This window comes from Lithobates pipiens, unplaced genomic scaffold, assembly GCF_037356315.1.
Source record: "Lithobates pipiens isolate NorthernLeopardFrog02 unplaced genomic scaffold, aLitPip1_a1.2 Scaffold_28, whole genome shotgun sequence".
Lineage (NCBI taxonomy): Eukaryota > Metazoa > Chordata > Amphibia > Anura > Ranidae > Lithobates > Lithobates pipiens.
In genome coordinates, this window is record NW_027507789.1 from 210,861,417 (window position 1) to 210,929,888 (window position 68,472).

The window sequence follows — 68,472 nt, forward strand, 5'->3', positions numbered from 1 at the left end:
CAGAATTCCTTCCACTGACATAAACGATGGGGCAGAATTCCTTCCACTGACATGAATGATGGGACAGAATTCTTTCCACTGACCCCGACATTGGGGCAGAGTTCCTTCCACTGACATGAACGATGGGGCAGAATTCCTTTTTTACTTTGGGGGTTATTTACTAAGGCTGGAGAGTGCAAAATCTGAAACCAATCACCTACTAGGTTATCAATCACCTACTAGGCTACCAATCACCTACTAGGCTTTGTTGCCAAAGCTTATTTAAAGAAGCTGATTTTAGAAAGTGATTGGCTACCATGCACAACTGCACCAGGTTCTGAATGCACCAGTTTTAGTAAATCTACTCCTTTGTGTATATCTTCACTCTCAATATTTGTTCTTTCACTTTCTTCCATGCCACATGGTCTGAAATTGTCTTGTTAGCACATTTATCGCCCCCTATTAACACTTTCACACCACATAGTAGCTTGTCTACAGTATTTGAGGAGCAGCTCTATAGCTATATAATCTATTTTTATTGGCGCAAGGTTTGTTTATTTTTCAGCATATTATTGCCACTGTCACATGACATTAAAGGGGTTATAAACCCTTGTGTTTTTTCACCTTAATACATCCTATGCATTAAGGGGAAAAAACACCTGGCAGTGACCAACCCCCAGCAAGGCATGTGCTGGCCATTGGGACTACCGGGAGTTTCCCGGTGGGCCGATGGCTCAGTGGGCCAGTCAGGTGCAGTCCTGGATCTGCTCCTCACTTATAGGAATGATCGCTATTTCATTCCTATCACCAATGAGCAGCTGCTGACACTTGCTGGAGTGAGGATTAGGCTTTCTGCTTCCTTCAACCTGGGGAGATAGACAGCCAGCAGGCTTTCCTTCCTCTCTCCCCTTATCACTTTTCACTTATCACATGACTGGAGAGAGGAAGGGAAGCTGTCTTCATTCTGGAGAACTGTGAGTACACGTGGGATGGGAAGAAGAGGGATGATGCCTGATGTAAGAAGACACTGATGGGGACCACTCTGATGTAAAGGGGTGCTGATGGTGATCACTCTGATGTGAAGGGGTGCTGATGGGGACCACTCTGATGTAAAGGGGTGCTGATGGGGACCACTCTGATGTAAAGGGGTGCTGATGGTGACCACTCTGATGTAAAGGGGTTCTGATGGGGACCACTCTGATGTAAAGGGGTGCTGATGGGGACCACTCTGATGTAAGGGAGACGCTGTTGGGGACACTCTGATGTGAAGGGGGACGCTGTTGGGGACCACTCTGATGTGAAGGGGGTGTTGATGGGGACCACTCTGATGTGAAGGGGGTGCTGATGGGGACACTCTGATGTAAGGGAGACGCGGTTGGGGACCACTCTGATGTAAGTTGGGTGCTGATGGGGACACTTAAAATTAAAGTGGGCCGATTTGGATTAAGTCCAGGGCCAAATTTTTGTCCCAGTCCAGCCCTGCCCCCAGCCCCCCCCCCCGTTTTACTAACCTGAGCCCTGTATTTCTCGACTCGGGGTCCTGGCTCTTGATTGGATAGATTGATAGCAGTGCAGCCATTGGCTACCGCTGCTGTCAACCAAATCCAATGGCACGGACGCCGGGGGGGGGTGTGGCCGAGACTGGCATTCGTGTCTATTGACGCAAATGCTAGACTCAGGAGCAGGCCCGCATGGTAACCCCCCCTGGGAGAGCGCTTCTCCCAGGGGGTTATCTGATGCTGGGAGGAACCGCGAGAGCCACCGGGGGGAACCCCAGCAATGAACAATCGGGGCCACTCTGTGCAAAACGAGCTGCACAGTGGAGGTAAGTATGATATGTTTGTTGTTTTAAAAAAATAAAAAACGAGCATTTACAATCACTTTAAAAAAATAAAAAGTATCGGTAATCGGTATCGGCAAGTACTTGAAAAAAAGTATAGATTCTTGTACACGGTCTTAAAAAAGTGGTATTGGTGCGACCCTAGTTATCATGGAAAAAAAGGTGTCTCCACGGAAGCTTCATCACCAATCCTTGTTTCCACAACAACTCTACATTTTTAAAAATCCATTTGTCACAGGGACAGAAAGTGAGAAACGAAAATCTTCTAAACAGGGACACAGACAGCAAAACAAACATTACAGGGGTGTTAACCCTTCCCTATGCTATCCAAAAAACTGAAAACTTTTTTTTTTTTTTGGGCTGGAGTTACAAAATTGTACCTGTTCCAACTGACATGCAAATTCGAACAAACGTACAGGACCAATTTTGTTTGTAACAATGTAACAAATTGCATCAATCAATAAATCCGTGCAATAGCGCAAATGGTGTAAATCGCATAACATAATCATGCCAGAAAGATAAACATCTTAAAAACTCCAGTAGGTCAAAAATAAATATCCAGTGCAAAATGCAAACAGTCCACTCAAAAAAATTGTGCAATCAGTCCAACAGATGATGGTAATCATGCAATGTGAGCAATAAGTGCAGTATACACCGTTCCTCCAAACTTCAGTGCTTCAAGTGCACCCCTTGTTTCCCCCAGCCCCTCACCTCTAATCAAGGTCCCTAAAGACCAGATCACGCTTGAGGGGTGGTTGGTAAGCAATCTTCCACCTCTTACCAATACAACCAACCGGGACACCAGCTTATTTCCTCCAATATCCACAATCCGGTTTATATATAAGAGAATAAGGGGGCCGCCAATGTGTAGTAAAGTTAATCCACTTTATTAATAAAAAATATCCACACTTACATTACAATGTAGAAATTCGCAGATGTAAACGGCTGCGACCGGAAGTGACGATCGACACCTAGACTCCTCCCTGACGCGTTGCGTCACATATCACGTGACTTTCTCAAAGGGTCTACTACTTTTTTGCACATTTTTTATGCACTGTATGAATTTGTATTTATATAATTTTTATTTATATATTATATTGTTTTGGAGAGTACACATTTAGTAGCATTTTAGTTAGCGCCACATAAAACACCCCCCATAATGGGTACAGATACATTAGCGCAAAAATTTATTTATTTATTTTTTGGGTGAAAGGTAATACGTATGGAAAATACTGAAAATGCATGGATAGTCTGTGGTTTGAGGCTGGGTTCACACCTATGCGAATTGGATGCAGGGTTTCCCTCGCATTACAATTCGCACAGCAGGAGAATGTGCACGGCTCCCTATGGCGCCAGTTCACACATCTCCGGGGCGGCTTGCACAGAAACGCTGTGCGTCTTTGGCTCCGTTTCAGGGCAGAATTCAGGCAAAGGTTCGGCCCCCAATTCCTCCCATAAGCAGAGAACAAGGACGTACAGCGTTCCTGTGCGATCCGCTGGAGTTTCCGGTGTGAACCGAGCTTAAAGCTGTGAGCCAATGACACACAAAATCCAAACCCCATCCTTTTTTTTTTTCATATCTTTATATCTTATATCTTCCCAACTTTTGGAGTCCTTGTAGGACAACTTTAGTTCATCTGAGGACAAATGTGTTTAGGCAAAAGGCACGCCCTTGTCGCAAATCTGGTCATGCAAGCCATGAATAATTAATGAGAAAATGACACACTTCTGACCATTTACAGACATACGCCTGTCATCTTAAAGCAAAACTCCAGTTTTATTTTTTATTTATTTGTTTACAAACTGAACGGCTCAGCTGTTGAAAAATTAAGGAATGCAACTTATGGCCCGTACACATGATCCCAAAATCTAGACGCATATTGAAAACGAAGAGTTTACGAAAATTCTCACGCGACAGAATAAAAATTGTTGATGTCATGCAGTCATGAAGCGACGTCATGTGTTGTATTGTCATTTTAATGTATTTTTTAACAACAACTGTACTGATTAACCACTTGCCGACCGCCGCACGCCGATATACGTCGGCACAATGGCAGCGGTGAGCAAATGGGAGTACCTGAAAGTCCCCTTTAATTGGCGGGGCTAAAAGGCTCGCCGCATACAGCGTGACCATGCCAGCGGGAGCGCCGATCGTGTCACGGAGCCACAGAACGGGGAGATACCTATGTAAACAAGGCATTTCCCCATTCTGCCTTGTGACAGGACAGAGATCACTGCTCCCTGTCACCGGGAGCAGTGATCGCTGTCATGTGAGTTGTAGCCCACCCCCCCCCTCCCTACAGTTAGAATCACTCCCTAGGACACACTTAACCCTTTGATCGCCCCCTAGTGGTTAACTCCTTCCGTGCCAGTGTCATTTACACAGTAATCAGTGCATGTTTATAGCACTGATCGCTGCATAAATGACAATGGTCCCAAAATAGTGTCAAAAGTGTCCGATGCATCTACCATAATGTCGCAGTCCTGATAAAAATCACAGATTGCCCCTATTACTAGTAAAAAAAAAAATAATAACAATGCTATAAATATAGCCCCTATTTTGTAGACGCTATAACTTTTGCGCAAACCAATCAATATACGCTTATTGCGTTTTATTTAATTTTTTTTTAAATACGTAGAAGAATACATATCGGCCTAAACTGAGGAAAATTTAGCTTTTTTTTTTTAAATGGGGATATTTATTATAGCAAAAAGTACAAAATATTGTGTTTTTTTTCAAAATTTGTAGCTATTTTTTGTTTATAGCGTGAAAAATAAAAACCGCAGAGGCAATCAAATACCGCCAAAAGAAAGCTCTACTCGTGGGGAAAAAAGGTTGTCAATGTTGTTTGGGTGCAGCGTCGCACGACCGTGCAATTGTCAGTTAATTCCACTATGATTCTGCATCACATAGTGGCCCATTATGTGTCACTTACCTGACACAGGAGCCAGTGATGTCACCGCTGTCCCCTGTAGCACGAAGCGTCCATCTTCTTCCGGGTATCACGGCTCTGGCACTGTGAATGGCCGGAGCAGAAATGACGTCACTCCCGCGCATGCGCACGGGAGCCGCCACTAACGGCATATCGCCGTTAGCAGCAGCAAGCTCAGTGCGCCTGCGTGCCACTGTCTACGGCGCATGCGCCGTAGACAGCGGTGCCTGTCTTTTTGCAAATATCTCCTAAACCGTGTAGGTTTAGGAGATATTTAATGGAACTACAGGTAAGCCTTAATCTAGGCTTACCTGTAGGTCAAAGTGGTCTGTCAGGGTCTGTAAGGGTTTATAACCACTTTAAAGGAGTTGTAAAGACAGAAGTTTTTTTTAATCTTAATGCATTCTATTCATTAAGATAAAAAGCCTTCTGCGTGTAGCAAACCCCCCCCCCCCCCCCCCAGCACCCCCCTAATTACTTACCTGAGCCCCTTCTCTGTCCAACGATGTCCACAAGTCCCTCGGCTGTCCAGGACTCTCCTCCTGATTGGCTAAGACACAGCAGCAGTGCCATTGGCTCCCACGGCTGTCAATCAAAGTCAGTAAGCCAATCAGGAGAGAGAGGGACACACACAGAGCTGAAACTCAGTTTGAGTGCCCCCATAGCAAGCCACTTGCTGTGGGGGCACTTGACAGGAGGGAGGGGCCAGGAGCACCAAAGAGAGACCCCGAGAAGAGGAGGATCTGGGCTGCTCTGTGCAAAACCAACTGCACAGAGGAGGTAAGTATCACATGTTTGGTATTTAACTGCTTACGGACCAACTGCTGCAGTTGTACGTCGTCTCTTTGAAGAGGAATGTCGTTGTTATGGCAGCAGCTGCCATAACCCTGGTATTCTCTTCTTCAGCGGGTGGTCTGCTTTCAGATAAAAGTGGTCTCTGTGGCGGATTCGCCACAAGATCACTTTTACTGGTGGCAGGAGATGGCCCCCACTCCCGCCCAATGCTCTTAAAGGATTTTTATTTTTTTTAATCATTATGCTTTAGTGTAAATATGAGATGTGAGGTCTTTTTGACCCCAGATCTCACATTTAAGGCCCCTTTCACACATGCGGATGGTATGTCCGTATTTCATCCATCCGTTTGCGGATGAAATACGGGCATACATTCATCCCTATGGGATAGCGGGTGTCTGCGGGTGAGCATCCGCAGACACCCGATATCGTCCACCTCCGCAACTGTCCGATTCTGCAGACAGAGGAAAATCCTATTTTTCTGTCCGTCTGCAGAGCGGATCGGATGAACACGGACAGACGGTCCGTGCTCATCCGATCCCCATAGAGGAGAGCGGAGAGCTGACAGGAGCGATCCCCGCTGAGCGAGCAGATCATCACGGGGCGGATCATTACTGATCCGCCCCGTGTGAAAGAGGCCTAAGAGGTCCTGACATGCTTTTTTTTTTCTATTACAAGGAATGTTTACATTTCTTATAATAGGAATAAAAATAACCCAGAATTGTGTTTTTTTAAAAGGACAGTGTCAAAATAAAAATAAAATAAAAAAAAGTAAAATAAATAAGAAAAAAAAAAGTAAAGTGCCACGTCCCGCTGAGCTCGCGAACGCATGCGCGAGTAACGCCTGCATATGTTCAAACCACACATGTGAGGTATCGCCGCGATCGTTCGAGTGAGAGCAACAATTCTAGCCCTAGACCTCGTTTGTAACTCAAAAATGGTAACCTGTATAAATGTTTAAACATCGCCTATGGAGATTTTTAAGGGTAAGCGCTTGTCGCCATTCTACAAGTGGGCGCAATTTTGAAGCGTCACATGTTGGGTATCAATTTACTCATCGTAACATTATCTTTCACAATAAAAAAAAAATTGGGCTAACTTTACTGTTGTCTTATTTTTTTTTATTAAAAAAAATGTATTTTTTCCAAAAAAATGTGCGCTTGTAAGACATAGTTACATAGTAGGTGAGGTTGAAAAAAGACACAAGTCCAACCTATGTGTGCGATTATATGTCAGTATTACGTCAGTAATAATTATATGTCAGTAAGACCGCTGCGCAAATACGGTGTGATATAAAGTATTGCAATGACCACCGTTTTATTGTCTAGGGCAGTGATGGCGAACCTTGGCACCCCAGATGTTTTGGAACTACCATGATGCTCCACTACACTGCAGAGTGCATGAGCATCATGGGAAATGTAGTTCCAAAACATCTGGGGTGCCAAGGTTCTCCATCACTGCTCTAGGGTGTTAGAAAAAATATATATAATGTTTGGGGGTTTCTAAGTAATTTTTTAGCAAAAAAATATATATATTTGAACTTGTAAACACCAAGTCTGAAATATAGGCCTGGTCATTAAGTGGTTTTAAAATAAAGCATGCAACTCAAGAAGGGAATTTGCAAATAAAAAACTGGTATGGAGGTGTAAAAAAGAGCACCAGCTCTTCTGTATGGGGCCCAGGGGCAGAAGAGGCGTACATTTATTTACCCTGGGGCGCAGGAGGAGTATTAGCACGGGTCACGGCTTCCAGCACTTGTTCTAAAGTTTCCTGGCCCCCGTTAGTTCAGCAGGAAGTAAAAAAACAAAACTGCGCTATTCAAAAAAGACCCCCCAGTAAGCAGCAGCTCAAATCATTATACTACGACACATCAAACTCTATACCATAAGAAGCTGCGCTGAAAAAGATTTTTTTGTGAAAAAGTGTGTATGTGCTTCATTGATAAAAATAGTAATAAAGTGTGAATAAATCCAAATGTACTAGTGCACTACACCAAAAATTGATATAAATAAAATTACAAATAAATAGAAAGTGAATTCATTAGCCGTGATGAATATGATTACTAATTAAAAATATCAGTAATTGCAAAAATATAGTGAATAAATATCTAATAAATAAATGAATAAATTAATACAGAGAATACAATAATCAAAAATGTATACAGAAAATACAATAATCAAAGATAATAATTAATAATACAGCATGATTATAGATATAAGTCCAAAAAAAAAAAGTCCCAATGAATGCCAAATGCAAAGAAATTTATGAGAAGTCCAGTGCAGAGCAGAAATGAACACCAATGGGAAACAGTGCTGCAAAAGCCAAGCAATAGCCACCACCAATAGCTGTTCTGGCCGCTTACCGGAACATATGGTCCCTATTCAATGGGACCAGAAAACGCATGGAGATAGTATCGGGATGAACCCTTTAGGCAGGAAACCTCTCTCTCCAAACAATGCAGGAAAATAAGCCACAATGGATCGATGCGTATAAAAGACAAAGAGATACTCGCATAGCGTAAAAACCTCTTAAATTTATTCCATTAAAAAACAATATATATGAACTCACATATTCCAACTGCAAACAACGCATAAAAATATATGAGCCGGCCGGCTCACGACTAACGCCGGTAGTTCCGGGCCTGGCGTAGAACGCGGTGACTTCAGCACGCCGTTCCTCCCAAATCTCTATTAATTAATTTATTAGATATTTATTCACTATATTTTTTCCTCGTTCAAAAATTTTTATTTTATGTTAAAATAAATTACATGTACAGAATATAAGACAAATTATGTGATACCAGAAATAAAAAGTAGACATATTGAAGTACGGATGATACAAAGCAAAGAAGAATTTCAAGATATTCTCGTGGGAATGACAATAAATGGCCTTTAAATATTTTAGAATTTGAAAACATTCTTATAGCGGAGTTTTAAACATTTTAATCCCAAGAAAATATAAATATGTCTAAAAGAAAATATATGATTTTAAAGTTTTGACCATAACTTCTAAAGTATGTTTATAGTAAGTATTATATAGTAAGGGAAGAACATAAAAGGTATATAGGAGGGGAAGGGGAGGGAATAATTCTCTGGAGGAGGTTTTATATATCATCTAATGTTGTAATTCTATAAAAAATCTTAATCACCATAACAATAAAACTTGGTTGTCAATATTATCTGACGTATAATATTTAATCCAGGGTTTCCATATGATATCAAACTTTGTCATCTGGTTTTTATCTATAGCGTACATTTTAGCATGGATGAAAGATTGATTCATTCTACGTTTGGTTTCTGCAATATTCACCACGTCTGTTTTCCACGCATTGGCTATAGTCTGCTTTGCGGCTATCAGGAGTGTAAGAACTAATTTGAATTGTTTCTGATTCAGAAAGGCTGGTTTTAAATTAAATAGAGCTATAATTGGGTCTGGAAAAATTGGACGATCAAAAAATTTTGTAATTATCAGAAAGATCTTTTTCCAAAATGATTGTACAATTCAGCAATGCCACCAGGTATGTATATAGGAGATTCTCGCAGGAACCAAATACCAGCGTGTGAGAACTTTATATGATGATTCAGACGCCAATATATTTATAGAGGAAGATTTTGTGAAACACCATATGTTGGACCAAGACCTAGAATCGATCGTACAATCCAAATCTTTTTCCCACTTGGCCACATATTTAGGTATAACAGTATTACAATTAGATATCAATTGTGTATACAATGATGTAATACGACCTTTAGCATGTGGTTCCTTGAGACAAAAACACTATATTTTTTCAATTACTGATATTTTTAATTAGTAATCATATTCATCACGGCTAATGAATTCACTTTCTATTTATTTATAATTTTATTTATATCAATTTTTGGTGTAGTGCACTAGTACATTTGGATTTATTCACACTTTATTACTATTTTTATCAATGAAGCACATACACTTTTTTTTCACGAAAAAATCTTTTTCAGCGCAGCTTCTTATGGTATAGAGTTCAGCAGGAAGGCCTGGGGGCAGAGAGAGGACTTCTTTTTTTGTTTTTGGGAGCAGGTGGAGCAATATCAGATGACTCCCGAAAGTCACTCCTTACATTACACTCCTGTATTTAGTCTCATGTTGCCCACTCTCACATGTCACCACGTTGTCACCCCTGCCTTGGTATTGTCCTATGGGTGTCCAAGGGGTCCCTGTCAGATAGACTGTACAGGTCCCCATGATTGATAATGGCAGCCCTGGCCATGGCGCTGCACATGTCATCTTTTATGACCCCAGCCATTTGATGGCTTGACAGTTTGGCTGAGAACAGAAAGCATCTATGACAGTTATCATTCATGCTATGCCTTGAAAATAACTGTTTTGTCAGACGGGTAAATTGATGGGCATAGTTCCCTTTTAAACTTTGAAAATTAAAAAATAGAAGTTGATTGGTTGCCAAGCACAGCTGTTACAAATTCCAAGCTAACCAAGTTAAAGTGATTGTACGGGTTTGTTTTTGACATAACAAACATGTCATACTTACCTCCACTGTGCAGCTCGTTTTGCACAGAGTGACCCCGAACCTCGTCTTCTGGGCCCCCCCCCCGGTGGCTCCTCCCCGCATCAGATAACCCCCTAGGAGAAGCGCTCTACCGAGGGGGTCACCTTGCGGGGGGCGCTCCCCGAGTCCAGCATTCGGCGGCCATAGCCGCCAAATGTATGACTCGGCCCCGCCCCCGTGTCATTGGATTTGATTGACAGCAGCGGGAGCCAATGGCTTCGCTGCAATCAATCTATCTAATCACGAGCCGAGAACCCCGGGCAGAGAGACAGCGCGTTCCCATCCGTGTCAAGTTCCAGGGCTCAGGTAAGTAAAACGGGGTCGCTGGGGGGCGGTCACTACCAGGTGTTTTTTCACCCTAATGCAGTGTTTCTCAACTCCAGTCCTCAAGGTGCACCAACAGGTCATGTTTTCAGGATTTCCACTATTTTGCACAGGTGATTTGATCAGTTTCACTGCCTTAGTAATTACCACAGCTGTTTCTTCTGAGGGAAATCCTTAAACCATGACCTGTTGGTGCGCCTTGAGGACTGGAGTTGAGAAACACTGCCCTAATGCATAGGACGTACCACTTAAAGACAGACCCTCTTTTTCAGACTTGGTGTTTACAAGTTAGAAACAAGTTCTTTTTTGCTAGAAAATTACTTAGAACCCTCAAACATTATACATTTTTTTCCCAACACCCTAGAGAATAAAATGGCGGTCATTGCAATACTTTTTGTCACCGTATTTGAGCAGCGGTCTTGCAAGCGCACTTTTTTTGGAAAAAAATTCACTTTTTTGAATAAAAAAATAAGACAACAGTAAAGTTAGCCCAATTTTCATTGTGAAAGATATTGTTACGATGAGTAAATTGATAACCAACATGTCACGCTTAAAAATTGCGCCCACTCGTGGAATGGCGAAAAACTTTTACCCTCCATAGACGACATTTAAATAAATTCTGCAGGTTGCATGTTTTGAGTTACAGAGGAGGTCTAGGGCTAGAATTATTGCTCTCGCTCTAACGGTTGCAGCGATACCTCACATGTGTGGTTTGGCCACCATTTTCATATGCAGGCGCTACTCACGTATGTGTTCGCTTCTGCACACAAGCTCATCGGGAATTTTTTTTTTTCTTATTTATTTTACCTGATTTTATTTATTTTTACACTGTTTTAAAAAAAAAAAAAATTGCCTCACTTTTATTCCTATTACAAGGAATGTAAACATTAGGGATGAGCTTCATGTTTGAGTCGAACATACTTTCGACTCGAACATCGGCTGTTCGCCCGTTCGGCGAATTCCGAACGTTATGGGCCGTTCGCACCAAATTCGTGTGGCGCTCACGATGGCGCAGTGCATTGCTGGCTCATGATTGGCCAAGCATGCACTGTGACCCCACATGCTTGGCCAATCACAGCGCCGGCAGCGAGGAGAGCCATGATTGGCCACAGGCAGGATGCCTGTGGCCAATCATAGCTCAGGCTGTGTAGTACACGCCCCACACTATATAAGGCCTCCAGCGCGGCGGCCTTGTGTAGTGTGTTGGCATCTGTAGCAGTTAGTGGGTGTTCTGTGTACCTTCAACACAGTATACACCGATCGTTATCGGACGATTTTTCGTTCTTGCTCTTCTGTAGTGGTTGTTGTCTGCGTGCCCTGACCGCAGTATACACCGCTATATTCACCTATATATCTAGCGATATATCTATCTTTTATAATAGAGCTTTCAGTCAGTGTTAGGAGCTTGTGCGTGCTGTCTGCGTGCTCTGAACGCAGTATACACCACTATATACACCTATATAGCTAAATATCTTGCTCGTTTTAAATAGAGCTTTCAGTCAGTGTTAGGAGATTGTGCGTGCTGTCTGCATGCTCTGAAAAAGACGGACGGCAAAACAAATTATACAGGGGTGATAACCTTTCCCTATGTTTTCCAAAAAGCTTAAAAATAGTTTTTTTGACTGGAGCTACACTTTAAAAATGTACCGGTTGAAAATTACAAACAGATTCAACTTAACACAACAAACCTACACAGTCCCTGTCTTGTTTGCACCGCCTGTATACTGCTGTTCTGAGTATATAGGGCCTGGGGGCCACACGTATTTCCTTTTTTTAATATGGGTACGGGGTTCCCCTAAATATGCGTACAAGACCCAAAGGGGCTGGTAATGGGAAGGGAGGGCTACCCATGCCATTTTTCTCAATGATTTTCAACCATATTGCAGGAACCAGATATAACATTAAAACCGTAAGCAGTTTTCAATGTTATTTCCGTTTAATGTCATTTTGTGCAGGGACTGTTCTAAACACGGGAAACACGTGGCACTTCACAGGCATACTACAGACACCCCCCAGGCACCATATTTAAAGGAATGTTTCACTTTTTTTTTTTTCACTTTAATCGTCATTAAAATCAGTGCTCCCGCCAAAACGGCCGTTTTTAAAAGTTTTTTTTGCATTGACCCATGTCCCCTGGGGCAGGAGCCAGGTCCCCAAACCCTTTTTAGGACAGTATCTTGCATATTAGCCGTTAAAATGAACACTTTTCATTTCGAACGTTCGAGTCCCATAGACTTCAATGGGGTTCTAACGTTCGTACGAATTTGGGGTCCGTTCGAAAGTTCTGGTGCGAACCGAACCGGGGGGTGTTCGGCTCATCCCTAGTAAACATCCCTTGTGATAGAAAAAAGCATGACAGGTCCTCTTAAATATGAGGTCTGGGGTCAAAAAGACCTCACATCTCATATTTGGACTTGGATTTTTTTGAAAAAAAATGGCCCTTTAAGACGTATGGGCAGAAGTGATGTTTTGACGTCGCTTCCGCCCTGATATGGTATGGAGACAGGTGGGCGCCAACTTCCCCTCACTCGTCTCCATACCCAGCCACGGACAGGTCCCGATTGCCCCTGCTGCTGCCGACGGCTCCAGTAAGCGGCGGAGGGCGAGGGAGAGAGGCGGGGGGGGGGGGGGGCTCTACGTCAACACTTTAAAGATGGCTATCTCGGTAACGGCAGCAGCTGCTGCCACAACCTAGTTAGCAATCTTTTCAGTGGGCAGTCCTATTTACGATAATGGTGGTCTCTGCGTCGGATTTGCCCTAAGAGAACACCGTTATCGGCGGGAGAGTCCCCCCTCCTCTCCTGCCTCTCTCCCGCCAATAACGGTGATCTCTCGGCAAATCCGCCACAGAGACCACCATTTTTGTAAAGAGGACCGCCCCCTGAAAAGATGGCTACCTCGGTTGTGGCAGCAGATATCCATCTTTAACGTGCCGATATATATGTACAGGAGCCGGTCGGCAAGTGGTTAAGATGAAAAAACACAAAGGCTTACAACCCCTTTAACGTGTAAAAAGTTTACAGTATGTCACCTGCCTATGCATGTTCAGTGGAATGTAGAGTTTGGCTCAGAAAGCAATAAAAGTCAAACACTGTGTACAAATACAACACAAAAAGTCGAGATTTTCACTGCTGAATCTCCACCCGGGGCCCAGACCTTGAGGCTGCTGACCCCTCCAACATACCAGAGTAGGGAAAGGGATGGCCGACACTCAGGATGACATCCAAAATAGTATTTCTTTATTAAATGCTTGTACAAAGCTGTAAAACACCCCTACGCGTTTCGGATGTTAGTCCTTACGCGATCGGATTTCTCGTCGGAAAAACATGTGACGGCTTTTCTGACGGGATTCCGCTCAAGTTTGCCTTGCATACACACGGTCACACAAAATTTCGCTGAAATTACGACCGTCAAGAACGCGGTGACGTACAACACTACGACGAGCCGAGGAAACGAAGTTCAATGCTTCCGAGCATGCGTCTAATTGTTTCTGAGCACGCGTAGGAATTCGGCGCGTCTGAGTTTCCGCAGACGATCACATTTTCGGATAGGAACTTTTCCCGACCGAAAAAATTGAGAGCATGCTCTCAATCTTTTGCTGGCTGGAATTCGGCCAGCAAAAGTCCGATGGAGCGTACACACGTTAATCTCATCGGTCTATTGCATAAGTCATGGCTAACGTCTGAAATGCGTAGACTGTTTTATTTTTTTATTGTTTTGGATGTCATCCTGAGTGCTGACCATCCCTTTCCTCGCTATTGTGCCCAGGGCAGCCGCCCCCTCTTTGCCCACCCCTTGTCCCGGTCCCTGATTATTGGTGATACCATGTAACATTGCACTGCGCCAGTAAGGGCCCTGTCACACCGATCAGTTTTTCCCCTTACCAAATGCGGAAGAAAAACGCATGGCCATTAAATCCTAAGGATTTACACCAGTCAGTTGTGTTTTGAAAAGCTCTGCATGCTGCATTTGTAGTGCGTTTTTGGTGCGGTAAACTAAAAAAAAAAAAAAAATGCACCCCCCCCCTTTAAAATGAATGGAAAACACACAAGAAATGTGGCAAAAATGCACCCTCGGTGGCGCTTTTGGGTCACATGTCCTATTTCCACAGATGCAAAATGCATCAGAAACACGAAAGAGCTGCGTATGCGTTTTTACTGTATTTGTTTTTTTTGCAATGGAGCGGTGTGAAGGCAGCCTGACAACAAATTCAAAATCTCCTCTTGCTGATCTGTAGACCAAAGTTTGTATACGCTGCGAACTGCCACTTGTCTAAAATGCATGACAAAGTATTTTTTCCTTATCAGAGTGTCCTTGATAGGAAATATCTGTATTGCCCAGCTGCAACCAATCAGATGGAATTCCATGTTGCAATGGGACAGATGATGATGTAATGCTGTATTGTGTAAAGCATTCCATAGACAACAGTACACGGGGTCCCCTAACGCAAAGACTGAACCTCTCCCATTGGATGTAGTAGATGACGTTAACCACTCGCTGACCGCCCTATGGCAGATTTGCTGCTACAGGGCGGCAGCTGTAACCCGGAGCTATAAGTATACATGTGATCCCGCATTTCCACCTGCAGGGGGCGCCCACGCGAGACTAACGTGGCACTTCTGCTGTGATCATTCACAGCAGAAGCCGATTCCGCAGGTGCTGGGCACTCAGTGTCTGCAAGCACCCCACCGATGGCTGGGCAGAGACTCAGAGCGGAGCTCTGCATATGTAAACAAGACAGAGTTCTGTTCTGAAAGGGGGGGGGGGGGAATGGATTCTGTGTTTCTGCAAAGCAGGGACGAGGATCCATCTCTTTCCCTATTAAAAACATGGCACACAGTGCAGACAAACACTGGTTAGGCACACGTTTAACCCTTTGATTGCCCCTGATGTCCCAGCCAGTGTCATTAGTACAGTGACAGTGCATATTTTTAGCACTGATCACTGTATTAGTGTCTTGGTTCCCAAAAAGGGTCAGACGTTTCAGTTAGTGCCCGATTGTTCTCCGCAATATTGCAGTGCCGCTAAAAGCCGCTGATCGCCGCTATGACTAAAATAATTTTTTTTTTCAATTCCAGTAGTTTTCCATAGTTTGTAGACACTATAACATTTGCGTAAACCAATCAATATACGTTTATTGGGACTGCAGATAAATCTCGCGCAGCAATTGTGGCAAACCGCATCGCATGAAGCTTGTCGCCCCAAAGGAGCTCCTGCTCCATTCTGGGCAACAAGCTTTGCCACGATGCGTTTTGCCTAGGGCTGCGGAAATTAATGATTAATTCCTCGATTAATTGCAAATTTTTTTTTTTATTGATCAAAATTCTTTTGATCGGTACTCACCTCTCCTCTGCCTTTCCGGGTCTTCAGGGAGTTCCGTCGGAGATCCGGTGACGTCATGGACATTGACGTCACTTGACTCCTCCCCCCTTCCCCGATTGCCTCCGTCTGCTAACGAAGGCAAGGGGGGGAGGAGTCCGGGGATGTCGAAGTTCTGATTGAACGTAACGCGTACAGGGGGAGGAGCTACACGTGATGTCACCCGCTGCTGCCCTACGGAACTAACCGGATTGTCGGCTTTACATGCTGTGTTTTTATCATCTTTATGTGAGTTGTTTGTGTTTTGAACACAAAAATGAAATCTTACACTTAAGCGCTGAGCACTTAGATCTTTTCTTTCTACCCATGACCTGGCGTCCTTGCTGAGATCTAAGGAGACGTGAGAGAAGTTTATGGTCCGTGTTAACCCTTTTGATACCAGTTTGCATGACCACCTGTTTGCACAGGGGTCCATGCCATAAGGTGAGAGTGATAAGGGAGACCGGAGGTGGAGGGATTGTCACGCTACTGTGGGAAAAAAAATGACTTACATCAGAGCTACAGTTTGAATTTAAAACGTATTTGTGTGAACTGTGAAGTTAAGTCATGGATTGTGGAAACTAACTAGTGTCGGGTGATTGTATATAGTGTATACCACATTTACCACTGACTAATGCAGAGCTGCAATGCAAGGGGATCAGCTAAAAGTAGTCGGATCTGTATGTGCGTTATAATTAATCGAAATGAGTCCATAAAAAAAAAAAAAAACGATGAATCGAACATGAAAATTTTAATCAGTGACCGTCCTAGTTTTGCCACTATTGCGGTGCGAACTCCACAGTGAAGTCAGCGACTGATTCCTAAGGACCCATTCGCACCTGTGCGTTTTCGGGCAAGCGTGCAGAAACACGTGCCTCTGCCCGTATTCCCTCAAAACCTGCATTGTGCTTGCAGTGCAATTGATTCTTAACCACTTGCCTACTGGGCGCTTTTACCCCCTTCCTGCCTGGGCCAATTTTAAGCTTTCAGCGCTGTCACACTTTGAATGACATTTGCGCGATCATGCAACACTGTACCCAAATTACATTTTTAGCATTTTTTTGACACAGAAAGAGCTTTCTTCTGGTGGTATTTAATCACCACTGGGTTTTTTATTATTATTATTTTTTGCTAAACAAACTGAAAATTTCTGTTATAAAAAATTGTAAATAAGTAATTTGTCTCCTTCACTGACGGGCACTGATGAGGCTGCACTGACGGGCACTGGTAGGCTTCACTGATGGGCACTGATATGCGGCACTTATAGGCATCACTGATAGCCAACACTGATATGTGGCACTTATGGGCACTGATAGGGGACAATGATAGGCACTGATATGTGGCACTTATGGGGACTGATAGGCATCACTGATGGGTGCTGATAAGGGGCAATGATATGCGGCACTTAGGGGCAATGATAGGCATCACTGTTGGGCGACACTGATATGCATCACTGATGGGAACTGATATGTGGCACTTATGGGGACTGATAGGCATCACTGATGGGCACTGATAGGCATCAATGATATGGGGCACTGATAGGCATCACTGCTGGGTGACGCTGATATGCATCACTGATGGGCACTAATAGGTGACACTGATGGGAACTGATATGTGGCACGTATGGGGACTGATAGGCATCACTGATGGGCACTGATAGGCATCAATGATATGGGGCACTGATAGGCATCACTGCTGGGTGACGCTGATATGCATCACTGATGGGCACTAATAGGTGACACTGATGGGCACTGATATGTGGCACGTATGGGGACTGATAGGCATCACTGGCGGGCACTGATAGGCATTACTGATGGGCACTAATAGGCAACACTGATAGGCACTGATATGTGACACTTATGGGGACAGATAGGCATCACTGACGGGCACTGATAGGTAACACAGATAGGCATCGCTGATGGGCACTGATAGGCGACACTGATAAGCATCACTGATGGGCACTGATAGGTGGCACTTATGGGTACTGATAGGCATCACTGAAGGTCGACACTGATATGTGGTACTTATGGGCACTGATAGGCACTAATAGGTGGCACTTATAGGCACTGATAGGACATCACTAATGGGCACTGACAGGCAGCACTGATAGGAATCACTGATATTCGGCACTTATGGGTATTGATAGGCATCACTGATAGGCATTACAGACATGCGGCACTTATGGGCACTGATAGACAGCACTGAGGGGCATTGACAGGCAGTACTGATGCCTATCAGTGATCACAGATCTCTGCAGATGCGCATCGCAGGGGGCGCTCAGGAAGTGTGATCACAGAAGGACGTCAATAGACACCATCCCGGAAATGTGAGACTTCACTGTTGCCGTCATTCGTCTATAGCGCGGTCGGGAAGAGGTTAAAGTGGAACTAAAGGGTGAACACTCACCTATCCAGTGGTCCCTCGCCGCCATCTTTTCCTGAGTGCCGTTCTTTGGGCCTCTTCATTAGCCAGGATGATGTCCCCTCTGTGCATGCAGAAGGACCAGTCATTCCGGCGCTCAAGAGATGGGCACGTCGCTGTAACCTGAGCCACGCATGCTCTGAAGAGGACACCGTGCAGGATGATTGGAGCATTTTATTGAACCGCTCGCTGCTTATTACAGCAAAACATTCATGGCACCACATGCAGTCGTGTAAGAAACGCGCCAACCAGAACGCACATGAGCGTGTCACGCGGGTATGAATGAGGCCTGGGGCTTCCCAAATTATAAATCTCCGCCAGACTTCGAATCTTTACCTCCAGCCTGCTCCTCTCTATACTGGTTATACTGGGCATACTGGTACACAGAGGCCAGGGAGGACCCTCAATAATGGGAGGCCGCCGCCCCCCCCCCCAATAAATACACAGGACACCCACATCTCACACCCTCCTCTTTATTTCACAATGAAGCTCCATAATCTCGCCACGTTTGCCAGAAATAAATATATTTTATTGCCTCCACCAACTACATATCCCAGAATGCCCAGCGGCTCCGCGCAAAGGCACGGCGCATGCGCGAATCGCCCTCCGCCGCCATGATGCGGTTGGCCCTCTTTTTTTTTTCGCTTAGTCAGACGGCGAATGTCCCGCCACCTCACCCCCCGGGATTGTACTCTCCTCCGCGGCCCGGGGTTTGGTCATTAGCCCTCGGCGCGGAGTCACCGGAGAGAGAAAAAGAGAAAGAGACGGGGGGAGGGTTGGCGATGAGCACCTCCCCTCCGCCCGCCAACCACAAGATGGCGCCCGGAATCGCCCACCGCAGCGAGCCGAGTGTATTTCCGCTTCCGGTCAGCCTCGCTGTGGTCCCTGCGGCTGGCGGCCGTGTGTCTCCGCCATATTGTCTGTGTGATCCCGGCGGGAGCGGCGGCCGCGGGGAGCGGGAAGAGCAGGTGCGGCCGGCTGAGCCGGGGCTCGGGTGACAGATGGGGGGAGGGAGGGAAGAGGGGGGCGCCCGATAGAGGGCGGGGCCCGGGCTCTACCGGAGACCCGCCATCTCCGGGTGTGTGTGGGGGGAGGAGGGAGAGGGGACGGGTGTAGGACCGGGAGTGTTCGGGTGATAAGGGGCGGTACTGCCTATCGGTGGGGTGAGGCTCGGTATGGATCCCCCTCTATGATTGGGGTCTTCTATAGATGATTATTATAGGGGGGATGTGTGTCCTGCCGAGCATCCCATCCATAGGGATCCTCACCCCAAATCCAGACACCCCTTTTATTTTTATTTCCCTGCTACGTGGCCCCTATAAGTGACCCCCTTTTAACGCCCGTGAGATGGCGTGGCCTCCCCCATCACGTGAGCGCTGTGATTGGCTCTCGCGGCGGTCACATGATCGGAAGCCACGAGCCCCCGTGGCGGACGAAACCCTCCCGGCTTGTGCGGAACTACACATCCCACGAGGCACTGTGGCGAGGCATGATGGGAGTCGTAGTTCCTGAACCAGTGAAGGGTCGTAGTGTGGAGACCCCCGCAGCCGCTGGAATACGTCTAAAGCGGGGGAGGGGGGGGTCCGCCATCTATATTAGTGATGGTGAACCTTGGCACCCCAGATGTTTTGGAACTACATTTCCCATGATCGACTACACTGCAGAGTGCAAGAGCATCATGGGAAATGTAGTTCCAAAACATCTGGGGTGCCAAGGTTCGCCATCACCGCTATATATATATATATATATTTATATTTATGTGTGTGTGTATATATGTATATGTGTATATATATATATATATATATATATATATATATAGTTCTTGTGCACATGAGCTGTGAAGCCAGTACAGGCGCCAGAAGAGGAAAAAAAATATGCATCTGTGAAAAAGGCGCTTTTAGTCAGAGTTCATACTGTGATGAAGCGGGAACCAGTGCGATTCCAGCGTCGGTTCCCGTATCGCACCCCACTCCTTGCAGGCAGTTGACGCTGCCCTCTGCCAACCGCTGCGGGTGTTCATACAATGTTCATGACACACCCCCCCCCCCCCCCCCCAGATCGGTACAAAGATCGCAGTGCCAACTGTGGATTCGGATTGCGTAGGTGAGAACACCCATGTGATCCGATTCCAGTGCAGAAGGAGCAAAAAAAGTCCCTGCACCCCCCCATAAGAGTTCAGCCATACAAACTATATGGCTGAACTCGCATTACAGAGACCTTACGTGCGATCTGTTCGGGTGCAAATCGCATGTGATGTCTGTGTTCTCTATAGTGAGCCTGGGCTTTGGAAGCGTTTTTATATTGGCGAGTAATGTGCCCTCCTGTACCTTTTGTATTGTACTGTAATTGTGTTGTCCCCCCTATACATTGTAAAGCGCTGCGTAAACTGCTGGCGCTATATCAATTGTGTATAATAATAATAATGTGTGATTTAGCAGCATTTCCCTGCCCTCTTCTTCTATTTCCCACCCCTAAATCCTATTGCTACACCTTTAAAAAAAAAAAAGAAAAAAAAAAGCTTAACATGCAGGGGTGTTATAACTGAGGGCCCTCCAGGTGTTGCAGAACTACAAGTCCCATGGTGCCTCTGCCTCCTGTGGGAGTCATGCTTGTAACGGTCAGCCTTGCAAGGCCTCGTGGGATTTGTAGTTCTGCAACAGCGGGAGGGCCGCCAGTTGGATGCTTTGCAGCGTTTAGCCGCCGCTTTCACTGCTGTAACACTGCTGCTCCAGAATGCACTGGGGTATTTTTTTGTTTTTGCTTCTCAACTCCCGTCCTCAGGGCCCACTAACAGGCCAGGTTTGCAAGATAACTGAAATACATGACAGGTGATATCATTTGCTGCTCAGTGATTGCAGTATTCTAGTCTGCATCTCCCCCAAGGTAATACATAAAACATGGCCTGTTAGTGGGTCCTGAGGACTGGAGTTGACGACCACTGTGTTAGTACATCTACCCAAAACTATGCTTCTGTCCAAAGGTGCCCCCTGTTCTCCTTCATCCAGAGTGGGGGCATTCTAATACAGGAGGTGTGTTACTGGCCAGGTGAAAACAGGGGGGGGGGGGGGCTAAAAAAAAGAAACACAATTTGTAATGCCTGGGAGGGGGTGTGGCTTCTCTATCATGTGACCGACTCTCACTGCATTCATGTGATTGGCAGCCAGTGGGACAGGCTGCCAATCAGGAGCTCTGAGAGCCCGGCTGTTCTGGACTTGTATACACCGTGGCTGAGTGTTGATACCCACCATCTATCTGTGTGTTAGTCTGCAAGAGGTTAATGAAGTATGGGTTAAAACTTTTGTCGGGCATCTTTTATTTTATTTTTTGCATCTGTGTTCCAGTTAAAGAGTAACTCCACTTTGTTTTTGTTTTTTTGGTTACCAAGAAAAAAGTGTTCTCCCCTCTGGGTGATCTCTGTACAATGCAGGGATTTCACCAAAATTTGTTGCAGATTGCTACCTATTTCTGCTCTAGAGAAAAAGCTGTTTGGTAATGTGAATGGGAGTGACTTGATGATTATCAGCCGCTGCACTTGCAGCGTTTTAATAAGGAAAGTGGTAGCGTATGCATATTCCTTTAGACATGATTCCTCAGAGTATCTCATGAAAAATGACATTTCTGTTACAGAGGATGCCCAATATCTGGCTTGTATCTTAGTGCAGACTTCTGGGAGAATCAGTGAGCCAATCACAGAAGCAGGAAGTGATGTATCTGGGGAGGGGCGTTCTGTACACCATTTATGGACCACCTCCGGGTTGCCATATTGCATTTTGACAGAAAATATCAGTACTGCCGACCTTAAAGCGGAGCTCCACCCAAAAGGGGAATCTCCGTTTATGTTTCCTCACCCCCCTTCCTCCTCCGGAGCCACATTTGTCACCTTTCAGGTGAGGGGGCGTGGTTTGGTGTACCAGTTTTCGGCAGGTACCCGTCGCTCAGTTCTGGGAGATGCTGGCTCCCCCTTCCTCTGCCGCCGAGCCATTTAGACAGCTCAGCATGCTTTGCATGCGTAGTAGGGAACCGGCTGTGAAGCAGATTTCTCTAACAACTAATGGCACCCAAGAGTCGATCAGAAAATCGGCTGAGGTGCCGACTTACCTGTCCATCGTGGGATCAACGGGCAGTGTCCTAATAAGTCACAGCTACAGTATTTTTAGCTGCTGACTTTTACTTTTGTTTGGGGGGGGGGGGGCAGCACTCTTCTTTAAAAGAAAAGGATTTTTTATTAACATGTTAACACTATGGCAGTGATGGCAAACCTTGGCACTCCAGATGTTTTGGTGCTACATTTCCCATGATGCTCTGCAGTGTACAGTGGCTTTTATGGCCACCATACTTATTACAATGTGACGGTACGATGTGCTTAATTGTCTCTTTCCACAGCATGTCTTGAACTTGTCTTGAGGAAAATATATGCGGTACGGGTTGCAATTTGCTGACCTCTTGCCGAAAATGCTGTTGGTCTGGCCGTCCTGCTGACCGATATGTATCACTGTGTTTTGCACTAGTAGTTTGACGCAAACACAAATTAGGAAAATCTGCAGAATTGGGAATCCTTTGTCTGTATATCTTTGGTTAGTGAATGTTTTGAGGCAGTAGAACCCGATGCAACCAGCAATTTTGGAAATGGACCTCTAACCTTTTTTTTTTTTTCCCCTCAAAAGGCATTTGAAAAACCGTTGTGCAAGTACCGTGGCACATAAAATTGCAAAACCCTGGAATTCTGCCGCAATAGTGTCCATTTCTCTTACCAAAGTTGCGGTTTTTTTTTTTATGCAAATTGGTTTAGCGTAAGACCCCTTTCACACAGAGGCAGTTTTCAGGCGTTTAAGGGCTACAAAAGGCCCCTGAAAACTGCCTCCCATTTATTACAATGGGTGCTTTCACACTGGGGCGGTGCACTTGTGGGATGTTCGGAAAAGTCTCGCAAGCAGCTTTTTTGGAGCGGTGTATACCGCACTCCCAAAGCGCCCCTGCCCATTACAATAAATGGACAGCGTTTCCAAAGCACCTGGGAAAGTGCTGCAACGTGGGAGCTTAACCCCCTTCTTTGGGGTTAAAAGCACAGCTTAAACGTTTTAGCGCTGCCGCGCCCCCAGTGTACAAAGGGGTCTAGGGGTTACCGGACACGAGCACGCTGTGTCTAGCAGTCGGAGAACTAACAAGCATTGAGTGTTTGTGTTGGTCCTTGTTGGTTGATTGTGGATCCGGGGTGCAATGTCAGGCTCCTGCAGACAAGTCCTCCAGAACGTTCCTCTGTACGGCTGTCAGTTTGAAAGCTGCAGGGCTTGTGCTCCACTGCACCCTCATTGATTACTACAAGCCATCTTCCACAGTAGTAGATGGGAATTGTAGTTCTCTCATTCGCTGATTGGTGTGAATGAAAGATGTGCCGCTTTTAAAATATGTCAGCGGATGCTGAGAGAGGATCCCCCCACCCACTGTCACTGGAGTCGGTGGGGGGTCGGTGATGAGGACGACATGTGCTAGAGTATAGATTACAAATGGAGGTAGCACTTCCTCTTATTTATATTATTATACACACCACACTTTACAATAAAAAGGGGGGGGGGGGGGGGGGTGGCAGTGCAATTACAATACAACTCAATACAGAAGAAATAGGAGGGCAGCACTTCCTCTGATTATATTGTGATCCGATACAAAGTAACAATTGTATAACAAGCCAAAATATATGTAAAAAAAAAAGTTATATTCTAAAAAAATTGAACGTATAAATTTGCATAAAATTGACATTTTTTTTTCAAAAAAAAAAAAAAAAAATATATATATATTTATATTTATATTTATATATTTTATTTTTATCTAAATCGCATACCTGATCATCACCAACAGATGTTCCTCTGGTGACACACTCTTATGTTGGTGTACTTTTTCTAGTAGAAGATCAAATGTGGCAATGGATATGCGTGTGAAATAAAAAAAAAAATTGTCTACGCAGCTGTACGTACGTGTTCAAAATATATCCTACTGACAATCGCTGTGCAATGAATGGATGGGTCCAATAGCGACCTCGCATGCAATTTTCTACGTCGTTCTGGCCGCAACATCAGGAGCATCTCCTCGTGTATGCTCATTATGGGATCTGTTGCCAAAAAAAAAGCACAGAAATGGAGACAAATACAAGTATACAATTGTTCTCGCTGCTGCTGCTGCTACTTACTCTGGTCAAAATGGCTGAAATGGTTAAATAACAATGTTTTTTGAGCTTGGGGAGGCTCTTAATGAGGTTATCTTAATAAACACATCTAGACATAAACGCGGCAAAACAGGCGTTTCTAAACGGCGGTTTCAAGTTCATTCATTGAGAGACGTCTGCCCCAGCGCCCCGTGTATATGAAGCCTAATTGGAGGAAGTGCTGCCCTCTAGTTGTAATCTAGCCCTGGGAGATTTGTACCCCCCTGTATTAGTAGTTGCTGCACTGATTGGATTTTCTATGTCGCAGTTCACAAGTAATTAAAGCGGAGTTCCACCCAAAAGTGAAAGTTCCGCTTCAAGGACTCCTCTCCCCCTCCTATGCCTCATTTGGCATGTCCTCTTTTTCTTTTCTCTTTTTTTTTTTTTTGGGGGGGGGGGGGGTGGGTACCTAGTTTTGACAGGTACCTGCTCCACCATCCGCTCGGGCTGTCTACATGACTCAAGCAGAAGGTCTCCCTCCTTCCCTGCTATCTACTGGGACACATCACAGGCCCCAGAAGAGTGCATTGAGGAGGCGCAGTGCGTCTAGCACATGTGCAGTGTGCACCCGGCTGTGAGGCCACAAGCTGTGAAAGCCGGGGTGATGCCGGCGGAGAGAAGTGGCCGCAGCCCCAGTGTGAAAGGGTTCTTGATGTGCTGCAGCATGCCTAAGGCTGACACCCCAAATATTGGTGTAATGCGTAATCTGCTCCAAAGGATGCTTGTTTATGCCTAGGGTACAAGTAAGGACGACTTTTCCTTATCCCGTTCTACCTCCCACGGTTGGCACTCTCCTCTTTTGCCTGATCCTCAGGTTTGTAGGCAAGCCCTTAACGTCTTTGAGAACAATGTAGGGCTTTTGGGTTCTGCCTTGTACTTGATGACATCAGAGAGGCTGCAACCAGTGGAGCGCCCAAAAGAATGCTCTGCAGGATCCGGTCTAGAGTGCAGAAGGAACCTGCAGGCCTCATCCCCGTGTCAAAACTTGCAGTCAAAGATTCCTTCTAATGCAGAAGCCAGTCAAGTGGCTGAACGGCCACCCGATCACTTCTGCGGGTGGCTGCCACCTTTCTTGGGCCTTGCCATCTGATTGCGGAGCCTGGAAGCGATAAGGGAGGGATCATTGCAAGCGAGAGCAATAATTCTAGTGTCAGACCCCCTGTGTATTTCTAAGCTGCTATCTTGTAAAGGAGTTTCCTATGGATAATTTAATGTACCATAGTGACATGTTTGGTATCTATTTACTCAGCGTATATACTCTTTATATTTTACCAAACATTGGGTATTGTGTTTGTGCAATAAAATTCATTAAAGTGTAAAAATATTTATTCCAAATTTGCGGTTGAAAAACCACTGCGCAAATATCATGCAACATAAACAATTGCAACACCCACCATATTTCTCTTCCACCCCCCCCTCCCCTCCCCACACACAAATTGAGCTTTCTTTTGGCTGTATTTGATCACGTTTTTTTATTTATTTATTTATTTATTTATTTTTTCCTGTAATATCCAAAAGAAACATTATTATTTTTTTTTTTTTTTTTTATCAGTTCAGGCCAATATGTATTCTTCTACATGCATTTGGTTTGCACAAAAGTTTTAACTTCTACAAACTAGGGAATATATTTATAGGTGTTTTTTTTTTTTTTTTTTTTTAACTAGTAATGTTGATCAGTGATTTTTGTAGCGGGATTACGACAGACAGACAGATCGGACACTTTATTGGTGACACCAACACAGCAATCAGTGCTATAGAAATGCACTGATTACTGTGTAAATTACACTGGCAGCGAAGGTGTTAACACCAGGGGCCAATCAAGGGATTAAATGTGTTCCTGGGAGGCGTTTCTAATGGGGGGGGGGGGGGGGGAGGACTGACTGGGAGTACAGAGAGATTGCTGTTCCTGATCACTAGGAACAGCAGATCTTTCTACTCCTGTCAGTACAGGTATCTGTTTTTTATGTACATTGACAGATCCTCTTTCCGGCTCTCTGTGGAGCGATCGTGGGTGGCCACCATGCAGCGGGTGCGCGCCTGCTATGACTTTCAAAAGAGCCGCGACATACAGCTATGGTGATTCGAGGGAACGAGCCAACCTGCCGCAGTATGACGGTAGCTGGTCGGTAAGCGGTTAAATGAATGAGTTTATTGTTGGCCATTATCAGCATCTTTAGTGCAAGAAAAATGCATCCCTTTAAATTCTATGCAGGTCGGCACAGCGGTCTGTTGCGCTTCCGTTGTGGTGGTAAAAATCCTGCCGCATTTTTGGTCCGTTGTAAAAATAACATGCCAAAATGCACCTCGCTGTTGAGATGCATTGAAAACGCAGCAAGGACTCAGCGCGTTTGTGCATTTTTGATGCGATTTTTTTTGAATCACATGACCTTGAAAATAAACATAAGCACAGTAAAATCACAATAAGGTTGCGGCAAAATCGCGTGCATTTTTAGCGCCTTTATCACCATATCTGCGACATGCTGAAAACGCCATTTTCAGCTATTGACATTTCGGTGCATCTCTTGGACAAACCTTGGGACATGACACAGGAAGGAGTTCACCAGCTGACCTCATTGGCGCACACCCTGCATTATCTACATTCCTATATCAGCAGATCACTACCACCCCTCATCCGCTTTTCTATGCAATCTGTGAATACCGTTCTCACTGAGACCCCTTTCACACTGAAGGCATCAAAGTTGCAGGAAAAACGAGCCCAAAAAAACCCCGCTAGGTGTGAATGGGCCCTGAAAGTGAAATTGGCGCGTTTACACAAAAACGAGGCTCCATTCATATCTGTGTGTTTCGTAACGTATGGCAAAATGCACGCTTTGCCTTGGGTCTTAAATGTGCTGCAAACCCATCAAAAACAATGGTAAAAACACACCACACTCCCCTCTATATAAAAAAAAAGCAAAGTTCTGGAGCTTTCTTAGGGCGATTGTTGCGCGTAGGGCCAAAAAAGCTCAAGCGCCCCAAAAAAAAAACAAAAAACGCAGGAGTGAGTTTCTGCTACAGAGACTTGAATGGGGCCTGATAGCTGAGTGTCTCCATCTACTCCCTCCTATGCACTTGTCTAAAGCTGGCCATACACTATGCTATCTGATTGTACAGTCTATGTATAATTTCCTTTCAGATTTACCAGACATGTGGCATAGGGTGGCCCACCTATCTACCCATTCACTCTGTATCCAATCAGGTAGGCCCTTACACTACATAGTTGATGCAAATAAAATGGTACATTCAGATTGTATAGCGTATGGCCAGCTTTATAAAGTGCATAGGAGGGAGTGGATGGAGACACCTTTTGTGGGGGGGGGGGGGGGGGTGGTGTTTTCCGCTTGTCATGCATAGGGCTGCCCTATGCACAACAATCGCCCCAAAGAAGCTCGAATTATTTTTAAAGTGGAATGTAGTGCAATTTTTACCATGCTTTTTTAGTGTTTGCAGCACATTTCTGAAACGCATGGAAATGGAATTTTCTGTGTGGTTTGCCATTCATTTTGAAATGCACAGATCATAGCCTCGTTGTTCTTGTGTAGGCACACCAATTTCACTTCCAGACCGCTTTCAAACTTGGGCCCCATACACACTATACAACTGTCTGATTTCCTTTAGATTGACCAAAACCGTGCAGTGCAAGGGCCTGCCTGATTGCATATAAATTGAAACTTTTAGGGTTTTACCTCATGGTTTTGGTAAATCTAAAGGAAAAATCTACAGAAAATTGTATAGTGTGTATCCAGCTTTAGTGTAGCGGAAGTGCACTTTTTTTTTGGCATATTTTCCTGTGGCACTCATGAGTGACTCAGTTGATTGCAGTGGGCTGCGCTGCATGTGGCAAAGTAGCTCATGGGACATTTTGGCGTGTTGCACGTTGGATGTTTTTTTTTTTTTTTTTTTTTTTTTCCCGTGTTCAAATTGTTTTGCTTCAGCATTTGGGGTGCCATTAACAATTAATGCCACTGAAAGTGTGACTAGGTTATTTTAGGTGCATAAAGGTGGCCCTATACTAGAGCTGTACAATTGTCAAGAATCGTTATCGTCTGCCTCCGCAATTGTCCGTCTGCAGAGCGGATCGGATGAAGACGGACCGTGTTCATCCGATTCCCCCATAGAGGAGAATGGAGAGCTGACAGGGCGGTCCCAGCACAGTGTGCTGGGACCGCCCTGTCCGCCGCTGGCTCAGCAGGGACAACGGAGCGATCCCTGCTGAGCAAGCGGATCATTACGGGGCGGATCATTACTGATCTGTCCCGTGTGAAAGGGGCCTTAGTGAGAAAGTTTAACCATGTAAATACTAAACCATTTGTTGGTTTCACGTTAAAAACATATTTTTTTTTGCTAGAAAATTACTTGGAACCCCCAAACATAATATATATATTTATTATATGTGTGTGTATTTTTTAGTAGCCACCCTAGAGAATAAAATGGTGGTTGTAATATTTTATGTCGCACTAATTGTGCAGCGGTTTTTCAAATGCATTTTTTTGGGGGAAAAAATTACTTTAATGAATTAAATGAATTAAAAAAAATTTGTCCATTGTTTTTGTATGATGTGAAAGATTTTACGTCGCTAGAATCGTGATTTTTATTTTACGCAAAAAAATAGTGATTCTCATTTTGGCCAGAATTGTGCAGGTCTATCCTACGCGATACAATCTGTGTGAACTTCCTACCAAAGCTATGGAATAAGAGGACCCACTTATCAAGCAGTTCACTTTGTATCCAATCAGGCAGACACTTGCACTATGTCAGGGGTATCCTACCCGTGGCCCCCGTCCCATTTGGAGGGATGCCATGCAAACCTAGCAGCTGTTGCAGCGTACATTGACAAGCCGGGCAAATGAACACGTGCAGGGGGTGTGCCAATGAGGTCAGCTGGTAAACTCCTTACTGGCTCTCATGTCCCAAATCTATACCAGGAAGTCTCTGAAGCTTTGTAATAAACACAGCAAGGGCTAAGGTAAGGCCTTGTTCTAAATATCAGAGAAAGCTTTTATTTTTTTGCAATGGATACATTTACTGATATATTGGTACATAGGGCAGCTGGAATTTAGAGGGGGGAAGTGAACTTCTCCTTTTAAACCTTTTGTTGTTTGTAAAGTAAGAACCTCCCACACCCACCAATCTTCAATCAGACTTTTAATTCTCCAAAGCCTGGCTGCTGGGGAGCAAAGCAGTCAATCCAATGTTTGATAAATGACATCTTCTGATTGGTTTGTGTAGCACAGGGGTTGACAAATTTGCTTGGAATCTAGGAGCCAGCTAAAAAAGTTAGGAGCCAGGTCCGTGACGGCGATCTGGACCTGTCCCTGGCCTGACATGGAGACGAGTGAGGGGAAGATAGCGCCCCCAGCCCCCCACCTGTCTCCAAGTCATTGCCCATAGCTCTTAGAGGGACATTTTTAAATTGCATTTTAGTGTAAATATGAGATGTGAGGTCTCTGACCCCCCGGATCGCATATATAAAAGAGGACCTGTCATGCTTTTTTCTATTACAAGGGATTTTTACATTCCTTGTAATAGGAATAAAAGTGACACACATTTTTTTTTTTTTTAAAAGAACAGTGAAAAAAATTAAAATAAAAGTTAAAATAAGAAAAAAAATGTTTTAAATGCGCCCTGTCTCGCCAAGCTTGCGTGCAGAAGCGAACGCATATATGAAAGCGGTGTTCAAACCACACGTGTGAGGTATCGCTGCGATCGGTAGAGTAAGAGCAATAATTCCAGCCCCAGACCTCCTCTGTAACTCAAAACGTGCAACCTATACAATTTTTTAAACGTCGCCTATGGAGATTTTAAAGGGTAAAAGTTTGTCGCCATTCCATGAGCGGGCGCAATTTTGAAGCGTGACATGTTGGGTATCGATTTACTCGGTGTAACATTATCTTTCACAATATAAAAAAAAAAAAATTAGGCTAACTTTACTGTTGTCTTTTTTTTTTATTAAATAAAATTTTTTTCCCCAAAAAAAGTGCGCTTGTAAGTCTGCTGTGCAAATACGGTGTGACAGACAGTATTGCAACGACCACCATTTTACTCTCTAGGGTGTTAGAATAAATAATAAAAAAAAAAATATATATATATATATATATATATATATAATTATAATTTTTTTTTTTTTGTTTAGGGGTTCTAAGTAAAGGGATGGAGAAAGACTGGCAGGAAATCAATTAGCATTGTTGGTTGTAATTCCAACGGCCACCACAAGAGGGCGCCAGATTCCAGAAGGAACCATAGGATCACAGAAGGCCTCAAAGCCGGGGGCTCAATTACCGGCCGCCTGCGGCGCGGCCCGACGCGATCGCGCGGGGGGGGGGGTCCACGGAGACGGGATACCCCCAGCTATGCTGCCCCAGGCGCAAGGTCGCTGATTCTAGTCGCCAATGCGACCTGGCGACCGGGTTTTGTCGAGCACTGGTGTAGCATTTCCTCTTTTGTTCCAGTTTTCATAAATCAGCCGCCTCATTGAGAGGTGACTTCTGTTTGGTCACCCGTCTCGCTAGAAGCTGGTTTCTATGGACAGGAGCGCCTCTGTTTAGTTACTTTTATATCGCTTTTAGACGTTTGCAGCCTGAACTTGTCTACTAATCTGACATTTACATTTTTTTCTGTTGCCTCTTGTGTTTAAAAATGCAAATGTTGGATGTTCACTATTTATATAACAAATTCCTTTGAGTCTAGTGCATGGATGCTACAGAGTTTCCTTGTGCGTTTTTGCATATTCTTTACATTGCAGCGAGCAGCAGACCTGCATGTGCTAATAGTCTGAATGTTTAAATATTTAATGACATGATTGTTCTTGTGTGGATGTAAAAAGGGGAGTGTGCGATCGGCCTTTAGACTACAGCTCGGTGACAACTTGCTGGGAAGAAGTCTCTTTAAAAGTTGGCTAGTTACAAGCTTAATGTAAATCTATAGCTGATATAATGCTATGATAGGTATGGTTTGCTCAGAATTGAACTTTTATTTTTATTTTTTATTTTTTTTGGTGGGGGGGGGTTCTGATTTGGGAAATATAAGCATTTGCTGATCAACTTTCTATATAAACATCTTGAGGTCCATTCTGCATGCAGTTTTTGTACAGACCCCTCTTCTTGAAATATTTTTTTTTTTTTAACCACTTGGCACAAATCGTCGTCTTTGTACGTCGGTACTTTGACACAAAATACCATTATGGCAGCAGCTAGCTTCCATGACCCCGGTATTTTCAACAACAGCGAGCAGCGCTCTTTCGGATAAATGTGGTCTCTGCAGCGGATTTTGTCTTGATCACTTTTATCGGGGGCTGGGAGAGGGGGCCCCTCCTGCTGCGCTCTGGTAAGCGGTGGAGATTATTGCGGCCTTCCACCCAACAGGCATGGATCAGAGTAAGGGAAAGAGAGCCCCCCGCTCGACTCCATAACATTGAATTGCGGAAGTGACGTCACTTCCACCCATCCCCCCCAACAGGCATGGATCAGAGTAAGGGAAAGAGAGCCCCCCGCTCGACTCCATAACATTGAATTGCGGAAGTGACGTCACTTCCACCCATCCCCCCCAACAGGCATGGATCAGAGTAAGGGAAAGATGGGCGCCGCTCGACTCCATAACGTTAAATTGCGGAAGTGACGTCACTTCTGCCCAATGGTCTTAAAGGGGAAATGTCGTTTTTTATTTTTTTTTGCAAAATTTTTTAATTTTTATTGCATTTTAGTGTAAATGTGAGGTCTTTTTGACCCCAGATCTCACGTTTAAGAGGTCCTGTCATGCTTTTTTTTTTTTTTTTTTTTTTTCTATTTACAATGGATGTTTACATTTTTTTGTGATAAAAATTACCTCAAAAATATTTTTTTAAAAGGATGGTGAGCAGAAGTGAACACATGCGTAAGTCGCGGCTGCATATGAGAACGGTTTTCAAACTACACATGTGAGGTATCGCTGCGATCATGAGGGCGAGAGCAATAATTCTAGCCCTTGACCTCCTTTTAAACCTGTAGACCTTTTGTTGGCATTTCCACAAGCTGGTGTAATTTTGAAGTGGGACATGTTGGGTATCAATTTACTCGCGTTGCATTATCTTCCAGAATATGTAAAAATTGGGCTAACGTTACTATTGTGAGATAGAGGGAGATTTTTTATTTTATTTTTTCAAACTAATTTTAACTTGTAAACAACTGTCAAAAAGAGTCTCGGTCCTAACCACTTAAGCCCCGGACCAATTAACAGCCTAAGGACCAGAGTTCTTTTTACAATTTGGCACTGCACTGCTTTAACTGGTAATTGCGCGGTCATGCAATGTTGTACCCAAACTAAATTTGCGTCCTTTTCTTCCCACAAATAGAGCTTTCTTTTGATGGTATTTGATTGCCTCTGCGATTTTTATTTTTTACGATATATAAAAGGAAAAAGACAGAAAATTTTGAAAAAAAAAAGATATTTTCTACTTTTTGTTATCAGAAAAATCGAATAAACTCAATTTTAGTCATACATTTAGGCCAAAATGTATTCAGCCACATGTCTTTAGTAAAAAAAATGTCAATAAGCGTATATTTATTGGTTTGCGCAAAAGTTATAGCGTCTACAAACTAGAGTACATTTTCTGGAATTTACACAGCTTTTAATTTATGACTGCCTATCTCATTTCTTGAGGTGCTAAAATGGCAGGGCAGTACAAATCCCCCCCAAATGACCCCATTTTGGAAAGTGCTGAGGGGCATGTTGAGCCCATTGAATATTTTTTTATTTTATTTTTTTGTCCCAAGTGATTGAATATTGACGAAAAAAAAAAGTTTACAAAAAGTTGTCACTAAATGATATATTGCTCACACATGCCATGGTTATATGTGGAATTGCACCCCAAAATATATTCTGCTGCTGCTTCCCCTGAGTACGGGGATACCACATGTGTGGGACTTTTTGAGAGTCTAGCCGCGTACGGGGCCCCGAAAACCAATCACCACCTTCAGGATTTCTAAGGGTGCAAATTTTTGATTTCACTCCTCACTACCTATCACAGTTTCAAAGGCCATAAAATGCCAAAATAGCACAAAACCCCCCAAAATGACCCCATTTTGGAAAGTAGACACCCCAAGCTATTTACTGAGAGGTATGTTGAGTCCATGAAATATTTAATATTTTGCCACAAGTTGCGGGAATATTACAAACCTTTTTTTTTTTTTTTTTTGCACAAAGTTGTCACTAAATGATATATTGCTCACACATGCTATGGGCATAAGTCAAATTACACCCCAAAATAAATATTGCTACTTCTCCTGAGTACGGGGATACCACATGTGGGGGACTTTTTGGGAGCCTAGCCACGTACGGGACCCCGAAAACCAAGCACCGCCTTCCGGATTTAAATATAAAACGCTACCAAAAAAAACGTTTAGCGATCGCAGGGATCAGGCCTTTTTTATATATTTTTTTTTTTTTTTGTGCTATAAACAAAAAAGCGTAAATTTTGAAAAAAATAACTTTCGTATTTTTTTTCCTGTAATATCCCTTTTTTCCCTAAAAAGCAATTTTTTTCTGTTTTAGGCCGACATGTATTATTCTTGTACATATTTTTGGTTAAAAAAAATCGCAATAAGTGTGTTGTAGCATGTTCATTATTTTTATTTTTTATTTTTTTTACTAGTAATGGTGACAATCTGCAATTTTTATCGTGGCTGCGACATGGCGGACACATCGGACAGTTTTGACACATTTTTGGGACCATTCTCCTTTATACAGCAATCGGTGCTATAAAAATGTGACTGCCAGTGAAGGGGTTAAAGCGGTGTTCCCACTATATAAAAAAATAAAAAATTAAGTCCGCTACAAATACTGCAGCTGCTGACCTTTAATTATTGGACACTTACCTGTCCCAGGGTCCAGTGATGCAGGGGATCAAAGCCCCGCTTGTCCCCCCCCCCCCCCCCCCCTCCATTCGGAGGCGCCGGCATTTTAACTGTTGGAGCCTGGTTGTGGCTTTGCAGCCAGGCACCCACTGCGCATGCGCGAGCCGCGTGCCGTGACTGGCCACGCACTCATCGGGGGCCTGTAAAGTGTCCCAGATTGACAGAGGGAGGGGAAAGAGGCGATCTCCATTCCTGTGCCGAGGGAAGTGATGACAGAAGCCCAGGCACTGGAGGAGGCAGATTTCGACAGACCACATAGCAACAGGGAAAAAAGGTAAGTGTAAAAAAAAAAAAAAAATTCCAATTTTTTCCCCACGTACATTAATGACATTTGTTTTTTTTTGGGTGGAACGCCACTTTAACCACTTAAGCCCCGGACCAATTTGCAGCTAAATGACCAGGCCCCTTTTTGCGATTCGGCACTGCGTCGCTTTAACTGACAATTGTGCGGTCGTGCGACGTGCCTCCCAAACAAAATTGGCGTCCTTTTTTCCCCACAAATAGAGCTTTCTTTTGGTGGTATTTGATCACCTCTGCGGTTTTTATTTTTTGCGCTATAAACAAAAATAGAGTGGCAATTTTGAAAAAAAATGCAATATTTTTTACTTTTTGCTATAATAATATCTCCAAAAATATATAAAAAAAAATAGGCCGATACGTATTCTACCTTTTTTTTTGGGTAAAAAAATCGCAATTAGCGATTGGTTTGCGCAAAAGTTATAGCGTTTACATAATAGGGGATAGTTTTATAGCATTTTGGTTAATTTTTTTTTTTTTTTACTAGTAATGGCGGCGATCAGCGATTTTTTTTTTTTATTTATTTATTTTTTGTGACTGCGACATTATGGCGGATACATCGGACATTTTTGACCCATTTTTGGGACCATTGTCAGATATACAGAAATCAATGCTATTTAAAGTGGTTGTAAACTCTTACAAACCACTTTGACCTACAGGTAAGCCTAGATTAAGGCTTACCTGTAGGTCCAAGAAATATCTCCTAAACCTATACGGTTTAGGAGATATTTGCCCGAAGACGGGCACCGCTATCTACGGCGCATGCGCCGTAGACAGCGGCGCGCAGGCGCACTAAGCGCGGCATTTCCAACAATGGAGCTGCCGCGCGTGTCGGCAACCGTGCGCATGCGTGGGAGTGACGTCATCGCGGCTTCGCCAAATGACAGCGGCGGAGCTGCGAGACCCCACCGAGAAGATGGATGCGGCGGACTACAGGGGACAGTGGTGACTTCGCTGGCTCCTGTGTCAGATAAGTGACACATAATGGACTACTATGCGATGCATAGTAGTCTATTATGCTTTACCTTTGCAGGGAATGAAAGAGGAAGTAAACTCATCAGGGTTTACTTCCTCTTTAAATGCACTGATTCCTGTGTAAATGACATTGGCAGTGAAGGAGTTAACCACTAGGGGGCAGTGTAGTGTTATGTATGACGTTGTGTTTTTTTTTTTATCGTAGGGGGGGGCGTGGCCTGGCATGTGACGTCACTGATCGTCCTTCCCTATAAAAGGAACAGACGATCGGTGACAGCCACACAGGGAAGCACGGGGAGAGGTTTGTTTACACAGACCTCTCCTCGTTCTTCAGCTCTGTGCCCCGATCGCGGGACACCAGCGGCGATCGGGGTCCGCTGGTCCCGCGGTCACGGAGCTCAGGACCGGGTCAGGAGCGTGCCACCGCCGGCGCGCTCCCGACCCACAGCTGGGCACTTAAGGAATCACGTACATATATGTGATTGTGCCCAGCCGTGCCATTCTGCTGATGTACATTGGCATGAGGCGGTCCTTAAGTGGTTAACTGTTCCCTGGGAGGTGATTCTAACCGAAGGGGGAGGGGACAGACTAGAGGAAGTGACGGATCGTGGTTCCTAGCTATTAGGAACACACAATCTGTCACTCTTCTCAGAACAGAACACGGATTTGTGTGTTTACATACACATTTCTGTGTTCTGTCCTTGCGATCGTACCCGCTATCCCGATCCCACGAGCCAACGCACAGCTACAGTATGATGGTGGCTGGTCGGCAAGCGGGTAAGCACCCAAGGTGGGTAACTAAATGTGGTGCTCAGAATATGGTTTCCATGTTCCAGGTTAAGATTCGTAGCTGTATCTTTACTTATAAATGTGTGTGTCGCGGTGGTAGTTTGGGGTGAGCAGCGTTCCTCTGCGGCTCCCCTTAGTATCTGGCAGAACAGCCAGATACTACAGCACTTGTTCTAGTTGAGAAGTCCAGTGTTTGTTGGAAATTTATATATAATATATATATTGTGTATATGTGTAAACATATTCACAAACAACATTTTTTTTTAAATTGTTTATAAAATAGACGTGAACAAAAACAGGAAAATAAAGGAAACTAGGGAGTTAATTGAAGCTGATTAGAGTAAGATGAGGGTTAAACGGAGGAACATTTTTTTTTTTTTTTTTTTTTTCAGTTACAAAACTTTGTAAATAAGTTTTTCTCCTTCACTGATAAGCACTGACGGGGCTGCAGTGACGGGCACTGATAATGCGGCACGGATGGGCACTGATAGGCGGCATTGTAATGTAAAGTATTGTAGGGATGGATGCCAATCAGTGCTAAATAATGCATGCCAATCAGTGATGTCCATTGTGGGCACTGACTGGCATCCCTGGTGGTTTAGGGGGGCATCCCTGGTGATCTGGTGGTCCATTGTGGGCATCCTCAGGGGGGCTGTGCTGATAATCGATCAGCACAGACCCCCCCCCCCCGTCAGAAGAGCTGCCGATTGGCTCTCCTCTACTCGCGTCTGACAGACGCGAGTGAGGAAAAGCCGATCACCGGCTCTTCCTATTTACGCTGTGATTGGACACGGCTGATCAGGTGGTAAAGAGTCTCTGTCAGAGACTCTTTACCGAGATCGGGGTTGCGGTGTGTCAGGGTGACACAACGCAACAGCGATTGCCGCGATGCGCACCCCCGGGGGCGCGCAGCGGCTTAATATCCTGATCACGTCATATGACCGGTCAGGGTATTAAAACCACTTTGCCACCGTCATTTTGCTATATGGCGGGAGGCAAGTGGTTAACAAGACTCGTGGCCACTCATTAAAATTAGAAGAAAAGAGGTTTAACCTTTAACTATGTAGAGGGTTCTTTACTGTAAGAGCGGCAAGGGGGAAAAAAAAGAAATTATATATTTTATATGTATATATTTTTTTTTTTCATTGATTTGTATCCACCCTGAATACCTAGAATAAATATAGAAGGGACAGGAGGGCTCTGCCCATGGCACTTACAATCTAAAGGGAATAATGGTTGCAGGGGATGATCTTATGGAGGTGACTCGAGTACAGTTTTTATTCGGAGGTGGGGTAGCCTTCCCTGAATAGGTGTTTTTTTTTTTTTTTTTTTTTTCTCCCCCCTCTTCCAAGCATCATCTAAATGTGGACGGGGTAGGCACTGATCAGACATACTGGGGTAGGGAGTTCCAGAGGATCGGAGAGGTCCTGGAGGTGACCAGGGAGTAGTGTAGACGACTTGGGTTGGTTGATGTTGGATGACTTTGTACAGTCAACTAGTCTTGTGATCCAGGCAGTTCGGTGACCTCCCTTTTCTCAATGGCCAATAAGCATATCTCTTTGGTCACCAATCTGCTTGTTGATTGGACAGTTGAGGAGAAGTAGCACTCTGATGAGGTGGTCACCCTGCCCTCTACATCATGCAATGATTATGTAATTCTAAACTAATGTAGGTTCGGCATTAATATACATAATGTTCAATAACTTTTCCGTCCAATTTATTTGATTTTGTTTTCCTTCTCTGGAATCAAACCAAAGCCAAGCGTGTGTGAGCAGAATGAATGTTTGTAGTGTAATGGGTTATGACACCGTTGTGTTCATTATACGGTAAGTTTTAATAGCTGTGCATTTAGGATGAGGATGAAGCTGCAAGGCTTAGCTAAGGCGGTGCTGAATGCATTAACCCATCGCAGGCAGATTTCCATTAATTGGAATCTCTTATTACTTAGAGATGAGTGTGTGCTCTTCTCTCTCCTCATCTAATGACATTACCCCAACGTGAGTTGGCATTTGCTCTGCATTCAGACTTGCTGCCTCTACGTGTTATACCAGCATGTCGGAAGGCTTATCAATGTATTGATTGATTTTTGGCACTGCAGACCCCGTGGCCATGGGAATTTGTTTAATTAGAAGCCGGTACTGCGGGGAGCGGCGATGGACTGCATAGTATTTGTACATGTAGGGGGGATTGTGGTGTTAGTACTGTTTATTGGTCCTTGCGGTCACTGTAGAAAATGTTACGGTGCTAGTTGGACCGGCGACAGATGGAAACGGGAAGAGGCAGAACAGGATATTTTTGATCTTTATAGATCAGCGGTTTAATCAGAAACACAGTATACAGGAAACGAACAAAACTCTGGACAGCCGCACTCCGGATTAGGTAAAAAGTGAAAATGCCTTTATTTCCTCAAGTAAAAAAACTCCATATCACACGAAACATCACAGCAAAGGGGGAAAAAACATAGAACAAAATTCTGACGCGTTTAGTTGGTAGTCTGCCGGTGGATTGGCCTAGAGCGGTGGACTTTCGTTTTCTTAATCAGAAACGCGTCAGTGGTAGTTATTTGTGTTCATTTCATTCTCTGCTGTGTAGACACACGTATTGTGGTATATATTGGTATACGCACATGCGCGCGCGCACACACACACTCGCATTCACATGTGCACACACATCTCCAAAAAATGCAGAATGCAATGATTTGCAACATTTTATTCACAATAGAAAACATATCAAATATTTAAACTGTGAAAAACTGACCATTTTAAGAAAAAAAGGTCATTTTGAAATTCATGGCAGCAACATCTTTCAAAAGTTGGGACAGGCCAACAAAAGTTTGTAGAAACCAAGAGCTGGAAGAACATTTTTGCAATAGACCAGTAACCTCACTGGGTATAAAAAGAGCATCTTGGAGAGTCGGGTTCAGAAGTGAGGATGGGCAAAGGTTCACCAATGTAAAATTGCAAAGACTAATTCTATCATCTACAGTACATAGGGTCATCAAAAGATTCAGATAATCTGGAGCAACCTGTGCGCAAAGGGATGAGATTGTGAGCTCCTTGAGGGCAGGGACTGGTGTGAATAGAGAGCGACCGTGCTATAAAAGTACCTGAAATATAAAATTAAGGCCTGAAACTAGTTATTAGATGCCTGTGATTTTCAGGTCCTCGGCAGCACTGCGTTTAAAAGCAGGCATGATTCTGTGATGGACATTACTGCATGGGCTCAGGAATACTTCAAAAAAATCACTGTGAGCAGTCTTGTGTGTCTTCCAAAAAACACAAGGTAGCACCCTATCATCCAAGGATGAAGCCATATCGGAACATGATCCAGAAACACTGCCGTCTATTCTGGGGCCCAAAGCTCACTTGGGCTCCATTCACAATAGCGTTTTGAGAATATTAAATTTTTGAGAATATTAATGTTTTGCAGTGTGGTCTGTTATGCCTGGTCTCTCCTTGTTATATTTCCTAAAAATGCATAGATGGAAAATCCTTGTCATCCCTTGAATCTGGACCTGGATGCTGCAGCATCTTAGGAGGTTCCGATCCAGGTTCCGATCCAGGTCATTAGGCAATATAGCAAGGGGAGACCAGGCATAACAAACCACACTGCAAACTTTGATGTGAGAAGGTTCTCGTTGAGTTGATGGTCTCCATAGAACGTTTTCAACCATGGACTAAAGAGGGTTACTTCTGCATGGCGAGTACAGATTCATGACCTACAAACATTTCTGGTAGGGCAGATGTGCAACGAGAAGATAGATATATAAAACTACGCCTAATAGAGAGATGGCTTTAGATGGATATGTATGTATGTGTCTATCGCCAACCCACGAAACGTGGCGTTTTAATTGAGTACTATCTGGGTCTCCAGTGGCCAGGTATTCCCTTTTCTCCATGTCCGATCGCTGGCACTGTATCTCGATCGGAGGGCAGCAGTGTGACAGATTCGGACTCTTCCCATGGTTTTCTGTGTTATGCTCCTTCAGAACTGCTTCAAGGGTCTAGCGGTCCTTGTGGTTTACGACTAAATTAGATTGTAATCTCTTATGCTATTAGATTGTAAGCTCTTAGAAGTAGGACTTTCCTAACCTTGTATTGCAACAGTGCTGTCTCCCTATATTTTATGAAGTGCTCTGCAAACTGTTGGGGGTATATAAATCCTCTAATAGTTTCATAAACCAAGCTGTAGCTGGCCTTCTAATGGCTTGTTCACACAAGTCCATTGAGCTGTGTTGCAGTTCTCTCCATACATGCGTGGTGGTATGTACTCTGCATGTAGTGCAGCTTGCTGCGTTGCATAGGCATGTGTAAATGTTATTTCAAGAGTTCAAAAAACCTCCAAACCACCCCACAAAACCAAAAAAAAAAAAGTAATGTGTGATGCCTTGTAACAAGGCATTGCATCGCCCCTATACAGCACACGTTGCATTTTTGGAAGTGAGCTCTGTGGGGGAGGCGGGGGGGGGATTGGTGAAGGAGACATTTTTATTATGTAGGTAGGGCTAGTTAGGGCTAAGTATAAGGGATGACTAAGTAAATAGGATCTTTCAACATGTAAATATGTATATTTTTTTTCTTTTTACAGCAACTTCTCCTCCCTTATCCATCTGCTTGTACCGGACTTGTAACGTTGCTGTCCATCTTTGGCCGCCAACCAGACCGCCATGTCGGGACCTGTGCCAAGCCGGGCCCGTGTCTACACGGATGTGAACACACACAGACCTCGGGAGTACTGGGACTACGAGTCACATGTTGTAGAATGGGGGTGAGTACTCATGTAGGTTCTGGAAGCACATAATGTTAAAGTAAAATATTTACCAGTGCCTACGAAATGCAGCCTGACCTGTGCCGTAAATGCCGCCTGACCTGACATCCTCACATCTGCCTGACAGAAGACAGAGCAGGCCGGGCGGGCGTACAGCATTCGACCACTCGGCCTGCTCTGTCTGTCTTCTGTCTCAGCAACAGTGTTGGGCCCAGCCAGGAGATTGCCCGGCGCTTGCTTGGGATGTCTGTACTCTGCTCTTCTGCCTTCTGGTGCTAACATGGTGGGGGGGGTTCCTGGTGTATACTTGCTCCATAAGACGCAGAGCCATTTTCCCCCATATTTTTTGGGGGAAAGTGTGTCTTATGGAGCGAAAAATACAATGCCCGCTCTGTGTAATTGTTTTGCACAGAGCAGCCCAGATTCTCCTCTTCTCATCATGCCTCTGCCTGTGGGAGTCATGCTTGTAACGGTCAGCCTTGCAATGTCTGATGGGACTTGTAGTTTTGCAACAGCTGGAGGTCCACCAGTTTGAGCCCCCCGGATTACAGGTTTCTGTGAATTCTAGGCATGCATGCTGGAAAATATTGCCCCAATGTAAATATCTTAGTCTTGCTACCAAATAGATTTTTGGCCGTTGCTATCACTGATGGAGATGCATGATCGGAGAACATGTCAAGCTTGACCTTTTTAGTGCTTAGTGAATCACAAGGGTGTCTAATAAGAATCTGAAATCCTTTGATCCAGTTCACATGTTACTGATCCCTCTGTTTAGCTGTTATGCCAGAGTTCAGCTTTAAGCAACATCCAGACTCTTCCTGGTAGATGACGAGAGTCATTAAACACAATGGAGTTCAGAGTCCCTGATCTGATAGCACTCTGGTGCTTTCTATTACTTGGAACAGGATTGCGATCTGACTACAAAGGCTAAAGTCCTGTCCTGACCACATTCATTGCTGTATTGTGTAGATAAAGCACTTGTCAAATGTTTAGCAGTGCAGACATAAACAACTGGCTCATTTCACTACAGGAACCAGGATGACTACCAGCTGGTGAGAAAACTTGGTCGGGGCAAGTACAGCGAAGTCTTTGAAGCCATCAACATCACCAATAATGAGAAAGTTGTGGTTAAAATTCTTAAGGTTAGTAGCTTTGTATATCTCTAGAAGGCATTTTAGGTGTCGGCAAAACATTCCTTCTTGATCAAGCTTGGGTAAATTAAAGTGTAGTCCAATAAATGTGTGTTTTATTTATATTTTTAATTAGTGCTGGTTCAGGAACATCAAATTTTATTTATTTTTTGAGTAGGCGAGGGTCCCCATCACTTCTTAACTGCTTCCAGCCTGGCCACTGTACATATAGAGCCAGAAGGAAAAAAGTGTAATTCTGGGAGGACTTAACCAATAAGTGACATGATCTGTGCTGTCCATTGGTCTGCTGTACCATGTGATTGCTGTGACCAATCCCAGCAATTACATGTCCAATAATAAGTGTCATTCGTGCTATTGCTTACTACGGTTATGTCTGATTGGCCATAGTGATCACATGGTACAGCACCAGACTGGCACCGTACCATGTGATGTTGCCAATCACAGCCTAATAGTAGACAATGGCATGAATAGATGCCAAACACAGAAATTACTCTACAGTGATCATCATTATTATGTGCAATAAATGTTGTTTTTTTTTTTTTTTTTTTTTTTTTTAAACTTATCACAATCGCTACCCCAGCGCAGTAGTGTCACTACGGTAACACAGCACTGCTTTGGTGACAGTATGCAAGTCACTCACTCCACTTTGACAGTATGTAAAATAATCACTGCCACACCAGTCGTATTGTCTCCCCCCCCCCCCCTCCTTGCGGCTTCACTTCCTGGTTCCCTACTGCACATGTGCGACTCGCACTGCGCTATCCCACTAGTCCCTGCTGTGATCTGGGACCCTTGTGTATCCCAGAAGATCCCGGGGGGGGGGGGGGGTGTAGATACCCGTGGGTGGCTCGGGTATCTATGCCAGGAGTGGGAGCAAATTACCTGTATTAGACAGGTATCTGCTCCCCCTGAAAGTTGCCAAATGTGACACTGGAGGGGGCCGGAACCGGGAAAACGGAAGTTCCATTTTTGGTTGGAACTTTGCTTTAATTGACAAAAAAAGTTAATTTTCTTGTCTATTTTCTAAAAACTTGTAGCAAAAAATGAGTACTAATACATTTCAACCATAAAAAGGAAATAATTCTAATGCTGGGTTCTCGACAAGTAGGATCTATCCTAAAAATAAAAAAAAAGCTGAAGAAGGTGGTGCACAAAAGGAGCAGTACATGTAGACCGGAAATGGCTACAAAGAGGCTGCATAAGATCAGCACTGAGAACAATGGTGGGGGAAAAAAAGCAGTGCTTTAGCACGTTAAATGTCGAATTTAGTTATAGCGGATCTACACAGATTCTGAGCACCATAATCGCTATTTAATAGTCAAAGCAAACTCTCCATTCCATCCATGCTTTATTTTGGTGAGAAATCGATTTTAAAAAACGCACCCCTAGCATTTCTGGCCCTGGCCATCTTGAGTAAGGGCGGATGGTTCATGTAGCATTTTATGGAATCCATCTGCCCTTTGCAGGCCTATGGCAGGGAGGCGTGCTTAGCCGAGAGAGCAGCTCCTCCCCTCCTGGGATGTATGACATAGGCCAGAAACAAGGAAGTATCTAAAACGTAAAAAAAGTTTAAAATGAATATCTACTTTTGCTATCTATTTACTAACGCTAGCAGCATGAGGATTAAAATAGTTGAGAGAGTGAAGTTCCGTTTCAAGTTCATATCTAAAGTTAAAAAAAAAAAGCGCTTATCTTCCTAACAGTTTGTGTGTGCTGAATCAGCCGCTTCTCCTCAGCCCACGATCATTACCACACCTAACACCTTTCCTCTCCACCTTTTTATTTATAGCCTGTGAAGAAGAAGAAAATTAAGCGTGAAATCAAGATTCTGGAGAATTTGCGAGGCGGGCCCAACATCATCACACTGGCTGACATAGTGAAAGATCCTGTGGTGAGCGGACTTTATCTCCTCCTCCCGACATGTATGATCCTGAGTGTTGGCTGCTGATCTCCCCTAGGCCTGCTCATGTTTGTAACTCCCTGATTGTTGTATTCCCTACAGTCCAGAACGCCGGCGCTGGTATTTGAACATGTCAACAACACAGATTTTAAGGTGAGATGCTGAGTTCCGTGCTGTAGTCTGTTTTCTGAGTCCACATCTTGAGGTACTGTCAAATTTACCTGAAATTTAAAGCTGAACTAAAGCAGCCCAGTTGTGATGATCGTAAGAAAATTCAGCATGCTGGTTGTACCCAAGTTGATCGTACTTTCAGCCTGTCCATTAATGGTTTGAATCTGTCGGTTCCTGCTGAATCGGTTGAGATTCGAACTGTGTATGGGCCGACCTTACTTTAAGCAGACTTGAACTTCCCTTAGGGACTTTTGTAGGGCTTACATTGTTCAGCTCCCCTCCTGTCTGGTTTTTCCTTTAATGACTGTGAAGACTTGGCTGTAGCAGATGCCCACACTTCACATTTTACCAGCTCTGGTGCTGCTTGCATTGCACCTACTGATGGTGATAATGTCTGAAGCCTAGAGTCCTAGAGCTCCGTCCTGTCATGGGAGTTTCCTTTAGCTCCATGGAGGTGTGTGGCTGCATCCCTTGCCTTTTTTGGCTGAGGTTTTTACTACATCCATGTGAGACTTCATGGCTCAAATCACCCAGTTATTTGCCACCTGCAGAGGCCACATGCATAAGACCCAGATATATAGTGAATGTTATAACTTGCCTAATGTAGCATACAATATGTCAGTTGAAGTACACGTTTGTGTGATAGAATGCATGGCCATTTAACCCCCACAAAAACCACCGGTGTGGCAAAGCATTTTACAGAACATCACGTCTCAGACTTGAGATCTTTTAAAGTGGTTGTAAAACGTAAACCTTTTTTTACCTTGGAATGCATTAGGTGTCAGTATCCCACCCCCACCCCCTTTACACTTATCTGAGCCCTCATTTGATTTTGCGCTGTGTATATCTGCAGCTCTTTTCTCCCCTCTCTTCTGGGTCTCACTGGCTTTGCTGAGGCGAGGGAACTGGGGCGATCCCGCTGTCTGTGAGTGAATGCAGCAGTGGGGCTTAAGTGCGAGCATGCACAAGTGCCCCCGTGGGAAGTGGCTTCCTATGGGGGCACTGGACAGAGGGGAGGGGCCAGGAGTGCCGGCCGGTAGGAGACCTGACCAGAGGAGGTTTCACGTCTGCTCTGTGCAATTCCATTGCCTAGAGCAGGTAAGTATAGACATGTTTGTTGTGTTGTGTTTTTTTTTTTTTATTTACCTTAATCACTTTAAGGTTCATACTGTTGAGATGGAGTGATCGTTTTTTTTTCCTTCTCTGTAAAAGAGAAGTATATTGAATTTTCAGATTAGATATACTCATCCCCCACCCCCCACCCATTCACAAATGGGACTTTTCCCGCTATCATGCAACCCATATAAACGTTTCCCTCGCGACCTCCACTTCTTTCTTTTCTCTCTTTCTTTTCTCTCTTTCTTTTCTCTCTTTCTTTTCTCTCTTTCTTTTCTCTCTTTCTTTTCTCTCTTTCTTTTCTCTCTTTCTTTTCTCTCTTTCTTTCTCTCTTTCTTTCTCTCTTTCTTTCTCTCTTTCTTTCTCTCTTTCTTTCTCTCTTTTCTTTCTCTCTTTCTTTCTCTCTTTCTTTCTCTCTTTCTTTCTCTCTTTCTTTCTCTCTCTTTCTCTCTTTCTTTCTCTCTTTCTTTCTCTCTTTCTTTCTCTCTTTCTTTCTCTCTCTTTCTCTCTTTCTTTCTCTCTTTCTTTCTCTCTTTCTTTCTCCGCCAATCATCTTGCCTCCACCTCCTCCCATTTCTATTTGTCCATGCCCCCTCCCCAACCCATACTTTCCTAAAAACAAGAGGGTGCACGGGCCTTGTGCATTAACCGAGACCCCTTTTTATTTAACTATTAAAAAGTAATATACTCACATAACACATGGACTCTTAAGCACAACATGCCCAGCAACACGATGTTCCTAAACTCTGCAGATTCCTAAACTCTGCAGATGCTTATGCATTTTGAGGGTGCCCCTGTTCAGAGCTAGAAAGTCTGCTGGACGACTTAGGATTATAAATAGAGATCTATATCTCATCGCCTGGTCAAGGCCCTTAGCTCCGCCCACAGTTATGGTGGCCAGATTTTGGCTGCTAATGTAAACAAAACAACCAAAACCGAGATCAGAAATGCTAAGGGCTGCAAACTTCCTTTGAACTAGAATAAACAGGCACACTAAATATAAGTTGTTAAAACGCATGCACTCATGTCTCCACCATGCACTGCTTTCCAGGCTGCATTATGGGGCAATGCAAGTAATGATAATACTGCAAGGGTTCAGTCTAGCCTGTTATAGGCCAGAAAGTATTTGGCTTTAGACGTGAGGTTCTTTGGGGGGGGGGGTTGAGCTGCAGGCGGACCCTAGTTCTTTATTTTGGGCTTATTAGCAATGTTTGCTGTTTTTGCCCACCCTTTAGTTGGTCTTAAAGTGCCACAAACATTTTGTGTCCCTCCATAGTCAAGACTATTTCTATTGAGGGACACGGGTCCATCCCTCTGTTTACGATCATGGTCTTGGGGTTGTACTTATTAACAAAACTAAGGCATGCTGGAGAGAAGGTGGTAGTAGAACCCAGGGGGCAAAAGACTGTTGTCCTGTGAATTCCATAAAATGGCAGTAAAAGCCTAATTGCTTCTACCCCCCCCCCCCCCAATCAAAAACAGAAATATTTTTGGCTGGACATACTTCTTAAAGCTAAGTTTTTCGCCATTTATTCATGTACTGTAAGGCTGCTGCAAAAGATGTACTAATCAGCCTTTTGTTCTTTCCTATCCACAGCAGTTATATCAAACTCTAACAGATTACGACATTAGGTTCTATATGTATGAAATATTAAAGGTATGTCCAGCACTTTGTTTACTTTCTGTCTCTGGGTATAGTTTCTCTAATGTTGTACTGAGATGCAAACTGGGGAAATAGACACTGTTCTTGCCTAGTATAATTTTATATGGTGTAACCTTATCTGCAGGTGTGTGGGGGTGTGTGTGTATGGCTATATGCTGTTGTATATGATCTAGATCCTGCTGTTAAAGGATACATTTTTTTCTTAAAGTGTGTTTTAATGCTGAACTAATTGGGTATTTCTGTTTTCAAAGAGCATTGTAAACTAAGTAGTGTTTTCATGACTGCGTAGAATGCTTTCATCTATTAACCATTTAGATCTGTTTTAGGCATATGTAATTATGCTGTGAAGGGAAGAAGTAAAACCACAGTTTTGTACATTTCTTCAATATGCTTTGTCCCCTTCAGGCTCTGGATTATTGTCACAGTATGGGTATCATGCACAGGGACGTGAAACCTCATAACGTTATGATTGATCACGAGCACAGAAAGGTATGCGACGCCCGCAGAATGTTCCAGGAACTTCCCATCAAAGGGAAAAAAACATTGCAACCTTTTTTATTTTATTTTTTCTCTCTCCCTCCAGCTCCGACTAATAGATTGGGGTCTCGCAGAGTTCTATCACCCGGGCCAGGAATACAATGTGAGAGTCGCCTCCAGATACTTCAAAGGGCCAGAGCTGCTTGTCGATTATCAGGTAAGCTTGTGACGAGACTGTCTGCCGGTTTTGATTTGGTGTATGTTCGTGAGGGTGGCGAGTGATTGTTTAAGACCTTCATTTTGATGTAATCTTCTCTCATTGGAATAACTTTTTGTTTTGCAGATGTATGATTACAGTCTAGATATGTGGAGCTTGGGCTGTATGTTAGCCAGCATGATCTTCAGAAAGGAGCCATTTTTCCACGGACATGACAATTACGATCAGGTGGGTCTCTGCCCTCAATCCCGTGCCTTAGCCTGGGTTCAAACTGCCCCCGACCTCGAAGTCCAGACCCCAGCGCAACTTTAATGCAAGTCTGAAAGTATTGCAGGCACCCTTTTTTTTCTTAGCCGGAGCAGCTTGGGTTGCACCGATTTAGAAATGTTCCATCGCCCAGAATCTGTTCCAACTGGGGTTTGACTTCTCATGTGATAAGTGCTCCAAAGTCAGTGATTGTCGCCCCAGAGATTTCGCCCCAGATGTGACATACCTATGACATTGACTTCACTGTTTTATGCTTACCTGTATCTTCTGTTTAGTTTATTAAATAATGTAATTTAAAAAGTGTAAACATATCTAAAATATCAGTTCACAACCATTAATAGTAAGGCATTGCTATGACCATGTTCTGGTTGAGGGCTAGACAGGTCCAAGGAGCAAGGAAGCAAACTTCCTTTATTCTTTAGGCCAATTCATAGTAAATCAAGTATAAAAGGGCCTTTATATTTGCAGTAGCTCGTTTGCTCTTTGCTACCAGACTAACCATTTTTTATTTTCTTTCTCAGCTGGTGAGAATAGCCAAAGTCCTGGGAACAGAAGATCTGTATGATTACATCGATAAGTACAATATTGAACTGGATCCTCGCTTCAATGACATTTTGGGCAGGTAAGCGCTTTTATTTTTTATCTTGTGACATTCTGTTGTAACAGGATGTATTTTACTCTGCAGTTGTCCAGTCTTCTGCTGCACCTTATTTGGCAGAGAGGCTGGTTAAAGGGAACCTATCCTTAAAGAGGAACTGCAGTCTGCTCACATAATTTGTAATAACATCTTTTGCATTCTGAAGCTTCCCTCCAAATACTGCATATTTTATATATATATATATACTGCGATTCTGTACTTGCCAAATATGCTGCAGAAATCTCCATCCACTGAGTCTGGCTGCAGCCGTTTTAACTGTGGGCAACTGAAGCTGCTGCCTTTTCACTTCCTGGATTTACACAGGCACGCCCCCAGCTCTGCAGCTTTCATTGACCCTCTTATGACTCATCCCCCCCCCCCCCCCCATTTTTTTTTTTTTTTTTTATATGAATGCAAAAAGCTTTAGACAGCCCAGTAACATTCCATTTTGTTTTTTGCTGTACTCTGTTAGTGATTTAAAAGTCAAAACGTGTATTACCTTAAAGAGGAAGTAAACTATCCCACTCTGATTCTGCTTTTCATTTAGTCCATTATAATAAGTCATTATCAGACTATAGCCACTGTAATCCAGCCCAAATCGCATATTACTTTAAAAAACTTGTTTCCAGGGGTTAGGCAGCGCCATCTTAAGTATTGTTTTCTGAGTCCACAATGAAGTGTATTTCTGCCCTTACATTGAGCACTTCCTGTACTGTTAACCAAGCCTCCTTCTCAATCCAACGTTTCTATGGCAACCCTGCTTCCCTGTTCATAGCTTACTTGTTTCTTTCATAGTATTTACTTGTGCCAATATCTAATGTTTCCCTTCCTCAGACTTATCAGCTTCAGCTGATAAGACTGCAGTAATGGCCAAGTTTAGACTGTATGGGAGGTCACATGGTGTGTAGAAGGAAGCTCTGAGTGATTAGCAGAGTTCAGTGTTGTGTGCTGTAGGAAGTCCTGATAACCGATAGATAAGACATAGAGAGTGTGCCTTAAATCAGGGGAGATCTGAGCATGCTCAGTGACTTCATTCTACAGAACAACAAGGATTACAACAATACTAAGCAAGTAAGTAGATATATACAAGCAGTGTTCATTAGGGTTTTTTATGCTGATTTACATGGGACAAAGTTGTCAGGGAGGGTTTACAACCATTTTAATGCATTATCTGTATTAAAGTGTTTTGTAACCTTTAAAGCATGTTTATGCAGCACAGTGCTTCCACCTAAAATACCTGGCTGATCCTGCTTGGTTCTGCCCACAGTGTAGTGCTAACACCTCAGTGACTTCTGGAAAGAAAATGCGGTGGCGTGTTGGTATTGAAGGGGAAGTGTCCTAAATGTCAAGTATAGCCAATATTTGCATGCTGGCAGCCACGTTTTTTAGGTTTTTCTATGGACAGCTTCACTTTTACAGCCATGGATTTAATGGCGGCTCTCTCAAACATTGCTCCATTCTTTCACCCTCCAGACATTCCCGTAAGCGGTGGGAGCGCTTTGTGCACAGTGAGAATCAGCACCTGGTCAGTCCAGAGGCTCTGGATTTCCTGGACAAACTGCTGCGATACGATCACCAGACACGACTGACTGCTCGTGAAGCCATGGACCACCCATATTTCTGTGAGTATCAATCCCGCCTCGGCCTCCCATTACTGAACAGGAGAAGGGTGATTTCTCATGCTGTGTCTTTCCTTGCAGACCCCATTGTGAAGGACCAGTCTCGGATGGGCACCTCTAACATGCCCAGCGGCAGCACCCCAGTCAGTAGCGCCAGTATGATGTCAGGTCAGTCCCTGCCCAAGTCCAGTGTCCGTGACAAGTCAGGTCAGTCCTTGGCAGGTGTAGCATGGCTCCCTCTGGTGGTGGTTCCCTGTATACGGATGATCACACTGTCAATGTGCACTTTAATTATGCACCTGTAATTGGGCTCCTTCCTAGAAATCTGTTGGTCTTCAATCTAGCAGCAGAAAAACTGCACAGTTGGGTGTATTCCTCAATTTCTTGTGATCCACATTTTTATTTTATTTTTTACTTTTAATTTCGCACTTACCACAAAAACGGGTCTGATAACTACTTGATCATCAGTCTGTATTGCAATCAATGTTTGACAAATCTTTATATAACAGGTCCACTTCCGTGAAGCACTTCCCTCAGTATGAGATGTCCAGTAAGCACATTTCTTGTATTTATAGCCTTAAATGCATCTTGCCCAAGGTATAGGATATTTATCCTGAGGTGCAGATGAGACCGCTCTATTTAGTCTAGAAACCATTTCACATAGAAATGTACGTTCTCTGGTGTTCTCTATTCAGATTTTCATGCTTCCATGGAAGCTTTCAAGTTGTCTGCAATTCCTAAACTATACAGTTTAAACTCAGGGGTCTCAAAGTGGCGGCCCTCCAGCTATTGCAAAACAAGTCCCATCATGCCTGAGGGGAGTCATGTTTGTAACTGTCAGCCTTACAATGCCTCATGGGACTTGTAGTTTCGCAATAACCGGAGGGCAACCAGTTTGAGAGGGACACTAGTCAAACCAGATCAGTAAATAAAAATTGTGGTTGGTCAGCCATGTTTTCATTACATCAATTTGCACTAATTGTAAATTGCAGATCTGAACAGGACATACTCGGGGAAAATTCATAAAGGTAGTGGAAGATGCCCTTTAGGATTCTGTGAGGAAGGAATGTCCATACCACACATTTCTTCCCGAATGCAGTCCTGGCTGAGGAGTTTTATACCGGGGGGTGGGGGGGGGGATAAGAGCCTCTGATGGGCTATTTCCCCCTCCAGACAGATCCTCTGTATACCAGAGGATGGATCCATAGCCGATATTCATTCCAGTAGCAACTTTCTTATCTGCCCTCTGGCCCTCTGCTGTGCACTGTCACTCAGAAGTGGAGCGACCCTAATAGGGAACTCGCCTCATTTCTGTGAGACACGGGTAGTTCCTAAGAGACCTACTGCCAGAAACATGGCGGAGCCTTTTTGTATTCCCCTGAGTGCTGCTTGCTTAGATCTGTTTTTGTGTAAAGCTAGGTGGAGGATTTTTTTTCTTATTTCTCCACCTACTTTTATATATGTAGTTGTTGGTAATAGCTAACCCCAACATTCCTAAACAACATAACTTATCTAGAATATGAATCTCCTTTTGGTACACACTAGTGATTGAAAATCATAATAGCTGAAACTATTAGTAACCTTTGCTGTTCTGTTTAAAAGCACATGTGAGTTTGTTTAGCTTTTCATTTTTTCATTTTTTATTTTTATGCTTTTGAGTGTTTAAAGCTAAATCCTGGTCCCTTTCTTCTCTCCTTCCTTCCTCTCCCCTTTCTCTCTCCTTCCTTTTTTTCCTCTCCTTCCTTCCTTCCTTCTCTCTCCTTCCTTCCTTCCTTCCTCCTTCCTCTTCCTTCCTTCCTTCCTTCCTTCCTTCTCCTTCCTTCCTTCCTTCCTTCCTTCCTTCCTTCCTTCCTTCCTCTCTCTCCTTCCTTCCTTCCTCTCTCTCCTTCCTTCCTTCCTCTCTCTCCTTCCTTCCTTCCTTCCTTTCCTTTCTCTCTCCTTCCTTCCTTCCTTCCTTTCTCTCTCCTTCCTTCCTTCCTTCCTTTCTCTCTCTCCCTTCCTTCCTTCCTTCCTTCCTCTCTCTCCTTCCTTCCTTCCTTCCTTCCTCTCTCTCCTTCCTTCCTTCCTTCCTTCCTTCCTCTCTCTCCTTCCTTCCTTCCTTCCTTCCTTCCTCTCTCTCCTTCCTTCCTTCCTTCCTTCCTCTCTCTCCTTCCTTCCTTCCTTCCTTCCTCTCTCTCCTTCCTTCCTTCCTTCCTTCCTCTCTCTCCTTCCTTCCTTCCTTCCTTCCTTCCTCTCTCTCCTTCCTTCCTTCCTTCCTTCCTTCCTCTCTCTCCTTCCTTCCTTCCTTCCTCTCTCTCCTTCCTTCCTTCCTTCCCCTTCCTCTCTCTCCCCCTCTCCCCGTTTACCAATATAGCATTAATGTACTTATTTTGCAAAAATTATAGCTTTCCATTCTACACAGGCTTTACCCTACTCTCCTCCATAGCGTTTTAATCACGCAGCTTAATTACTTCTACTTACTTCCTGGTCAGACTTCAGGTCATGACGAAGAAAAATTTGACCAGCTGATCTCATTGGCGCACACCCTGCATCATCTTCACTCAAGCTGGTCAGCTCCTTCCTGTGCCATGACCTAAAGTCTGACCCAGAAGTAATCAAGCCATGTTAATAATTGGATTGTGTGATCAGACAGATGGTTTTTACTGTTTTGGGGATACGGTGTGTTTAAAAAAAAAAAAGCTCATAATCGCTGATCACCGCCGGCTGCAGCTATCCGCTCTGGAGAAGAGCCGATCGCCTAACAACCGACTCTCTATTTAAATCACATAAAAAATCTGGGAAAACAGCACTGTCCAAAAAAAATTACTAAAAAATCCTATATCAGTGAAACAGGAAAGGGGAGAGACAAGAAGATGAGGCTTCAGTCCATTTAGGTGACTCTATACAAAACCCCCTCCAAGTATGTAGCAAGTGCACCCAGAGAAAGCACCCAGAGAAAGGAATTCCTCCACCACTAGATTCAGTGAGGCTTACCAGCTGACAAGATCTCTTTTTAGGGCGATCATACGTGCTTGCAAACAAAACCATCAATCCGGTCCCTTTAAATCACATGATGGCTGTGATTGGACAGGGCCCTCCTGCCGATCTGAGATGGGCATCAGGATCTCACAGCTGCGCTGGCATGACCTCACCCCCCCCCCCCCCTTTCTGAAGGACGTTCCTCAACGTCCACTCAAGAGGAAGCGCTTAACCTGGCTGTTTGTGCTGTGGCTGGGTGGGATGTACCGTATTTATCGGCGTATAACACGCACTTTTTTCCCCTTAAAATCGAGGGAAAATCATGGGTGCGTGTTATACGCCGATCTGCGCCGTCTGTGGAGCGCCGCCGACATTTACCGAGCTGAGCCGAGTGTACTGTGTACTCGGCTCCGCTCTCAGTCACGCCCAGTCCCGCCTCCTAGCCTTTACGTCCCGTCATTGGCCTGGTGTTGTGTCCATCACAGGAGCCAGGACAAGGGGCGGGACGGGGGCGTTACTGCGAGCAGAGCCGAGTAGCCGAGTACTCTCGGCTCAGCTCGGTCTATGTCAGCGGCGGGAGGAGCCGAAGATCTCGGCGGCGGTAAATTTAAAACTAGCCATGCTGCAATTTTGGGAAAGGCTGCAGGGGGACAGTGGAAGGCTATATTGATGGGCATTTAAAATGTAAGGTTTTTTTCCTTAAACTTCCCTCCTAAACTTGGGGTGCGTGTTATACGCCAATAAATACAGTAATTAAATGGATATGAAGAGTGAGGTAAGCCTATGTAGAATTAATGGAAAGCTGTTTTATTTTTGCAAAATAAGTACATGGATGATATATTGCTACACAAGGGAGCTGGAATTTAGAAAAGGGTGCGGGTAGGGATGTATAGTTTCCCTTAGAGATTATCTATAGGCATGTTCAACTTGTTTAGAGAAGTTCGAAGTGCATTAACCAGAAAAAATCTGAATCTGAGATTTTGTTTTGTCACCCGAAAAGTAATTGAGGGGGGAATCTCCTAAACGGGGTCAGACAGATGTTCTAATCCCTCTCCACTCCATCCAAAACTAAATTTGTGTACAAGTAAACATGCATCAGATTTTTGTAGTACCGTATTTGCCGGCGTATAAGACGACTGGGCGTATAAGACGACCCCCTATTTTTCAAGTGAAAACATAGGTTTTGGGCAATACTCGTGGTATAAGACTACCCCCCTTCTGAGGCAACACCATTTAAAAAAAACATTAGAACGATTAAAAAATACAAAGCAAGAATGCCAACTACTCATCCGCCATGCTGTGTTATGTCATAAAGTAAATCAAACAATAATAACACAAACAGAGATCTATTGAATGCCACAACTCTGGAAAGTAGAATTTTTCACTAACCAAACCTATACCACTTTTGGGTTACATTCTATGGGAATTGTCCACCAAAATGCATTTAATAACCCCCCTGTCATATGTCCCAGATTTACCTGTCCCTCTTGGGTGCCTGAGACCTCAAAGGCAAATAGCAGGATGTATAGTAGTAGGAGATCAGTGAATGGATTTACCCAGGGAAGTATGGTGAGCGGTGTATTATTTTAATGAATACAACGCCTGCTTGGATTGGCAGAGGCTGTAGCATCATCAGCCCTTGCCTCTCTGTCTCAAAGCCAATCCGAGCAGGCTACTCTATGTAGCCTGCTCGGATTGGCAGTGGTTGTTACTCCAATCCAAGCAGGCTCTGTATTCATTAATAGAATACATCGCTCGCCGGGATTGGCTCAACGGCGTATACTGTTTGTTGCTGAAGCCACATACAGTATTAGCAGACATTTGGGGGCTGACATCCATCGGGCAGCATTGTATACCTGTATACCCGGCGTATAAGACGACCCCCAATTTTTGGGCATTTTTTTTAAGTGTAAAAGGTAGTCTTATACGCCAGCAAATACAGTAATTTTTCTTCCAAAACTTGTAAACTTTTGCCACTAAAAGCATAAAAAAAAAATCATAAATCTCTGTAGTATATGCAATCTTTTTCCCATGTTTGTTCCTATTTAAACATTAGGTTGTGGAAATAAACTGATGTGCCGGAAACGGTGTGCTCCTACCGTCCTGTGTGACAGGACAGTGACATTTTTGGCACTAAATTCAAAAATGTCTTTGTTTTTCTGATTACAAATAGCCCCCCAAATCTCCATAACCTCTTCTTTCATTTATCAAACCGATATAATAAATCTTTAGCAGACTAATAGGGCAACCTTTTTCAACCAGGGTGCTGATGTTTCTTCAGGGGTCTTGGCAAAATGCCTAAAAATTGCTCAAATTGTATACAAGCCGGCATGTGGATCAAGCCTGCCTTTTAGTTACACAAAGCCACAGGTTTTTATGGTGCACCATTCAACCTTCCAGCCGCCAGCGTCCTAACAACCAATGATGATAAAAAGATTGACTATTGCCTGCACAGCATCCTTGTTTGACCCGACCCTCCCCGTCCCTGTAAACACTGGGGGTCACATTAGCTGAGTGATGAAGGGAAACTGAGGGAGAAGAGAAACACTAGAATACTAGTTGGTACCAGTGTGCAAAAGTGTATTTGCTTTGAAAGCCTCTAATGTTGGATGTCCTAGGTGTGTCGATACTACCGCAATATGTAAAACTATTAGAATTTTTTTTTTTTTTTTTCACATTTTAGAATGGGGTGCCTTGAGATAGTCCATAATTTTAAAGGGTGCCTTAACTGAAAAGGTTTAGAAGCACTGCAATAGGGAGCAAATAAGACGGTTCATTGTTTTACATACAGTTCAAACTTCCTATGGCTGTGCATATCATGGCACTGCTGTCCACCAACTACTGGTGCAGGACTACAAGTTCCATGAACACCGGGCACTCTATTCATAATGGTAGGCTGCACAGAAACATTGAGAAGTTTTAAGTACACCTAAAGGTTAATTATTTTTAGTGTGCCTGGGTTTACATGCATTCTTCTGGGTTGCAGCACTTGGTGCTATGATACGTACATTATTATATAGTAAAGTTTAGATTTGGTCTGCATCTTTGCAAAATAAATCCAGGGCCGTCCTTGGGTCAATCTGTCATTGCAGAATCCGCTGCTGCTTTTCTCTTTTCTATGTGTGTAATCACCCACTAAATTTAATTTTTTTTTATTTTTTATTTTTTCTTTTCTCCTACCAGGGATTTCCACGGTGCCAACTCCCTCAGCTCTGGGTTCTCTAGCTGGATCTCCAGTCATCTCTGCAACCAACACCCTCGGGACGCCCGTCGCAGCCACTGCCGGAGCCCCCCAGTAGGGTTTTTCTGCCCTGGCGCTCTGTCAGGAAGAGGGCAAGCAGATCCGGAAGAAGAAAAAAAAAAAAAATCCCCCACACCTCAGCCCCTCTACCTGATTACAACTCCCACCTTTCTGTGGAGGGAGGGGGCTGCCCAAAGAACAACCATGCCCCCTGGACGCGCCGTATCTGAGCAGTTGCTTGTGGATCTTTAGTAGTTCTGTCATTATATATATAAAAAAAAAAAATTATAGGCTGAATAATTTTTTTTTTTTTTCTTTTTTTTTTTACTTTTGTTATGGCACCTGTTCACAGGTGGTACTTGTGTCTCTGGGCCGTGGATCCTGGACTTGGCCCTCTCCAATATCTCCCTGGATGTTTCATTGTTTAATTTCTGTTCTGTTTCTGCTCCTCCTCATTACCTTGTCTCTCTGTCTTCTGCTGCAGAGGGAGGGATGAGGGATAGTTTTTTGCCATGTACCTTAATCCTCCTGGCTGGACTTTGCTGTGACTCAGCAGTCATTTGGCATCTGCATGGTTTCCTTTCTTTTTTCTTTATTTTTTTTTCCTCCCCCATAAAGGGCTGCAATGTCCTCCTGTTTTGGTATTGCACCGTAGTTTTTGATATATATATATACCCAAAAATATTAGTATGCCACCACATGTAAATGGTTGAGACTGCCATCCACTGGACTAATGTTGCTAGTTCCTGTTCATAATCCATTCATAGGCAGGACAGGCAAAGCCACAGTATGCCAGTCTCCACGATATATGGTGACAGGTACAATTTCTTTAATAAATAAAAAAAAGTCTCTCTAGATTCTATTTCTTTTCTGTAGACAACTGTACAATAGAGCAACAGGAGCCACGTCTTGTTTAGGGTGTTTTTTTTTTTTTTTTTTGTTTTTTTGGATAGCATAATAATCTATCAGCCAGCAGAATAAAGTTACGGGGAAATAAGGCGATTTCCTGTTTAAGATTATGCTATATTAATAGCTGGCGTACAGCGAGACACTTGTTGGCTCTTTCTGTGCTCTTTCCAAAGAGAAAGTTGTCCGATTGGAAAAAGAATGCTGCCTGGGGAGGCTTAGAATACATTTTTGGATATATGCGATTCATAATTTTAAATTGGCCTTTTTTTTTTTTTTATCTTTTTTTTTTTCTGATATCAAGCCCTAATGGGCCCTGTATCACAGAAACCACCTTATTAAGTATTTTGCCCCATTAAGCCAAACTGCCCCCACCAGCCACTTTTTTTTTTTTTTCCGTCTGAGTGGCACCTTGTTCTTTCACTTGCCATGCATCTTCCCCTAACATTTTACCTACATGGAGCTGTAAGAATGATGCCCGCGCTCCTCCTTCCCATTCAGCGTGGGGGGGTTTTTTTTTTTTTTGGTCCCATTTGGAGACGCCCCACATCCACCACAACTGTTTTTATTTCTCTCCTACCCCCAGAAAGATTTTTGTTCCAGTCGACAAAATTCTCCCTACACCCATTTTCCCTGTTGTCCAGCAAAGAGCGGTCCCAGTGACAGATGATGCTTTTTTCCTTCACATGTGACAGATCTAATGTTGGAACTATTTGGTGTAAATAAACATGGTTTTATTTATCAAGGTTAGATTCTGTCTTCTGGCTCAGCACCTTTATTGGGTTCATGTGTAATGTTTCCTCTCACTGTACTTTGGGGTACTAGCTTGTAAATAGTTTTAATCCGCATTTACAATATAAACTGTTGCTTTGTTGAAATAGCTTTCACCTTCCATTGTCTGGATGTTGAATATAGATCTTAAAATGGTTATAAACCCTTACAAACCACTTTGACCTACAGGTAAGCCTAGATTAAGGCTTACCTGTGGGTCCAAGAAATATCTCCTAAACCTGCACGGTTTAGGAGATATTTACGTAGACAGCGGCGCGCAGGCGCACTGGGCAGACCACACATCGCGGCGATATGCCGCTCGTGTCGGCTCCCGTGCGCATGCGTGGGAGTGACGTCATCGCAGCTCTGGCGATTCACAGCGCCGGAGCAGCGAGACCCGGAACTCGCTCTGGGATACATGGCAGCAGCGAAGAGGAAGACGGAGGACTGCTTCAGGGGCTTCGTTCTCAGGTAAGTTATTCATAATGAGCTAGTGTGCTATGCATACTAGCTCATTATGCCTTTGCCTTACAGGGGGTGTGTGTTTTTTTTTTTTTTTTTTTTTTTATTGCCTTTATTTCCTCCTTTAATGGCAATATTGGTTGTGGGTATTAACCACTTTAGTCCCAGTACAAAAAATAATCAAGTATGGGACTGAGGCAGGCTGAAACACAATATAGAAGTAAAAATTTATTGGCATAAGTGTCAAAATGTGTAACATTTACTTTTCATGTACAATGCTTAAAGCATATACAACACCCTAGTATAATGAAGTTTGAAAACATTACATGTATATAACCATAATGTAAAGTTGTCCATAATTCCAACAATGGAAATGGGGACTGCATCCTTAAAAACTTGATGCGTTTCGTCGATAATCCAACTCCTCAGGAGCGGATGCTAGAGTAGCTGTAGATAAGATGGTCTAAATCAGGGGTGTCCAAACTACGGCCCTCCAGTTGTTCAGGAACTACAATCCCCATCATGCCTAGTCATGTCTTTGAATGTCAGAGTTTTACAATGCCTCATGGGATGTGTAGTTCTGCAACAGCTGGAGGGCCGTAGTTTGGACACCCCTGGTCTAAATAAACCCATGTTATGGGAAAGTTTTATATGTAAAAAAATTTTAAATAGATGGTCTTTAGTCCCAGAGTCATGTTTTTTTTTGTTTTTTTATTTGATCACATAGGGCAGTGGTTCTCAACCCTGTCCTCAAGTACCCCCAACAGGCTATGTTTTGGGAATTTCTAAGATAAAAAAAAGCTGTCAAATACCAATCCATTGACTCATTTAACCACTTCCCGACCAGCGCACGACGATGTAGTCGACAGAATGGCACGGGCAGGCATATTGGCGTACATGTACGTCCAATATTCGATGCCGCCCTGCCATCGGGAGCGCGCCGCCGGCGGCGGCGCTCCCGCGCTGGTCAGGACCCCCGTGAGTCCGGTCGCGGGACTCGATCGCCGCGGGCATCCCCGCGATCGTCTCACGGAGCGGCCGAATGCAGGAAATGCTGTGTAAACAACATTTTTCCATTCTGCCTAGCAACTAGTGACGCTGATCTCTGCTCCATGTGATTGGAGCAGAGATCAGTGTACACTAAATGAAAGCCCAACCCCCCCACAGTTAGTAACACACCCCTAGGAACACTTAACCCCTACACTGCCACCCACTGGTTAACCCCTTCACTGCCAGTGTCATTTACACAGGAATCACTGTATTTATATAGCAGTGATTACTGTATAAATGACAATGGTCCCAAAAATGTCCGATGGGTCCCCCACAATGTCGCAGTCACAATAAAAATCGCAGATCGCTGCCATTACTAGTAAAAAAATAATAAATTATTAATAAAAATGCTATAAAACTATCCCTATTTTGTAAACGCTATAACTTTTGCGCAAACCAATCAATAATCGCTTATTGCGATTTTTTTTTTTTTTTTTTTTTTTTTTTATACCAAAAATATGTAGAAGAATACGTATCGGCCTAAACTGAGGGAAAAAATGTTTTTTTTTATATATTTTTGAGGGATATTTATTATAACAAAAAGTAAAAAATAATGCGTTTTTTTTCAAAATTGTCGCTCTATTTTTGTTTATAGCGCAAAAAATAAAAACCGCAGGGGTGATCAAATACCACCAAAAAGCTCTATTTGTGGGAAAAAAAGGACGTCAATTTTGTTTGGGAGCCACGTCGCACGACCGCGCAATTGTCAGTTAAAGCGACGCAGTGCCGAATCGCAAAAAGTGGTCTGGTCTTTGACCAGCAAATTGGTCCGGTCTGAAAGTGGCTAAAGGAAAACCTGGTCTGTTGGGGGGGGTACATGAGGACAGGGTTGAGAACCACTGACAGAGGGTGCCAGTAGAGCCATACGTGATGGCATATAGGTGGCAAGTTCTCTTTATGAGACATCTGGGGTCCATGTCCCCTCTGTACGCCACTGCAGCCAATGGTTGTGGAAGTGATCGGCTTCAGAGCCGCAGGTATAATTGTACAAGATTTATTTAGCACCAACAGTTTGCGCAGCACTTTACAACATGAGGGCAGACAGTACACTTACAATACAATTCAATACAGGAGAAATCGGAGTGCCCTTATCGTTGGAGCTTACAATCTAGAAGGGAGGGTCAAGTGGTACAAAAGGTAATAACTGTGGGGGAGTGAGCTTATGAAGAAAATAAAAGTATAGTTATCGGTAGGTGGGGCCAGATAGGCTTCTCTCGAAGCTTTCAGGGAGCGTCTAAAAGCAAGCGGAGTAAGAGATAGTCTGACAGATTGGGATACGGAGTTGAATAGTAGAGGCTTGGGAAAAGTCCTGGAGGCGAGCATGCGAGGGAACTAGAGATGAATGCTTGGTAAGGTGGATGAGTCTGGCAGCAGCCTTCATGATGGGTTGAAGGGGGATAGCCCATGTAAAAGTAATCCCGTGAGGAGGGAGTTGCGGTAGTCGAGGTGGGAGATGACCAGGGAGTGAATCGGCTTTGTGGTGTCATTGGTTAGAAAGGGGCGTCTTTTAGAGATGTTGAGGCGGCAAAGATTTGGACAGTGTTTTGGCGTGGGGCTGTAGATTTCATGTATCGGGTTTACATGAAAGCTGACAGTCAAGTTTCCAAATGTTGAAAACGGGTGATCCGCTAAAGCTCGATTCAGACAATCCTAAAAAAGCAGCCGCAACTATATGAGGAAAAAATGTAAAATCAATGCAGCACTAATTATAAATATACATTGATAAATGTATTCAGACGAGGTGCAAACAACCATAAAGAGAAAAATGGTGCTAAGCGGTTAAAGTTGGTCAGATAGATCCATGAAGTCCTTGTATGGAGACCAGTAATGTTTCTCACAATGATGTGATACTGAACGAAGAAACCTTCAAACAACAAACAGCCTTTTACCATACAGATTTGACCAAACGGCCATTTGTTTTTCTACTCACTGGGCAGGTTATAGACCTTGATATAGGCGTTTGGAGTGCAGCCAACACAGTGGTTAAGTCGTCGTCCTGCTCCACATCACTTCCTATATCTATCTAGTTTGTTTTGGTCCCTGGAGCACAAAAAAATAAAGTGGGAGGCGTTCCTCCCTGTATATCTACAGTGTGGTGTCTGATGGCCACACTCCTGATGTCGATGGTGAAATGCGTAGGGTGAAGTCAGCATGTGATGTCATTGGGCAAAGCAGCCATTTTGTTTTTTTGAAATTTTACACTGAAATGCTGTTTTTTTTTTTTTTTTTTTTTTTTTATACGTATGAATGTGAGTACTTTACGTTATTTTTATTGAGTATTTCCAATTCTACTACACTGAGATGATTCTGATCTCTCTGATTATCCTCTATTGGGAAGTACTGTTAATCACTGCGTTAAACTAACTAGAGTCTGAGAAGTTGGATACAAACAGGGAAAAGTTGGGAGATGGCCCATTCTTGGAGTTGACATACAATTGTGCTTTTTGATGGTTTGGTCAAATCTATAGGGTAAGAGGCGCTGGTCTATGTAGTTTAAAGGTTTCTTCACTCACTATCCCATCTTGGTGAGCAACATTACTGGTCTCCATACAAGGAAAAAAAATTTTTTTATATATATATATATATATATAATATATACACACCCATACCCATCTGACCAACTTTAACAGCTTGGAACCATTTTTTTTTTTTAATTCTTTATTGTGTTTGTGCCTTGTCTTAATGTTTTGTCTATATTTAAAATTGTGCTGCACTGTTTTTACAACCCCTTGCCCATTTATAGCAGTTGGTGTGCGCTGGGAATAAAGTTGTTAAACAAGATCTTGGCTCGCATTTAATGGTTTCCATTTAAAATATATGCAGGGGTGAAGATCTGAGACTTCAAGCCCAGAGGGTTCACCTTCACAGTCTACAAAGATGCAAGGCTGTGATGTAAAGCTTGGCCATTGATGGGTATCATTTTGAACAACATTTCTTGGGGTTGAGAGGGGTTTTTTTTTTTTCCCCCTCCTACTTGTTAGTGGCCAAAATTGATGTTCCTTTGTGTCTGTGGTAACAAGAAAATTTTGTAGGAGCAGGATGGATGTTTTTCTTGACCAAATGAAAACCACGTTTAAGTCCGTCCATACCAAAATCAAATGTTAAAAGCAAACAATCTTGTGCACAAATGAATGTTCTGAGAATTTTTGTATGAAGAATTTTTCATTCAAAATTCTCTCCATCTATGGCAAACGTAACTATCCACCATCTCCCTGGGGGCGGTTTTGTCAGCTGATATTCTACATTTCCCTCCCCATATTACAGGTGCATTTTTTTAATACACGTTTTTGAACCATTGAAGTCTATGGAACCAAAAACCACAAAAAAAAAAAGTCCCTGGCCCCTTACCATAAAATGCACAGATGTAAACATGACCCATAGGAATCCATGTTAAATGGACTGTAGTGTTTCTGCAAAACTGCATAGGTGTGAACCAGGCCTTAGGAAGAATCCTGACAATTGGCAACAGAGGCTCTTGGACAGAGGTGTCTGAGGTTGGCTGCCCTTGGCTCAGAGGTAGAGGCGGTACAATGATGCATGAGTGGCCAGGCCATGCTTTACTCCTGCAGGGTTTGCATCCTTGCTGGCTGAAACACTTCATAGCTCATTTTGCAGATAACTGAGCTATACCTTGAAGGCTCAGCCAGTGAGGGAGCAACATCATAGAGTACCATTTGTCTCCTAGCACTGAATATGGAGTGCAACTGATCTGTGACTCAGGTTCTCAGTACCCTTAAAGTGGATTTCAAAATGAGATGTTGCAGTTATCTCTACCATTAACACAACACCTTCAATTCCTTGTTTGCTGTTTTGACTAAACCTTCCTTGCTCTTCAGCACAGCTTGTGATCCAATGTATATTTTTCCAAGTTTGAGATCTATATTTAAATTGGCTAAAAGATGCCAAAACTTGCATTGCTCTTGCAGCGAGGGCTGCCAGGTTCTTAAACATCTGGGTCATACTGCTGCCTGGAGGACTGGATTCCGGCAAGCAAAATCACTGTAGGCCAGCCCCTAGGGGTAGGGAACCTTGGCTCTCCAGATGTTTTGAAACTACAACTCCCATGAGACATTGCAAGACCCTAGCATGACTGCTAGAGGCATGATGGGATTTGTAGTTTCAAAACAGCTGGAGAGCCGAGGTTCCCTACCCCTGCCCTAGGGTATAAACCAGCATGTGTCTGTTTGCTGCTAGTGTCCTAGGAGGATTGATGTCTCCTAATTGTTCAGGACACAGACAACATCTTTGTGAGTAAACAATGGGTTATAGGTGTGTACCTTCAGGTGACTGGACACTGGCAAGCTTTTGAGGACATGCCTCCCTTATAACCTTACCCCACTCTGAGTGGTCAGTATTGTGCTTGTGTCTGCAGGTGATGGATTGGAGATGTTGGCTTAGTTTGTTTCTTCAATTCTCAGACAGAAGCAATGTATCTGGATCTCCCTGCTTGGGGAGGGGGGTGGCCTGTAATGTTGCTCAGGTGCTGGATCTTGCATGGGTACTCCATCTCAGCACTTGGTGCAACATGTTGAGCAACCCAGTCCTTAAAGACGCCTTGGGGGATATTCCCACTGTGATGGGCAAAGCCTGAACGTTATATACAGTTGAATCTTTCGGACAGGGTCACCCTGTATTTCTAAATGTTAATGTATAAACGGAGTTATGTTGGCACTGGGAAGAGAATAATTTCAAATTGTTCTAATCTGGTGCTAATTTTAAACTAGCCAGAGCTCCTGTTCAGGTGGATAACCAGGTGTTATATCCCATCATTAGTCACACTGTTGATCCCCCAAGGCCTATTTGTCTTTTTCCCACAAGAATTACACCAACGTTGCTGTGTACTACCAGACACGGTTCCATATCTCTTACACACTGCTCCATGACTGTCTTGAGTACCAGACCAAAAGGAGCAAATTCAAAATTACAGATGAACAGTTGCTTTTCGGAAGGCCTACACAACACTCAACCTCAGGGTGACAATGCTTACCTTGCACTGGAGCAGAAACCGGTCTTAACTACCTCAACATCTGCTTTTTTGGCTTTATTTCGGGTAATCAACAAGTGGCTCATTTGACTAAAGCAGTTTTTTTTTTTTTTTTTGCATTGTTCACATGTTATTTGACCATTTTATTGCCTACATGTACCCATCTTTATCCAGTGTTCAGGAGCCCCCCATCTCTTCTCCTACTCATGTTTCTCCACCAAAGTCAGACCCCGATAGCCTGGCCCTATAAGACTCTTAAGTTGGACAGCGAAGGCAAGGTGGAGGCAGTGTTAATATAGTAAAGCAGGAGGTTCACTAACATGCTTGCTATCAATGAAAAGCTTGTTACCTCACAAATCATGTAAAACATTCCCTGTTCATTAACGGAATGGGTGATCAATGACGATTGGGTCACTTCTAAAGGATTTTCACTCTCCCCAGAATCCTTGAAGGATCAAGTGGACATAGTTTACAAAGTAATGAGCTGTTCATGTGGTTAATCTGCCATGTCTGGCCTTAGCTTCCTACTGTACCTATTGAAGATGTTCCTCAGATGGAAAATTTGAGATGCTGCTAACCGGTCTTCAACCCGGCATGTCCAGTCCTGCAACCAGTTCTTGCTGCAATTTCAGTTTTTCAAACGGTGGTTAACTGTGCTAGGACAATAAATAACCAGCATGACCCTGTATTTCATGATCGTGCTGTTATAGAGCAATTACATCTGTTGCCTTCTGCTCTGCTTTTGTGTAGAAGATATGAGACAAAGCTGCAGCCTGGCTCTAATCTCCATTCACATACTGAGTATGTTGTACTTGCCTTTGGCAGGATGAATGCTTGACTTTGGTTTTGCAATTGCGCTCTTTGGCCTGGCCTTCCTCTGTGGGCTACTTGCAGAGTAGGGTGAGGAATATAGGGTAAGAGGGTCTCTAAGGACATTCCTTCCTTTATAAAGACTAGGCGGTGAAGCAGGTGACCTGTGGTGTAACCTGCTCCTCCACCCGAGACTTCGCTTGAAGTGGTTACATTTTACTGCCAAATTTGTAAACTTTTTTTTTGTTTTGTTCTTTTACACAAGAACAAGCTTGAAAAGTTTTACATAGTAGGGTGAAAACATTCCACACCAAGGTATAACAGAAAATGTAATACTTGCCTTTCTCTGATGTTCCTTTCCTGGTGCCTATCCATGGCAGCATACACAGGGTTGGTTGCTCTGCCCACAACCAACGCACAGGACCACTTTAAAGCAGACCTCCACCCTAAAGTGGAAGGTCCGCTCATCGGAACCCTCCCCCCCCCTCCGGTGCCACAATTGCCACCTTTCAGGGGAAGGGGGGATGCAGATACCTGTATAATCCAGGTATATGCATCCGCTTCTGGGATAAGCTAGCCGCAGCCAACTCACAGGATCGCCGCATGGCAATGTACGTCAACAGAATGGCATGTACAGGCACAAGCACGTACATGTACGTGCTTGCCTTCCAGCGGGTGGGGGGGTCCAATCGGACCCCCTCCTGCTGGATGCGATGGTCCGGTTCACTTCAGGAGCGATCCGGGAGGAGGGGATGGCCGTTGGTTTCTGGCCATCCCCTCTCGATCACTCCTGGCGAATGAGAAGCTTCACACAGGCAGGGAGGAAGTGATGTCATTCTCGGCGGTCTTCTTGACCGGACTGCGAGGAGAACACATAGTAAGTGCACCAACACTACACTGACATGTAGGTACACATAGGCACACACATCCCCCCCCCTCCCAGTCACAGTGTCACCGATTGCTGTGATCATTTATTTACTGATCACTGCATTTAGTGTCAGTTGTGACAGTAAAAACTGTCAGGGCAGTTAGTGTTAGGTCCAGGGTAGCCCCCTACCCCCCCCAATAAAGGTTTAACCCCCTGATTGCCCCTAGAGTTAACCCTTTCACCCTCTTTTGCCAGTGTCACTAAGCGATCGTTTTTCTGATCGCTGCATTAGTGTCACTGATGTCGCTAAGTAGCTAGTTATTTTTTTAGGTTCACCGCCAGGTTTTTATAGCGGTAGGTACCCCGATATACTACCTAATAATGTTTTTAACCCCCTGATTGCCCCTAGTTAACCCTTTCACCCCCTTTTGCCAGTATCACTAAGCGATCATTTTTCTGATCGCTGCATTAGTGTCACTGGTGCCATTAGGTAGCTAGTTATTTTTTTAGGTTCACCGCCAGGTTTTTATAGCGCTAGGTACCCCCATATACTACCCAATAATGGTTTTAACCCCCTGATTGCCCCTAGTTAACCCTTTCACCTGCGATCACCGTATAAGTGCCACTGGTGACGATGGTTAGCCAGTTAGTTATTAAGGTTCCCCGTCAGGTTTTCATATAGCGTCAGGGACCCCCATATACTAACTAATAAAGATTTGAACCCCCTGATTGCCCCTAGTTAACCCTTTCACCAGTGATCACCGTAGAAGTGTTAGGGGTGACTCTGGTTAGTTAGTTTAGTGGTGCTTTTTTATAGCATCAGGGCACCCACCATTTATTACCCAATAAAGGTTTAACCCCCTGATCACTCGGCAGGTGATATCAATTAGGTTTTAGGGTCAGGGTCTGCGTCGCCCCAGGCAGCGCTAGGTTAGTGCCTGTACCGCTAACACCCACACGCAAAGCATACACCTCCCGTAGTGGTATAGAATCTGAACAGATCAATATCTGATCAGATCTATACTAGCATCCCCAGCAGTTTAGGGTTCCAAAAAAACACATTGTTAGTGGGATCAGCCCAGATACCTGCTAGCACCTGCATTTTGCCCCTCCGCCCACCCCACCCAAGTGCAGTATCGATCAATCACTGTCACTTACAAAACACTAAACACATAACTGCAGCGATCGCAGAGTCAGGCCTGATCCCTGCGATCGCTAACAGTTTTTTTTGGTAGCATTTTATATTTAAATCCTGAAGGCGGTGCTTGGTTTTCAGGGTCCTGTACGCGGCTAGGCTCCCAAAAAGTCCCCCACATGTGGTATCCCCGTACTCGGGAGAAGCAGCAGAATTTATTTTGGGGTGTAATTTCACTTATGCCCATAGCATGTGTGAGCAATATATCATTTAGTGACAACTTTGTGCAAAAAAAAAAAAAAAAAATTGTAATATTCCTGCAACTTGTGGCAAAATATAAATATTCCATGGACTCAACATGCCTCTCAGTAAATAGCTTGGGGTGTCTACTTTCCAAAATGGAGTCATTTGGGGGGGGGTTTTGTGCTATTTTGGCATTTTATGGCCTTCGAAACTGTGATAGGTAGTGAGGAGTGAAATCAAAAATTTGCACCCTTAGAAATCCTGAAGGCAATGATTGGTTTTCGGGGTGCCGCACGCAGCTAGACTCCCAAAAAGTCCCACATATGTGGTATCCCCGTACTCAGGAGAAGCAGCAGAATATATTTTGGGGTGCAATTCCACATATAACTATGGCATGTGTGAGCAATATATCATTTAGTGACAAATTTTTGTAAACTTTTTTTGTGTGTCATTCAATCACTTGGGACAAAAAAAAAAAAATTCAATGGGCTCAACATGCCTCTCAGTAATTTCCTTGGGGTGTCTACTTTCCAAAATGGGGTCATTTGGGGGGGGGGGGGGGGTTTGTACTGCCCTGCCATTTTAGCACCTCAAGAAATGAGATAGGCAGTCGTAAATTAAAAGCTGTGTAAATTCCAGAAAATGTACTCTAGTTTGTAGACGCTATAACTTTTGCGCAAACCAATAAATATACGCTTATTGACATATTTTTTTTTTTACTAAAG

The 68,472-nt window shown here is 43.9% G+C and overlaps 1 protein-coding gene across 5 annotated transcripts; it reads left to right on the forward strand.

Moving 5' to 3' along the window:
• Positions 1-19,044: 19,044 nt before the first annotated feature.
• CSNK2A1 (casein kinase 2 alpha 1) lies at positions 19,045-58,174 on the forward strand. Of its 5 annotated transcripts, none has more exons than XM_077460454.1 (14): positions 19,045-19,158; positions 40,922-41,101; positions 42,132-42,243; positions 44,042-44,143; positions 44,255-44,305; positions 47,037-47,096; positions 47,508-47,591; positions 47,686-47,796; positions 47,923-48,024; positions 48,585-48,685; positions 50,174-50,322; positions 50,401-50,526; positions 50,829-50,869; positions 56,461-58,174. In XM_077460454.1, the coding sequence occupies exons 2-13, from the start codon at positions 41,001-41,003 to the stop codon at positions 50,840-50,842; spliced, it is 1,113 nt and encodes a 370-aa protein (XP_077316580.1). In that variant the 5' UTR covers positions 19,045-19,158; positions 40,922-41,000; the 3' UTR covers positions 50,843-50,869; positions 56,461-58,174. The 5 variants fall into 5 exon arrangements, with proteins under 5 accessions (XP_077316580.1, XP_077316581.1, XP_077316576.1 ...); XM_077460455.1 differs by having other exon boundaries at positions 50,401-50,487; XM_077460450.1 differs by lacking the exon at positions 50,829-50,869.
• Positions 58,175-68,472: the final 10,298 nt, after the last annotated feature.

Excerpts from the sequence above, each read along its gene's own strand:
- CSNK2A1 (XM_077460450.1), top strand. The coding sequence starts at position 41,001 with ATGTCGGGACCTGTGCCAAGCCGGGCCCGTGTCTACACGGATGTGAAC. Across the intron at positions 47,797-47,922 it reads AGCTGCTTGTCGATTATCAG|ATGTATGATTACAGTCTAGA; the intron begins GTAAGCTTGTGA and ends TTTGTTTTGCAG. Across the intron at positions 50,527-56,460 it reads CAGTGTCCGTGACAAGTCAG|GGATTTCCACGGTGCCAACT; the intron begins GTCAGTCCTTGG and ends TTCTCCTACCAG.